The sequence below is a fragment of the Phaseolus vulgaris genome, chromosome 3 (genome assembly GCF_051622355.1).
Source record: "Phaseolus vulgaris cultivar YP4 chromosome 3, ASM5162235v1, whole genome shotgun sequence".
NCBI classification, from domain to species: Eukaryota; Viridiplantae; Streptophyta; class Magnoliopsida; order Fabales; family Fabaceae; genus Phaseolus; species Phaseolus vulgaris.
The window spans coordinates 35768694-35840066 of NC_143500.1; the positions used below are offsets into that span (position 1 = coordinate 35768694).

General features: G+C 31.3%; 6 protein-coding genes and 2 pseudogenes across 27 annotated transcripts; 6 read left to right on the forward strand and 2 right to left on the reverse strand.

Annotated features, from left to right (window-relative positions):
- Positions 1 to 554: 554 nt before the first annotated feature.
- On the forward strand, positions 555 to 11743 carry LOC137807292 (uncharacterized). Of its 3 annotated transcripts, none has more exons than XM_068607873.2 (8): positions 557 to 703; positions 946 to 1031; positions 4065 to 4132; positions 5274 to 5346; positions 10016 to 10131; positions 10209 to 10313; positions 10755 to 10854; positions 11398 to 11743. In XM_068607873.2, the coding sequence occupies exons 2-8, from the start codon at positions 948 to 950 to the stop codon at positions 11572 to 11574; spliced, it is 723 nt and encodes a 240-aa protein (XP_068463974.2). In that variant the 5' UTR covers positions 557 to 703; positions 946 to 947; the 3' UTR covers positions 11575 to 11743. The 3 variants fall into 3 exon arrangements, with proteins under 3 accessions (XP_090156871.1, XP_068463974.2, XP_068463975.1); XM_068607874.2 differs by having other exon boundaries at positions 562 to 703; positions 797 to 1031; XM_090300745.1 differs by lacking the exons at positions 10016 to 10131; positions 10209 to 10313; positions 10755 to 10854; positions 11398 to 11743 and adding an exon at positions 9795 to 10009 and having other exon boundaries at positions 555 to 703.
- LOC150028820 (uncharacterized) lies at positions 2475 to 3434 on the reverse strand (annotated as a pseudogene).
- Positions 11744 to 17974: 6231 nt separating the features above from the next.
- Positions 17975 to 23157, forward strand: LOC137807285 (uncharacterized). 10 transcript variants are annotated; one of them, XR_016519738.1, is made up of 8 exons: positions 17975 to 18159; positions 20678 to 20769; positions 21479 to 21598; positions 21727 to 21790; positions 21880 to 21933; positions 22078 to 22164; positions 22382 to 22444; positions 22724 to 23157. XR_016519738.1 is itself a non-coding variant. In XM_090300746.1 (8 exons), the coding sequence occupies exons 3-8, from the start codon at positions 20714 to 20716 to the stop codon at positions 22799 to 22801; spliced, it is 483 nt and encodes a 160-aa protein (XP_090156872.1). In that variant the 5' UTR covers positions 17978 to 18159; positions 20403 to 20492; positions 20678 to 20713; the 3' UTR covers positions 22802 to 23157. The 10 variants fall into 10 exon arrangements, 9 of the variants coding, with proteins under 9 accessions (XP_090156876.1, XP_090156872.1, XP_068463952.1 ...); XM_090300746.1 differs by lacking the exon at positions 21880 to 21933 and adding an exon at positions 20403 to 20492 and having other exon boundaries at positions 17978 to 18159; positions 21727 to 21805; XM_068607851.2 differs by lacking the exon at positions 21880 to 21933 and having other exon boundaries at positions 17978 to 18159; positions 20664 to 20769; positions 21727 to 21805.
- A 5738-nt stretch (positions 23158 to 28895) lies between these two features.
- On the forward strand, positions 28896 to 31312 carry LOC137807291 (uncharacterized). 2 transcript variants are annotated; one of them, XM_068607869.2, is made up of 3 exons: positions 28896 to 28985; positions 29939 to 29989; positions 30778 to 31312. In XM_068607869.2, exon 3 carries the CDS (start codon positions 30787 to 30789, stop codon positions 31180 to 31182), a length of 396 nt encoding a protein of 131 aa, XP_068463970.1. In that variant the 5' UTR covers positions 28896 to 28985; positions 29939 to 29989; positions 30778 to 30786; the 3' UTR covers positions 31183 to 31312. The 2 variants fall into 2 exon arrangements, with proteins under 2 accessions (XP_068463970.1, XP_068463971.1); XM_068607870.2 differs by having other exon boundaries at positions 30781 to 31312.
- On the forward strand, positions 28904 to 39455 carry LOC137807283 (uncharacterized). Of its 9 annotated transcripts, XM_090300743.1 has the most exons (9): positions 28904 to 28985; positions 29939 to 29989; positions 33328 to 33413; positions 36230 to 36297; positions 37441 to 37513; positions 37921 to 38036; positions 38114 to 38218; positions 38498 to 38597; positions 39141 to 39455. In XM_090300743.1, exons 3-9 carry the CDS (start codon positions 33330 to 33332, stop codon positions 39315 to 39317), a joined length of 723 nt encoding a protein of 240 aa, XP_090156869.1. In that variant the 5' UTR covers positions 28904 to 28985; positions 29939 to 29989; positions 33328 to 33329; the 3' UTR covers positions 39318 to 39455. The 9 variants fall into 9 exon arrangements, 5 of the variants coding, with proteins under 5 accessions (XP_090156869.1, XP_068463948.1, XP_090156870.1 ...); XM_068607847.2 differs by lacking the exons at positions 28904 to 28985; positions 29939 to 29989 and adding an exon at positions 32363 to 32493; XR_011080495.2 differs by lacking the exons at positions 28904 to 28985; positions 29939 to 29989 and adding an exon at positions 32386 to 32917 and having other exon boundaries at positions 37700 to 38036.
- On the reverse strand, positions 34435 to 35599 carry LOC150028821 (uncharacterized; annotated as a pseudogene).
- A 2517-nt stretch (positions 39456 to 41972) lies between the features above and the next one.
- On the forward strand, positions 41973 to 44565 carry LOC137807282 (putative serine/threonine-protein kinase PIX13). The gene is made up of 6 exons (XM_068607843.1): positions 41973 to 42330; positions 42668 to 43089; positions 43192 to 43327; positions 43437 to 43579; positions 43721 to 43844; positions 43917 to 44565. Exons 1-6 carry the CDS (start codon positions 42153 to 42155, stop codon positions 44300 to 44302), a joined length of 1389 nt encoding a protein of 462 aa, XP_068463944.1. The 5' UTR covers positions 41973 to 42152; the 3' UTR covers positions 44303 to 44565.
- A 14347-nt stretch (positions 44566 to 58912) lies between these two features.
- LOC137805890 (putative serine/threonine-protein kinase PIX13) lies at positions 58913 to 61239 on the forward strand. Of its 2 annotated transcripts, none has more exons than XR_016519225.1 (6): positions 58913 to 59112; positions 59327 to 59745; positions 59806 to 59941; positions 60042 to 60184; positions 60286 to 60427; positions 60515 to 60539. XR_016519225.1 is itself a non-coding variant. In XM_090299640.1 (6 exons), the coding sequence occupies exons 1-6, from the start codon at positions 59043 to 59045 to the stop codon at positions 60892 to 60894; spliced, it is 1272 nt and encodes a 423-aa protein (XP_090155766.1). In that variant the 5' UTR covers positions 58913 to 59042; the 3' UTR covers positions 60895 to 61239. The 2 variants fall into 2 exon arrangements, 1 of the variants encoding a protein (XP_090155766.1); XM_090299640.1 differs by having other exon boundaries at positions 60304 to 60427; positions 60515 to 61239.
- Positions 61240 to 71373: the final 10134 nt, after the last annotated feature.

Here is a 71373-nt window from a genome sequence, read left to right on the forward strand (position 1 = left end):
CAAAGCATTTATCAAATATATACTGCTATAACTGTTTGATTTGGTAAATTTCTACGCATATGGCAGCACCCAAAATGTAGGTTGGGTTGAATTTTCCAGGCCCAACCCGAGTCAAATTGGCTTTTTTCTTCCTCCATTATTAGGCAGTTTCTTCCTGCACCCCTACATTTTTTTTCCTGCACCCCATAATGTAATGCAAAGACAATAATATCCCTATTATTTTTTAAAAACCCAAAAATACACATAAAATCCACACTACTCTTTCTTCTTCCAGACAATGCAATTCGGTAATTTTACGGAATAAAAAATTCGCATTTATTTTTTTGCATTCCAGATTGAAAAATTCATAAATATTCCGGATTGATGAATCCGGTAATCTTCTGGATCCATCAATCCGTAACAAAAATTAAACTTCCGGATTCAACAATCCGAAAATCAACAAGTTGCTTTCGAAACAAGGTAAAGGCCAGTTTTGGAATTTACAAAATTATGCGGGTGCAGGAAGAAAAATGTAGGGTGCAGGAAGAAGAAGTCCCATTATTATTACCTGCACTTGCCATTACTTTAGTCATTGTTGCCACTGTGTCTTCTTCTTCTTCTTCTCCACTGCACCTCCGTTTTCTACCACAATCTTTGAGAGGAAAAAGAACAAGAGAGAGAGAGAGGAAAGCGTGGGGTTGCTTGTTTCGGAAAGCTTATTCTGGTAAGTATTGAGTATGTTTTGGAATGCCCATGTTTAGAATCAAAACTTATTTCTCATCTTTAAACTTATTGAAATGGTTTCATTGATATTTAGGGTTTTTGGCTGTGTTTAATTTGGGTAGCTTGATCGGATAAGCTTTACTGATAAGTGCTAATTATTTTCAGTCATACATTGTTACCTTTGTTTGTTTGGCTAATGATGTTTAATTTATAGATAATTCATATAATTTCTAAACACTATAGGTATGGGAATCAATAAAACAGAAGTAAACTTAAGGAGGTTGCTTGCGGCTGCACCTCAGCAGCAAAACCAGGCAAAACTTGTGCATGTAAGTCTGAAGATATGTTTTTTCATTATTAATTTTAGAGTTAACACTTGAACAAATAGGTTGGATGAAAAAACATTGTATATATTCTTATACTAGTGTGTTTCCTATTGATGTGAATGTATAGGATACAAAGGATACAAAAGGAGGTAAGACACTTGCCTAAAACTCTAACCCTAAGGTTGAGTACACTCAAAAGAAAATATTATTAAAATAACATTAACGACATTATGTCTATAATATTTTCTAATTTTTATTGACCTATATGTTTTATTTAGTCATTTGTTAAATCTAGATCAGGTCTTGTTATAGTGACATAAATGAGTTTTTCCACTGATCTTTTGTATCTCTCTAGGTTTGAGAAAAGTTCACCTTGGTCGCTCATTAACTTCTGATTTGAGTGCATAGGACTATCAACATGCTTGCAATTTGTCAAACATGTCTCCTCCAAAATATCAAGAACATATTTTCTTTGTGAAACGATGACACATTCTTTTGATTGTGTCACTTCAATACCAATAAAATATTTAGATGTCTTAATTGAGCAATTCTAGGGATATCATTTGTTGTAATAGCAATACCATCAATATAGACCATATGATAAACACACTTTTCTGAAGTATGACAATAAAACAATAAATGATCTGTCTCACTTTGTTTCAATCCAAAAGTTTGCACAATGACTAAATTTAGTAAACCAAACTTGAGCTGATTGCTTCAAGCCGTAGAGAGGCTGATGTAATTTACAATCTAAACTGAACTCTTCCTGAGCAACAAACCAAAGATGTTGCTCCATGTAAATTTCCTCCTCCAAGAATTCTTTATGCCAAGTTGGTGAAGAGGCTAGTGGCGAATGACAGCCATAGCAAGAAAAAGGAGAACAATGTTGATCTTAGCCATAAGAAAAAAAGTATCACAATAGTTAAGACCATAAATATAAGTGTATCCCTTGGCTATTGGCGACCCGTACCATCTTCCTGTGTAATAAAAAGAATTAACTGTTAGATCATTGATTAGTTTAAACCCCGAGTCAATTGCCTCAAAGAACTTAAATTGAAAGGACAATGAGGAATGAATAAGACTAAATTTAAATTTAGTGAAGGGGATAAAGAAATTGGCCAACTCCTTGAGATGCCACTTTGGATCCATTGGCAACAGTAACAAGATGAGGAATTTTGGGGTAAGAAATGGAGGAAAAGGAAGAAATGTGTTGCATAATTAGGAGAATTATGTTATAATTAAGTGCAGATTCCATTTTACATTTATTAGGACAGATTTGTTAGTGATTTTATTTTATTTGATTTGTACAGCTTTAAACACTCATTATTTCTGGCTTTCATTGCCTATTATTTATTTCTTTAATTAGGTTGTAAAACAGTCTATAAATAGAGACTGTAATCACATTTGTAAGATATCTCAGAAATAAATTTCATCTATTTCTTTCCACTAAATGTTACTAGACATATGGTTTGAAGTACCTGAATCAAGAATCCATGGACTATGACCTTTCACGAGAAATGCTTGCAGTTGACACACTTGGCATTGAAGAGGATTCACCTTGATTGATTAATTGATTTACGTTGTACCTAAATAATTCTTGGTTCTCTTCATAAAGAATTTTAGATTCTGATTTTTCAGATTTACCCAACTGAGTTGCTTTGTTTGGAAAACCATGCAAGGAATAACAATTTTCTTAGGTATGACCCCTTCTCTTGCAATATGAACATTGAGGATGTCCACTTCTTCCACCACGTCCTCCTTGTATGTTTTGACCTTCTCCTTTCTACAAGAGACTGCCAATGCAGAAGTTTCAATAACTTCAGGTTGATTGTCATCTATCATTAGGTTAGGCACACAAATGAGTCTAGTAATTAAACCATTGATAGAAGAGATTTGATCACGAGCTAGAATTTGATCACGGCATGATCAAAGTTTGAATGTAGGCTTCTCATAATCAAGACTACATAAGTTCTTCTATTGAGTGTCACTATTAATCTTTTCAATTCTATAGCCCTAGCCTTTGCCATATGAGAAACCATATAATGGTTGGTTTGTTTGAGGGAAGTTACTCTTTGAGTTGCATCAAAGAGATGTTGGATATCATTAGCAAAATTTTTGTGTGCATTGTTCCAAAAAGAGAAACATGTTTTGAAGGATCGGAGTATTTCAAAAACATCATGTTCAAGTGATTGCCATGAAATATAGTTGGAAGTGAATCTTTTGCCACTGGGATTTGTCTGCATCAGAAATAGAGTTGAGTTTGGTTTTAAAGTGGTCATTGTATCCTTGACCAAGGAACCATAATTCCATGAATGCAGATCAAGACGAATAATTCTTCCAATTGAGCCTTGCACTTGTAATAATTGGAGTAGCTGAAAAGAAAGAAGCATAACCTATTGAAGCCATCTTAGAGAAGTGACCAAAACTGAGAACAAATAAGAGAGACCATGCGACCCAACACAAAGGTGCGTTGAAACAGAAAACTAAAGTCATAAACAAAGACAGAAGAGTTCAGTGAGTTAGACATAGGTGTTATTGAGAGGTTCTAACAACGGCAAGGCGACATGTGGAGGATGCCTGCCACAAATGGAAGCGCATAGATTGGCGCATTACGACATGTGGATGATCGGTTGGTTGCACAACCACCGCAAATGGATTGCACTCCTCAAGGCACACCTAACCCTGACTATTTTTTCAAAACAACGATGGTGTGGAGGCAACAAAGATAATGAAGAAGATAGAGTATCGCTTGCTCTGATACCAACTTGAAAAATAATGTATATCTTTTTATACGATTGTGTTTCTTATTGATGTGAATATATAGGATACAAAAGGAGGCAGGACACTTGCCTAAAGCCCTAACCCTAAGCCTGAGTACACTCAAAGGGTAATATTAATAAAATAACATTACATTTCAACATTAACAACATTATGTCTATAATATTTTTCTAATTTTCTTGACCTATATGTTTTACTTAGTCATTTTTTAACTCTAGAACACAAACTTAATCATTTGTTGATTTTGACATTCTACAGTATGTTGCTACTTTACGTGAACAATTGGAACAGTTGGCTGAAGAAAAGACACCCGAGGGCTTACCAAGGTATCATTGTCTCTTTATTCACCATTTCGTAGATGTCATGGAGTTATAAGTGAAACTATATAATATCACAACACAATCATGGGGCAATTTTTATTCTTTGAAATCTTACCCTTACTTTTAATATACTGTGAGTGGTGCATGTGGGTCTTCATAGGATTGGGGGATGGGGTTGGGGAAGGTGGCTGCCCCAAAGTTTGTAAGTTTCATAGAATAGAAAATGGTAAAAGAAAAAATTAGATATACTTTACCCTAAACACAATCTGAACATCATATGGCCACCCCAATTTTTGAATCAAGATATGCTACTATTAAGTACGCTAGGATTTTTCTTTATAATGGGTGTTGTTTGGGTTTAAAGAGTTGAATGCTAGAAACTACTAATACTTATTGAAATGTTAGGAATTAAATGGAAAGAGAAAAGGGAGAAGAGTGATGCTGTAATGTAAATATTCTAAGACTTTTATTCATGCTAATATACTAGGTGAAGAACTAGTATTGAGCAATGTATAAGCCCAGTCCAATAGCATACCTAACATAATAGGAGACTACCCCAATACTTATCCTTATATTCAAAGGATAAATATAGGTTCAGCAGATCATGGAATAACAGAGTGGAGTTACTTTATAATTCACAACAAATTCTCTCTAAAATATTACTCACTTTGAACTTAAGCTATACGTTCCCATCTTCTAAGTCTTTGATAAAATCTAGGATTTGTATAAATTGTTAGAGTTTACTGGGAAGAGAAAGAAGGAGATAATTGAAGCAAGAAAATTTCATTTCTCATTTCATTTAGAATTCTGTTACAACAAAGATTATATAGCTGGCTGGACTGAACTAACTACTAAGCCTACAAGGAACCAAAATAGTTATGGAGAGTTGCAGCCAGTTGTCACGTGCCAGCTGGCTGGACTGAATTAACCAAAAACTAACTCAGTAAAATGTTTGCTCAGAAAATATTAAATTATATTTTATTTCCTTAAAAGCTAACTTTGTTGATTATTTTTTTCATCTTCTTCCGACCCTAGATAGTCCAATATGTTCTCTTTTCTAACTTGTAAGTAAATTAAAGCTATTATATGCCCTTTACTTTTTAAGTGTGTGCATTCATTTGTGTGTATGTGTGCTCTCCTAATGCAGGATTTCAAAGGCTACGTTGAATGAATACTCAGAGAAGGTTGAAGCCATTGCTTCCAAATTGGTTAACCATGTGGTATGTGTTTATAAATTAACGTATCCTGGAGAGATGTTAAAGTGTGAAAAAGATCTTTAAGCCAAATGACTAATAAGTTAAGGTTTCTCTATTTACTCAATCTGATCTTACATCTAACTACAAACAACTTTGTTAAAGGGGGAATTTATGGATTTAATTTTTTTTACAGGATCTAGTGAAATGGCTAATATTTCATTTGTTTAAACCTGTTTTTAAAGAACTAATACACCAGTCTTGTTTCCAATTATGTTGTGGGATAGTAGAACTAGACTGAATGGTGGGTATTTGTTGAAGAAAAAGATGAAACTTCGAAGAATGTGCTAAAATTTAAACTAATTTTTAAGCCAAACTAAGAAGTCCCACATTTTGATCAGTAAGTAACTCAACTAATACATAATTCAAAGCATTGTTGCATTCCCTATGTTTGTTGGCTCTACAAAGGTAATTGCCTCGATGTAGGAAACAAATTCCATAGTAACACATGTGTTTATTGTAATAAGTCATCGGTATTGTTAAGTTTGAGTCGTCAATATTTACTTTTATGGCATAAAATTTAAGTTGTACACTAAAAATTAAGATAAATAGAGTACTTAAAGTCGCAAGGTATGTCAATCCTATAAACATAAGGGTAAGGATCTGCTTGGTTAAGGCTAAGTAGGTAGATAGTGGTAGGAGATGGACATTTTATTGTGGACACCACTTTACAATTATGCACTAAAATTTAAAATGTAGAGGTTGATGTAAGACGAAAATCTAATTATATTCATGGGAAAGAATGCAAAGAGAGGGATTCTGAATTTGGTATTGGAGAACCAAGCACATGCTTAGTTGTAGCAAGAAAAACCCTTTGTTGAAGGTGAAAACCTCGAATAAAGTAAATCTTTTGTCATGTGAGATTCAACAAAGTGAATAAACATTTGTGTTGATTTTAGACAAAAATATAGTTAATAAGTTACATTAGGATATGAAGTGTGGTATTAGAAGATTCTAGAGATTTGTTTGTAATCTTTATTTTAGGGTTAGAGTTCTCTATATATAGTGGTTGATGTATTGTTTCAAATTAATGAATTGATTTAAATCTTGTCTTAATCATATTAATTCTTTTCTAGTTCGTATCAGAGCACTCGATCTTGGGGCCTTTGCTTCTGCATTTCTTTATGGTCTTAGCTATGGTTCCTTTTTAGGGTTGCGTGAAATGCACCTATTTCCTTTGATTATTGAGGTCAATGTTGTTAAAATCGCGATCTAGATTGTAGGATTGTCGATCTTGCGATTTTTTTGAGAGCAAAATGTACTGGATTGCATTTAGGATCGAAAACTGGCCGTGGATCAGAGCGATCTGGCGAGTCATGGGTCGGATCGGAGAATCTTTGAGTCTCTCCGATCTGTGACTCGACCCATTAAATAAAAAGAAAAAACACTTAAAAACGAGCCCATGAGGCCCAAAAGTGTTGCACAAAATCCGCAGCTCTGTGATTCTCCGTCACCATTGCTCGTGCCTCTCCTCTCCACCGCTCGTGCCTCCCCCTCTTTCTTATTTCATTTGCTGCTGTTTGTCTTTGTGGGTTGAGATTTTATATACCTCTCTCTTATTTCATTTTATAGTTATATGTATTAAACATTATCATGAATTTATTTTTAATTATGTTATGTATTTGGACCTTTATGGATTATGAATCTATTTTTAATTATGTTATGATAGTAGTAACTCTTCTGAGTCGAGTTACGATCCTTGAGTTACGAGTTTTCATTCCCTTTCCGATCCTCTTTCAAGTTACGAGTTTCACAACATTGATTGAGTTTGCTTGAAGTGCACCCAACTTGTGTTTCCTAGAACCAACTTTGTCAGTATCATTTCCATTGCCGTTGCCGTTGTCGAAGCCTCCAATCAGACCGACAATCTCACTAGGAGATTTGTTGTCCTTGTCTATCCCTATAGTTGGGTCACAATCAGAGCTGCCATGTGCTTTCTCACGCGTCTTCTTCCACTTGAAGTGAGTTCTCACACGTCATGAAGTTTCGGTGTGGCAGCAACAATTCCTGTGTCGCCAAAGTCGTCTGGAGGGGGTGGTTCTAGATTTGTCATTGTTTTGTTCATGACAACACTGTTCACTGCTTTTTTCTTCAACCTATCTTTTTTTCAATTGTTATTTGTTTAATAGGAGGGGGTTGAGGAAATCCTTTATTTCTTGGCATGACAACTTCACTAAGTAATGTTGATCTTCCGCACATGCTTGATGATATCCACCTTAATGGTTGAATTTATCTCCAGCGGGCTCTTATCAAACGAATATTAAAGGATACGAGTAGGTTAAACCATATTGAAGGAGAGGCTATATCTCCAAATAACCTAAATTTCCAAATTTTGACGATTATTACATGGCAACGAGGATCCATGACTACAAAAATTAGTAGAAATTATATGTTCTACTCTTATGCTTCTGAAACTTGGGACGACTTTGTAAATACTTATTCCATATGACATGATATCTCTACATCTATGAGTTAGAACATAATATCAAAATTTAAAAATTTGGGGGTCTGTGGATTGAGTTGGACCAATATCAAAATTTGAGGCTTGAAATTACTAGGGATGCTGTCAACTTGCTCAATTCGTTGAACGATCCTGGAATTTTAAGTTTTTTTCAGGATTGAATCCCGAATATGACCCTTTTAGGGGGCACAAAGTCATTGGAAGGAAAAACTCCCTTCTCTTTCCGAAGATTTCTACATTGTCTGAGGTGAGGAAACTCGTCGAATGGTCGTGATGAATGAGGCATCCACTAAATGAGTTGCCATCTTCTCTGGTAAGGCTTGCAAACTTGGGACTTCAAATCCCAAAAACATTAAAATCAACTTAAAATATAATGAAGGTCATTGGTGCACTCACTACTAAGGAGGCTTGCTTCAAGCTACATGGAAAGGAGAAAACTCTCAATTGTCTCGTAGAACTAAAAGGTCAGCCCTCAAGAAAGACCTATCAAGCAAATTCATATTTTGAAAATTCTAGCAAGACTTCTTCATTCTCTTCAATTGAAGAAGGAATGCTTGCACTACGTGCTGAAATTGAATGTCTAAAATCTCTCATGGATTCTATAAGGAAGCCACCTTTTGGTACTTGCTTTCTAAGCATGATTGGTAACAATTCCAATTCATTTTTTAATGTTTTTAAAACTTTATGTTAGGATTGTTGGGTTCTAGACTGTGCCGTGACAAATCATATGACCCCATTTACATCTTTTAACATCATATGTTTATCTTTTTGGAAACCACATTACTATTGTCATTGGAACTCGTATCTCAATAATTGGATGTGGTAATATTTCTCTTTTGCCATTTCTCAGCCTTAAAGATGTCCTTCATGTTCCCAAGCTTTCTAATCACCTTATTTTCGTTCAAAAACTTACTAATGACCTAATTGTTTTGTAACTTTTCCCACTCATTATGAAAGGTTAGGGAACACGGAGGATTGTATTTCCTTGACAACTTGGGAACCAAGGATAGCATCAATGGACAAACTACTACCTTTTATCACCAGTCTTGCACTACTTTTGAGTCTCGCCAAATTTGGCTTCTCCACTGTCGTTTAGGACTTCCATCTTTTTTTGTTCTAATGTCTATGTTTCCTTTATTTTCTAGAGTTTGTTAAGTCATTTAAATGTGATGTATGCCAAGTTCCAAAGCACTCCTCGTAGTAATAAAAGAGTGTTCATCCTTTTGATTTGATTCATTCTGATGTTTTCAAACTCTAGTGTTTTTGGTGTTAATGGTTTGCCACTTTTACTGATGATTGTAATCGTGTCACATGGATTTTACTCATGAACAAGCAATCTGAAGTTTTTACCTTATTTGTCAAATTCTTCCGTATTATAAAAACACAATTTGGAAAGTCAATTAAACGATTGCGTTCTTATAATGGGAGGAAATATGAAAATCATTACATGTCTAAATTCCTTTTGGAAAATGGTATTGTTCATGAATTCAAATGTTTGGATACACCATAACAAAATGACATTGTTGAAAGAAAAATAGGCATCTTCTTGAAGTGAGACTGACACTTCTCTTCCAAATGTATTTCCCTAATTCTTATTAGGGGTGGCTAGCCTCACTGCTTCCTATCTTTTCAACCGATTACCCTCCCGAGTTCTAGATGACCTTAGTCCCATTGAGTCTATGTCTTCCTTTCAATTTGTTTCTTTTCTCTCCAGTCTTCATAGTTTGGATGAGTTCAATTTTTCCATATTCATAGTTAGTTTTGTGGGAAGTTAGATCCTAGAGCTGGTAAAATGCATATTCATTACTTATGCTTCTAATAAAAAGAGATATCTCCAAGTCAAGTTTTTTACCTCTATGGATGTCACTTTTAATGAAATGCGTTTTTAGGGGGAGAGTTCTATAGAAGCTGAGTCTTTTGAATCTCTTGAGTCATCTTTGTCCCTTTCATTCAGGAACAATGTCATACTGATACCACTCTTGATACTTCTCTTGGCACACCTCATATGGACATCTCTAAAGTTGCTCCTCACAAGGGCTTGACTTTTTGTGACTTTGTTGGAATGCATCATGAAGCCATAAAAAAATTGTTCCTTTTTTGTTTTTCCTTGTCTGTATTTTTAGTTTTGACCAAATAGGCAATTTTCATTTAACCACAGATGTTTTTTTAACCCAGAATGACCCACAAGTATCCGAGAAAGATTTTGAAAGGAGTTTTGTTGAAGGAAACCCTTCTGAAATTGAGGAAAAAAATCTGTCACCCCTTTCTTCTGGGTTGAGAAGAAGGCCTGTGTAAGCTATAGTTTGCCTTTCTTACTATGCATATTTTGTAGGCTGTTTTACTGTTGCTGATCTGATTCATTGGACAGACCCACATCAAGTACAGAAGAAAGAGCACACGAGCTTGCTGAGACTGACAATGCATCACCTGTCAAATTGGATGCTAGTGCACATGCACACATTGAAAAGCACAGGTACTGTTTAGTGGCGTTGTTATTTAAAGTTTATGTAGTGGTGGGTCAATAGACTCTGTACTGCTTTGGTGAAGAGCCGAAAACTTGCAAACCTTGTGTTCTTATGTAAAGCTAAGTTGTCCACAACAACAAAGTATATTTTCTTCAGGTCAAGCACTGATATATTAATGTCAATTGTCACATCATTAGTAACTGCCTGTTACCGTACTCTACTGGCTTAATTTGGTAGTTTATTTGGTCATCATTGACGAGCCCTCAGCATGTTTCTGAGTTACCATAATTATGATACCTTAGACAATTGCTGAAAAATTATTTATGAAAATGTATTAAATAAATTCTTTTTATATTTTATGTTTACTGTTTATATGCTTTGCATTTATTGTGGATTTCCTTTTTTTTTTTCACTCTATTTTGTTTTTTTTGTCCACTTTTATACTCTAGAATGCTTCAAGAAGATTTGACTGATGAGATGGTGGTGTTGGCAAAACAACTCAAAGAGAGTAGTCTTATGATGAGCCAGTCCCTGCAAAATACTGAAAAGGTTCGATTCTTATATTTTCATTCATTACCAGGGCTAAACGGTTGTACAAGATGGTGATGCTAACTAATGTCATCCAGGGCAAAGTTAATTACAAGCAAATCTTCTTTTGTATCCTATGAAGTTTTATCTTATTGTTTTACAATTAAAATATATCTCTTCGGAGGTGATCTTGATAGGAGTGAGTTACAATATAGATGCACCATTCCGCATACTCTGATGTTTTCTATCCCCCCGATGAATATATATGAAATCAAAGGCAGTCCGATTCTTAGGATTGGGGTATTCTTTGTATGGTGGTTATATTATTACATTAATCTAGTTTTCGTCTTCTTGAAAGTTCGTCTTAGATTTATTTTTGTATTGCGGCATATGGCTATAGCGGTGCTGTAATATTACTTCTACAACCACTGAGGGCATGTTAAAATGTTGATTGAATAGTCTTGATTCATAACCTTGTTTTTTGGTTGATAAGAGTCTCAGATGGGGAGTTTGAAATGTAGATGGTGGTTTAGGGCTAATGAATTGATTGTGGCTGGGTTGCAGATACTTGATTCTACTGAGAAGGCCATTGAGCATAGTTTGGCAAGCACTGGTCGTGCCAATGTGCGAGCAACGGCAATCTACTCGGAGAGCTCCAAGACTTCTTGCTTAACATGGCTTGTGATGTTTGTGATGACATGTGTATTTGTCATGGTTATTCTTCTAATCCGTGTAACATAGTGTAGTTCGGTTTCACCGGGTACAAGAAATAGCTTTCATTCAATATAACTTTTCCTATAGTTTAAATATCTGTTTTCCGGTCACTCACCATTCATTTTGAATGTTAACATTGATTAAAAGAAGCAAATAATTTTTTCAGAGGAAGTGTTATAAATGAGCTATTACCATAGTTTCATGCGGTTTATTTTTAATTAAAACTTTTTGTTAACTCATTTCTTAATTTGTGTTTTTAGAATACTAAATATGAAGACTGGAGTTGTTCATAAAGTATTAGTCAATCATGAGGCACATTGAATGGAGTTAAACTTTTGGATGATTTTCAGTCGTTTAGTAATTCAGTCTACTTTTATTACATGGTTTTGAACTATATCATTCTCGAGTTCAATTCGAAGAACTCCCTTTCAAACCCAGTATTAAAATTTGTCTCCTCACTCCTTTGTCTTCATTTTCTTTCATCAATGGGAATCGTCTCTTTTCTTCTAGCAATCTTTTTCACTTACATTCCAAATGAAAGCTTACAACACAGTTCAACAACATTTCTAAAACTGTGTATTTTCTGGCGCGGTTTGAAAAGGATTGTTTTAGTTTATTCGGTTTAACGAAGATTCATTTATATCTTTTTGATGCAATTAAATTACCTTCCCATCCCAAAAAATAATTGTGATATTATTTTTTAGATCGTATCACTGATGTACACAGTATTTAGAAACTGTTAAAAGATAATTTTGATTTCCTTTGATACGGTAGAGAAACTAAGTTCCATTAAATTGATTAAAAATATATATAACTTATTATCAATTCTTTTTAGTTTTTTAACAGCATCAACAGTTAATTGGACAGCAAAACTTGTTCTGTTTTATGAGTTGCGATGCTTGTCCATATTTTTTTAGTTTTGGTAATTTATAAGATTGATTTGAGTTAAATGTGAATTTGACACTATTGTTATTATAAAACAACTAATTTTTTATTCTATAAAATTACAATTATTTTCCTTAATAATTTTGTATAAATTATTATAAATATTTTAAAGAAATTTTGAAGAAAATACATAATCACTCATAATTGATTCCACCTTTATTAATATTTACGTATGGAACTATTTCTTTTATTGTAAAAGTTCAATTTTTTTCTTAGGTTTTATCATGAATCGTGGGAAGGGTATTGCAACGGAGTCATTTGTAGGTATCTGTGAACACAAAAAATGAATTACAAACATGAATTTTTGACAGTTGAATGTCATGATCAATGAAGCATTTATGGGTAATCGCATTGACGGTAGTTGGATGACCTAGGGTTACACAAACATCGTTAAATCCCTACATGAAAGTGGACTGGTAAGGATTACAAAAAAATCATGTGAAGAACAAGAATAAAATCCTTAAGGACAGATGGCGTGAAATCCATGATCTATTTAGTGGACTGAGTGGTTTCGCATGGAATCAAACTCAAAAATTTTTGAGGTTAAGGATGAAGTGTGTGATGTGTTGATAAAGGTAACGTATTCAACTTGATGTTGACTTATCGTATACATTAACCATTAATTATGAATATCAATGTATTTCTGTTCATTAATGAACAGGAAAAACCCACAGTCGCAAAGTGGCACACGTTAAACCCATTAGGCACTACAACTCGATGGAAAACTTATGGAGGCTTGATCGTGCTAGCGGCCACAATTGGAAAACAACACTACAGTCATCAAGTTTAACTCAGACTCATAATTTTAATGTAGACCTTAACGATCACAATAAAGGGTACATCCTGGAAGAGTCAGATATTGATGCAATCCAATGTGAAACTCCTTGCTCAGTTGGCCCTAATGATGATTCATATAGTCCTGAACCTAATCTAACACCCTCATCGATGCCACCTCAATCATCCCAACTATTAGGTGGTACTTCTTCTTCTAGGGGATAAAAAAGAAAAGCCCTCATGGTGGACGTCATTGATATACAATTGGAAAGGCTTAATACAAGGTTTGAAGGATAATTGATATCCTTGGGAGGGGTAGCGATCAGTCAGATAGGTTATGTTATATTGTTGAGCAACAAGCCATTTCACAGCGAGTGGTTAATCCTATAAAAGAAAATCTGCAATATAACAGACGTCATGTTATTGCAGAAGAAGAAAAAAAGTCCATATTTCGTAAACACACGCACACACTCCGTCGTACATCGACTTTTCAGTACTTTGAATCTGATATCTGGAAAATGTTAGTGGAAATGAACATACAACATGAAGATCCGTTGGATAACTGTTATGACTTCTTGTGTGGTCATCCTAATGCGGTAAAACAACTCTTTGGTCTACCTCTCGAGCGACGAATGAGAAAGTTTGTGGAGATAATTACTGCAAATCCCTAAACTATGTAAAAATTTGGTTGTCTTTTATTATGCATATGTGGTTTTCTTTTTCGGATCTATAATCTTAAATATGACACGAATGCACATTTATAATATTTGTTATGCACAGACTTTATCCATGAATTTCGCTTTAAATTATAATTTATTGCAGTAATATTTATTTCATAAATATTTTTTGTTTCATCAAATTATATATCCAATAGAGTATCGAAAATAATATGCTCCAACACAATAACAAAAACAATCTTTTAATTTCATACAGTTATAATTAAAAAAAAAAAATCACAATTACAATTTTTTTTTTCTAAATAAAGTTTCTGACAATTGTAAACATGGTACGCAAATTTTACATTATTTATATTTTTTTCGAAGTTAGCTCTAACACAATACCGGAATAATATTTCAATTATCGAAAATAATATTTTATTTCAAAACAATTATAATTCACAAATAATCAATCCAATAATTTTTAAATACAAGGGCAAATATGTAAACTTACATTTTTTAAAATTAAAAAAATAAATTTCAATCACATCCATCACATCACTCATAAACTTTTATAAACTTTTTCTATTTATCTTAATCCAAACAACCTAATTTTCTTCACAATTTCCCTTCAAATCATCTCAAATCAAATCTCTCAATCCTGGAGGTGAATGTTAATGCATGTAATTCAATGTCCAAGGATATCATAGGAAATTCTAATAGGCTTAATTGCAACTTTTGGATCATTTGCACACCATTAATTTGAACCTTTTCCATGGCATTGGAGAAAAATATCCCTGAAGTTGTAAGTTGTTCTCTTTGCTACCTAGGTCTCTTATTTTCTTTTTATAAAAATTTATTTGTATCTCCACAAACTAAGTGAATAAAATTACTCTCTAAGTCTCATAAACGCACAACACAAAAAATCTCAATAAAAACCTACAAAAACTACATAATTTTTTTACATCAACTTAAAATGTCACATACATTTCATGTTTCGCTCTAGACTAGACTAGTTGCATTTATAAAATTAATCAAAATGAGTTGTTTTAAACAAATTTAGAATTACATTAACTAAAATAAAAAGTTTAGGAACAAATTGATTTGTTACTAGTTATATTGAGACCAACATTGGTATGGAGCTAGCAAATTTAATATAATAGTTGTTTTAGCTATAATGTCTAGAATATATTAACTACACTCTTTGGAAGATTTTTCAAACATCTAAAAAAAGTGCACAATTTTTCTTCTTTGTACACTCGTAATACAAAGTGTATGATGAAGTATAAGTCAAATTTGTTTAGTTTCACATCCTCTATTACTAACACTTTTTTGTGTTAATTAAAATAACAACAAAGTCTGTATATTTAAGTTTAAATTCAATAATAAGATTAATATTAACCTAGACACAAGACAAATACTCTAGGTTTTAGATACATCAAGAGACACTTCAACTCTCCATATAGAAGTTTGGATGCTTCAAATGCTTTTGATCTACTATCCATTATTCCTCTCTTCTATAGTGTTACTTTTTTGACAATTATTAATTTATCAAACTTAAATATTAATCATTGCTTAATTATTAATAATATTCAGATATGATGATGAAAATGACTCTGAGTGGTGAATGACTTTAGTATCATTGTTACTACTTCATGACAAGTCATTTCTATTTTAATAATGTAAATCATCGTAAAAGATACTAAAAAGAATGATCGATATAAATGTAATGTGTTGAGATATATAGAATTTCATGTGTATAATTTAGATCCATGTAGACATTAAATTATTGGTCTATAATATTATAGACACACGTAATTAAATTTTTATCAAAGAATGTAAATTGTGTGATAAAATATAAATAATTTTGTTTACACATGGAAACAAATATTCATCCTTAAAAAGTAAAGGAATTGAAATGGTAGTATACTAGTTACAATTTAGCATGTAAACTATAATGATTCAACATTAATGATTTTTTATTAACTTTATGCCTGATGTGTCAATGCTTATTTGAGTTTTATGAAGGATCTGAAAGTAGCATTTCTTTATTGTAGAACAACAAATATTTATGTTATTAAAAAAATTGTTTACATTGACTATTTGAAATATGAATTCCCTTAAAGGGATTTTTAAAATTAGTCATAATTTGTGTGTGTTGTGATATTATTTATTTTATAACCTAAAAATGTAATAATTTATTGTATTAAAATTATTAGTTCTCCATTGTATTGAAAAGTGCAATGATGTTAATTGAAATGTTAGTTCAAACGAGACATCTTATAAATACTATTATGTTGATACACTTAGTTGCAATGTATTATTTGGGATCACTCAAACAAAATCATGGAATTAGAATTTATTACTTTTGATATGACTAGTTATGTACCATGTGGTTGAAAAACCTCTTTGTAAATATTATTTTGAACATATAAGTTGAAAAATTACGAGATTAAAACACTTGGTAAGACAAAAAAAAAATTGTGCATAAAGTCAATTATATATTTTGTTAATCCACTCGACTTAAATTTTATGAGAAGAGAAATTTAGTAAGGCATATACATGAATGAATTTAAGTCATTTGAAAAAAAAAAACAGTGACATCTTTGAAGATTCTTTGGATAAGATTCATAGGTAAGGATAAAATATCTATATCTACTAACATTAAATTAGCATAAGTCAATTTTCATTTCCTTTCATACGATATAATAAAGTATTGGACATTATATTGAGATTAAACTGAATGATGTAAAAATGTCTAATATAACACAATGTTTTATCACATAGATAACTCTTTTAGACCATGTATGTTTTACACCATACATTTAATGAAATTACATATATAAATGTATACGTAAGTATAATACATGAAAAAATCTATAAAACAATCACAAATATTAATTGATTTTATTTTTATAAAAAGATTATTGATTGTATCTTTAATAATTTTTTATATTAAACAATTGTAAAACTTTTGTATTTAATTACAATTTATTAATGTTACCATTATTTATGCCAATTATTTAATAATAGAAAAAATTCATTAATGCTCACTTAAAATAAACAAATAAGTAACAATAAAACAAATAATATACAATGTTAATGTCATTTGGATGTCATTGTCTTTTTTATCCTTGTCTATCTATAAACCTTAACTACCAAGACTAAATTTTAATAATATTAATTGTACTCAATTTTATTTAATAATTAATGGTAATATTTTATCACTCTCTCTATAAAATATTGATACTTAGACAAATATTAATTTCTATAACAGAACCTTCCAAAGAAACTATGGAAATTTGAGTTAATAAGTGATATTAAATTACACAATATTATGAGAAACCTTTCCACCAATTAAATACTACAAATCAATTAAATGTACCGTATATATTTATATGTTTGTTTCATCAGTTTAAAAAAATGGTTCATCATCAGTTGTACAATTCTTTCAAAGTAGGTTTAATTGTCTTAGAAGTTTAGGGTTTACCGTAAATAATTAAAAATTATTAAAAATCAGATAACAAAATAAATAAACATTTTAAAATATAATCCTAAATGATTGGATAATAAGGATGATATTATTTAGTTTTTAATACAATAAAAATTATAATATTAATATAATAACTTTAATTTTATTTAAACTTTATTAATAAGTAATATAATGGAACATGCACACTTGTTTTTTTAAATAAAACTAATGTTAATATATGATTGAAAAAAAATATATAAAAAATAAAGCAGAAAAAACTTTTTCAAAAATTAATTACACATTAACATTAATTTTGTAATATATACGTGAAATTAGTAAAGACTACAACCTGTTTAATTATCTTAATATTAATAAAATATAAATAAAATTAAAATTAAAATTTTGTTGTTATATTAAAAATCGAATATAATCATACTTGATGAAGTGTTTATCATAAAATTATATTATTTTAACTGTGATTACACTGTATATATGCTTTTATGATAAGAATGTTATTGCTGTTGATTTAAAATATACAATTATTTTACCATGATTATCGAGTTTTATTAATTTTAGGGTTATTATGCTGTAAAGGGGAGAGAGTGAAAAAACAAAAACGAAGGAAAAAAAAAGTGTGGGGGGAAACAAAGAAAGGTCGAGCCTGTTCTTGCAACCTGCGACTGCGCCAGCGGAAATCGAAGGGCGACAAAGCTTGCATCCGATTCTGGGAAGACGAGGGTTCTCTACCTGTTCCCTTTATAGTCTGTAAGTCGCTACAATTTTCTCTTTATTTTCCATTTTCCTTATCTTGTTTGAAGCGTGTTTGATCGATCTATCACTTTCCCTAATATATTTTCAATTCACTCCATTTTTCTTTATCATTCCCCTCCCAATTTCACTTTTATCAACTGGTTTGTACAAACCCTTTTGGAATGCCGTTCAATTTGGTTGTTGCTCATGTGTTTCTGTTTTTGCTCGTTTTCCCACTGTTTCCCACCGTTGGACCAATTGAACGGATAATTTTAATTTTCTTGGTTAAAGGAATTAGGTTTTTGTTGGAAAGCCTTCTTAATTGCAGTCATTCCTAGCTCACTGTAATTTAGCCTCTTTTGAGACTTCCTTAAATTGAACCTTTTGGTGTGTAGTCTCTCTAAACTAGACATGACTCAAATAGAGCTTATAAAGCTTGGGCAATCCTCCTCTAACAAGTCAATTTTGTGTGGTTGAGTTAAACTTTTAGTTTAATTCTAAGATGGTATTAGACATAGTAGTCAAAATCGCGATTAAAAACGTCGAATTGCATGATTCACGATTCTGCCCCCCATGTCCAATTTAGAGCACATGCAATATTATGCCAGAGTAGGACTGTTGCCGAAGATTATGGAAATGGTGGAATCACCATGTTTTTTTTTGTTTTATCTCATTTTGAGGTTCTGGGTTTTGCTCGCAAAAACTTTTATTGGGTCAAAGGGTTTTTGGTTTAAACCCAAGCCCAATAAAAAATGTTCTTCATGCACAGATGGTTCTATGTGCAACCTCCTTCCCTAAAGGAAAACTGCCAAAGATTGTGGAAACAGTGGAATCCCCATGTTTTTCTGTTCTATCTCATTTTGAGGTTTCGGGTTTTGCTCGCACAAAAACTCTTATTGGGTCAATGGGTGTTTTGGTTTAAACCTAAGCCCAATAAAAAAATTGTTCTCCATGCACACATGGTTCCACGTGCAACCACCTTCCCTAAAGGGAAACCCGGCCAATTGTGTAGGTTGTGATTGCTCGACCAACCACACCAGACATGGTACTTGTTAGACACACTTTAACACTCATTAATCTTTTTTCCCGCTCAGACACCTTTTCGACACTGTTTGGACACCTCTCCAACCCAGCTGAGCACGAGTAAAGAGAGTTGACATCTTTTATTGGCTAAATGCTGCGTAGATACTAGATATATTGTAAAAAAATAAAAGAAAATCAAGTTTAGGCTCATTATTTCTTTAAGGCTTGTTTCCATTGGACTTAACTAGTTGTTATAACTACTAAGAAATATGTTTCTCAATATTCTATTTTCGAGGATCACTATTATATGGAAATTGGACAGGTATGATTTTAGAATTTGATTTATATAAATCTTAATTCTCAATTTAGATTTTGTTATGTTGATTATATTTGTATATATAAGCGGTGAGTGTTCCCATGTCACTATTATATGAAAATTGAACAACTTGATTTTAGAATGTGATTTATACAAATCTTAATTCTCTAATTAGATTTTAGTTGTGTTATTATATTTGTATATGTTAGATATTATTAGATTACTAGATATTACAAGATATTATAGATATTGTTAGATATTCCTATCTATGTAATGGGCTTGGCCCATATTTTCCGTATGTTTCTTTTTCTATATAAACATAACCCTATGTGTTCAATATACACAAAGGATTTTATACATTGGCTATCTCCTTGTGCTTGTGTTGTGTCAATTTTGTGCCAGAGTCAGAGCTTCATACCCACAATTTTTTAAATTTCGAAACTGACCCTAACAATTTCGTGATCTGAGAGTGTGCTACGGATTCATCAATCCGGAAGTGAATCATGTTGCATTCCGGATGAGGGGGTGTTCCGGAAGCAAAGTTTGCATAAATTATTGATTTCCGGATTGCTGAATCCAGAAGCCTAATTTCTATTACGGATTGGTGGATCCGGAATGATTTTTTTCAATTATGGATTTCTGAATCTGGAATGCATATTTTGAATTACGGATTAACGGATCTGGAATGGTTTTTTCAATTATGGATGTTTTGCATTTTTTTATTTTGGATTAACACTATCATTCATGTACTACCAGAAGCACCAATCTGGGAAATTACCGGATGTGCCAATCCAAAAATTTACCGGAAGGGCCAATCCAAAAATTTACCGGATTTCATAATCCGGAATACAAATTTTTTTATTAATGTACAGTTTATATAGGGACAGTTTTGTCTTTACGCAACTTTGTGGGGGTGCAGGAAGAAAGTGCCAAACTCAAAGCACAATCTTTTCATCAGGGTTATTTTATAGTCCGATTCCCCGTTTGGGTGGTGGAAAAGTGATGCAAAGTGGGTATAAGAATTCAAATTTCCAATTAACTTAGATTTTTTTTTTCATTTCACTCCTGTTTCTGTATTACTCTTCTTTATTTTCTTTTCTTACTTTTTTCTCATATTTGAGTTTCACACACTCTGTGCAATGCTTGCTAGGTGTTCGATAATGTAGTCTGTCGGTAACAGGTATTTATTTGCAGGAACTGGATAGTTTAGCCTGTTGCATTCACTGTGTAATGGAGGATTCATCATTTTTTGATCGGATGATCACTCATCTCCGTTCAACTTGCAAGTATGAATTCGTGCATATGATGCTTAACTGCCAGTGTTAACTTGCTGTATATGACAGGTTTTTGTTATTCATATTTATAGTGTGGTGTAATTATAGTAACTTGATTTATAAAGCTTTCAAGAATAAAATACATTATTGTTCACTCAACATATCTTGAAATAGTGTTTTATCATCTTAAAAATATAATATTATCATCTTCGGTAACTTGGGGCTTGATAGGTTGTGCATATTGTAGTACAAAAAAAAGTTTTGAGTAGGAGAATTATATAGTTCTAAATGGGTTTTTGAGAGTTGATGACTCTGTTTAATTTCTTTATGTGTAATCTGTACTTTCTGCCAAGTAAGCACTCCTTGTGCTATAACTGAGTCATTTAAAATTTCTGTTTGCTTATTGAAAAATTCGTTTTTGTCTCTTTATTTTATCTTTATTAAGTACTTTTTAGTCTTGGATTGGTAAATATATTGAGATACCAAAAATATATTTAATCTTTTTTCCAATCATGTCAATAAATCTTTGGAATCTAATTTCAAATCTGTATATATCACTAATGAAGTTCGGTAGGGATTGGCTATGGTACGGTAGTTCGCCTAAACTCCAGAAATAGCTGCATTGTTATGGCACAGTGCCTTTTTCATGGGATAGTTTTGCCTGTTCTGATTCTCTTTCTACTGTAAGGTGTTAATTTTCTTGGAATTTTGATAACTTAAGGTACTATACTGGTTATCCGAAGGATCTTGGACCATCTAGGGTTATTCATTTTACCTCTGAGCGTGAGTTTGTTGCACTTCTTCATGAAGGTTTTCCTGTAGTTGCTGCATTTACTATCAGGTCATCTGGGGTTAGCTTCTGAATTCTTATTCGGTTCTCCTTATCTGAACATGACTTTAGTTTTAATGCAAAGGAAAAGTGAAAAGATTTAGTGATAACTAATAACGATTAGTTATTTGATGATGCAGGGGGAATTACACACGACATCTTGACAAAGTATTGGAAGAAGCTGCTGTTGAGTTTTATCCTCATGTAAAATTTATGCGTGCAAGTTATTTTTCATAATTAATGTGCTCGTGCAACTGTTGGCAATCGTATCAATAACATCTCTCTTGATGCAGCATAGCACCTGTCCCGTTAGATTGAACTAGAATCACAAAAACATAAACACAGATGTACTCACATGGCAGTTTTCTTTTCTTTGTATTTTATTGCGTGATTATTATTATTTTCTTGAGTTTGGGCTATGTATTTTCTGTGCACTCTATAGCATGTTAGTGTGCATTGATGAAATGTTTTTTTTTTCTGGTGCTTTGCAGGTTGAATGTCCGAAGTATCCTGGGTTTTGTATAACTCGGCAAAAGAAGGAGTATCCATTCATTGAAATATTTCACAGTCCAATACAAGTATGGTGTTCCTTACCTGTTCATCACTATCTGATCACTTCACTGCATAAATTTCCTACTGGATAAGTTTTATAAAGTATTCTTTTAATGGAGTGGTTGATCAGAAAGGATGTATTCTGCAGCAGTAATATGGTTTCTATTCATATGTTAATCTGCCCATTGACTACCACTCCATGTAAATTCTTTTGTAATTTGAGACTTGTGTTTCTTTAAACAGGCAGACAAACAGGGAAGGGTAGCTGAACCGAATATTACTAAATATAATGTGAAAGTTTTGCCAGTAAGTTGTTTTTGTTCTCATTAAGTCTAGTTGCCACCTTGAGAATCCTTTTTCAGGCTAACTGATATCTATTACTAATTATTGTTATTTTGAATTTTTAACTCCTCTCAAACAAATAAGTATAATGAGTATATGTATAGGTAGTAAGAATAGTAATATACCATTAAGTCACTAGAAAACTTATCAAATTTGTTTGTACATGCCTGACATATACTCATTTGCATCTGGGAGATGTTGTAATAATTTATCCAATTTCAATTTAATTTTATGCACTTGCAGTTCAGCTACGACTTAAGTGCTTATGGACTTAGAGAATTCTTCAAGCGACACGGCATGTGGTCATCAGATTCAAAGTAAGGTTTCAGCGGAGGGGGTTGAAGAGCTACACCTGATCATACACTACCTATTTTATCTATCAGTAAATCATTACAAGTTCACAACTAAGGGCCAATATTATTTGGTTTTAGTCCTCGTCAAGGGCATTTTTCATTGTTCCTGTGTTGACATCTTAGTATTTCCTTGTCTATATTCTCCAACTTCTAGAGTAGAATCTACATGATGTTTCTCATCAAACCCAATTTGTCAATATTTCTATGAACTACTTGAATGCTAGAGGCTTCTTTGGAAAGCAAATAACTGTTTGTCTTAAAAGTTGCATTTATTTTTTTGGATATGCTATATATTCTTTTGTGTTCTAAGAATTTAGTGAGAAACTGGTCTGGTGATATATGTTTTGGGTACTCAGAATTTAGCATACTTTACCACATTTGATGTTGATAGATAATATAGTTATTAAACATTACATCTTATAATAACTTTAAAACAAATCTATATTTCTTCTATCAAGCCATATACTTACAATTATATTCTCATAATTTGAGGTTAAAAAATCTTTTTGTTTTTAAGTGTGTAACATTTTTACATTAGTTTCTAAAACTATAAAAGAAAAAAAAAATCCTTAAAAGTACAGTAGTCAATCAGATAATCCCATTCTTTCAATGTAGGTTTAATTGTCTTGGAAGTTGTACAAACTTGGAAAGAAACATATATTTCTGTCTTATAGTAAATAATTAAAAATTATTAAAAATCAGATTTGTTTTTGATCAGCAAAGAATAAATAAAATAAAATGAGACACTTCAGGGGTATCTCAACCTTTGTACAAAATTCCAAAAACAGGTTTTCTAGAATCCTGCCAACTAAGGATCCAACAAACATTGTACTACAGATCAAGATAAAATCCCAGACAAAGATAAAGAAACCCAACAAATACAGTTATATCACCCCACCAGAGAGGTCACATCCTCAAACAAGGACATGCATCCAACAACTAAATAAGGTCTTTGTCATCATGCTGGAGGACCTTACCTAAGAGTCAAACTCATCAAACCAATACAAGACACACCATCCAACAACTAAGTCATAACTTTGTAACAGGTTGAGTTGTACCAAAAGTCCAAGTGCTAACATCGACAAACCGATCCTTATGAGAAGGATACGTAAGACAAAAATACCCTACAAAATACACATAACAACCTCCTGAACTGGCCACAGTAGTAACCAGAAAATGCCACATAACCTTTTGCCACAGTTCATACACCGTAAAAATTCAGCACCAAACCGATAAGCGTACAACAAAAACACTTCCTTTACTGCAGCTCAGAACAAAGTCATCAGTCTGATCCTGCCAAATAGGAATGACCAAGACAACCTGCACATCCATGCAATACTTTCCAAACCTCAGTCCAACCTTGCCAGATAGGAGTTATCGATGAAACTTGCACAAACCACACCACAACTACCAAGACTGGGAAAAAACGTTAGTTAAAAATGCAAATAATCAGACTTTCAAATACCTCATACAACAAAGAGGTTCCAGACACCAGTCTGAGTAAGAGAAAACAACCGATTTTTCTTTTATTGTGACCCAAGACCAAGTCTTCCTTTGTACCACAGTAAAAACCTCCACTAGATCCACCTACCCATTCTCAAACCCAACCCTATTCCTGTAATTCCAAATTTCACTCACAATACCTACCCAAATACCCCCCCAGCACCTGGTAACTGCGTAGTTTAGACCAATAGGTTTGAACATCCTAAAATGCATTTGTGCATCACAATGAAGCACCAAAGGGAGCCCCAGCCAAGTGAGACACATACCCCAAATTCTCCAAGAGATCTTACATTCAAAAAACAAGTGTCTTACCGACTCTTCTTCCACACCACACAGGGGGCACCAATCACTCATCAAAGGTATGCCACGTCTCGAAAGATTGTCCTTAGTAGGAATGACATTATGTAACACCCTCCAAGCCATAAAATGTGTCGAAGGTAAGGTCTTTAGAGTCCAAAAATTCCCGAATAAATCCTCCCCCACTACGGACTCCTCCCCCATGAGACACTTATATGCTGCCTTCACAGAGAAATCCGTATAATCCACATCCCTCCAGAGCCATTTATCGGGTTTAGCTTCACCCTCTCTTGTTAACCTTTTGTTATCCAACAACTGCATTAGAAGATCAACCAGACTGGATTCCCACACAAAAGGATTCCTTATCCACCGCAACTTCCACGACCAAATATTATTATTCCAACCCCCAACTTGTGAGAGAGTACAACCAGTATCTAAGGAAATTGAAAATAGCCTACCAGTATCTAAGGAAATTGAAAATAGCCTAGGGAATTTGTGCAGTAGAGGAATGTTTTCCAACCATTTATCCTCCCATAATTTGATTTCTTTCCCATCTCCTACTTCCCATAGACCTCTGTCTTCAAAATCATTTCCCCACCCCTGTACCATACCTTCCTAAGGTCCCTCCACCACATCGACTCCTTACAAGACTGATATTGAGATCTTAATCCCCTCCAACCACCATACTTAGACTCTATAATATCCTTCCATAAACTACCCTCTTCAGACTTAAGTCTCCAAATCCATTTCCCTAGAAGAGCCAAGTTAAACTTTTCTATGTCAATGACCCCTAATCCGCCTTTATCTTTCGATTGACATATCTTATCCCACGCCACCCAAGCAATTTTCCTGTTCTCTGAACCCCAATCCCACAAAAAGTTTTTTTGTATTCTTTTCACTTCCACATCACAGTTGTCGGCATACAAAATATGGAGACATAGAAGAACGGTAAGGACGTAAGCACCGATTTGATAAGACATAATTTGCCTGCCAAAGAGAGGGTTTTCCCTTTTCACACACTCAGCCTATTCCGTAACTTAGTGATCACACCATCCCAAAAGGCACACCTCTTATGATTCCCACCTACCAACACCCCCAAGTAACTGAAAGGTGCCTTCATAATGTCACAATTAAGGATAGAGGCGAAAATCATCGTCTGATTCATATTCACACCCACTCAACCAACCTTACTCTTGGAATAGTTAACCTTAAGACCAAAAACAAGTTCAAAGCATTTTAGAATAGCCTTTAAAGTCATAACACTTTGGATTGAGGCTTTACAGAAGAATAGAGTGTTGTCTGCATATTGCAGCATGCTCACCTTTACTTGCTTTTCCCCGATTTCAATACTTTCTACTAACTTCTTTTCTTTCGCTTGTCTGACTACCCCTGCAAGTCCTTCAGCCGCAATTAGAAAAAGGAAAGGTGTTAGAGGATCCCCTTGTCTTAGGCCCTTCAAAGGTTTAAACTCAGTTGTTGGGCTTCCGTTTACTAATACAAATATTGAAGATGATTCTAAACAGTTTTTTATCCAATCAATCCACTTACCACAGAAACCCAATCTTCCCATCATGTAGTAAATAAACTCCCAGCTTACTGAGTCGTATGCCTTTTCATAATCCACCTTAAACACCACACATTCTTTCTTTTCCCTTTTTACCTCATCCAGTGTCTCGTTAGCCACTAGCACGCTTGTTGAACCAAGTGTGTTCAAGCTTTGAAAAATCCAAACCCTTTGAAGGTTGATGAAAGGTTGGATGTGCTTGTTGTTGCTGAGCTGTCTTTTAGATAGGATTTTGGGTAGATTTTATGTATAATCCACTCTTAATTGAATCCAAAGCATAAACATTCTCAAACCTTTTAAAAGAAAAGTGTTTTTCAAACTAAGTGAAAAATAACCTGTTGTTTTGTCGAAACAACCAATTGTTTTATACTTAGGTGTTTTTAGAAAGGTTGAAAACTGCTTTCAATTGTTGACTTGCTGTCAAACCAAAACAACCGATTGATTCGTGGAAACAATCGATTGTTTGTTTTGGGACCATAACAGATAACTGTTTTGTGCTTTGACTGAGCATTGAATGTTTTTTTAACCATTTACGTTCCAATTTTTAATGTTTTGACCAATCTTTAAATGTAATTAATAGTTTGTTAAGACTATGCAACAAACAACTTTGTTTTAAATACAGAAAAACAGATTTGTGTTTTTCAACTGATTTGAGATTTTGAAAAGTTGAGAATTGCTTAGAGATTGAATTGATCAAAGAGTGTGAGATAGAATTTTCATCTTGTATTGATTTCAGATTTGTTATGTAACAAGTGTAATCCTTTGTACTTTTGAAAGAAACCTTCTGTGTATTGTTGAGAAGTGTTGTGTGTTCTTGACGGGATCAAGATCAACATTCTTACTGTTGTTGTGCTGGACCAAAGGAAGTGTGTGTCTTGAGGGGATCAAGATCACTTCTTTGGTTGTGTTGTAAGTGATCTAGGGTTGATTGCTTAGTGGATTCCCAGTGGTTTCTGAGAAGACTGGATGTAGCTCTAGGTTTAGAGTAAACCAGTATAAATCTCTGTGTGCATTTTCTCTATCCTTTAACTCTTTAAATTCAGTTTTTATATTTGTAAACTGGTATAAACAATCGATTGTTTCTGCGAAACAACTGAATGTTTTTCTGGTGCTGTGCTTTTTGCTTTGTGTTTTGACAAACTGATTTCTTAATCAAGTTATTCTCGAAGTAATTTCATTATAGGCTTAAAAGATTTCGAAAACCCCTTTTAAACCATTCACCCCCTTCTAGTTTAAAACCATACGTTCTAACAACACTATCCAACAAACCTCTTCCTTCCAAGAAAGCAGACTGTCTGGGATCAATAACTTTGTTTAGAACCCTTTTTAACCTTGAAGAGAGGATTTTAGAGATAATTTTATACACACAGCCCACCAAAGAAATCGGTCTAAACTCATTCAGTTGTTGTGGATTTGCAACATTTGGAACAAGGGTAATAAAGGAAGCATTAGAACCTTTCGGCCAACTTCCACCCTCTGCAAACCTTTGTACCGCACTTACAACATCTCCTATTAAAATGTCCCAACAGAATTTTATAAAACCAAAATTAAAGCCATCCGGTCCAGGACTTTTGGAACTGTCACAATTCCAGACTGCCTCCTTAACTTCCTCTTTAGATATGCTTTCAACCAACATTTCATTATCCTCCCTAGATATGCCCTTAAACCGAATATTATCCAATCTAACTAGAGGACTTCCCCCCCACTGAATCTGCCCTAAAAAAAATTCCTTCACTCTAGCTTTTACTTCGGTTGGGTCTTCACACCACTGATCTCCGACTTTGAGACCATTAATCCCGTTAAGCATCCTCCTCCACTTAATGCTTGAATGATAAATAAATTAACAATGAGATAACAAAATAAATTAACATTTTAAAATATAGTCTTAAATAATTAAATGATAAGGATGAGATTATTTTGTTTTAGTACAAAATAAAAAATTATAATATTAATATAATAACTTTAGTTTTATTTAAACTTAATTAATAATTAATATAATGGAGCATGCACCCTTGTTTCTTAAAAACAAAATTAATGTTAATATATAATTAATAAAATTTAAATATTAAAAATAGAAAGTAAAGGATAAAGAACTTTTTGAAAAATTAATTACACATTAACATTAATTTTTTTACTAAATAAATGTAGAATTATAAAAACTACCATGTTCAATCATCTTAACTATTAATAAAATTCAAACAAAATTAATAAAATTAAAATTGTTTATCAATACTGTAATTTTTTGTTATTGTATTAAAAACCGAATATAACCCTACTTGTTATGGAGTGTTTATCCATAAAATATTTTAATTGTGAATACACGGCATATGCTTTTATGATAAAAATGTGAAGAGCAGAACTCGGAGTAAGATATAATAGTTGTATTATAATTATTTTTGTTGATTTAAAATATAAAATTATTTCACCAATGATGATTGAGTTTTATTAATTTTAGGAAATTAAAAATGTTAACAATATTTATAATTTTTATATTGAAAATACCCGTGACAAAAATAATTATTTGAAAAGTTAATGTTTTTCTAAAACATTAATTATATCGTAATTCTTAACTAAATAGTTTAAAAATAGCTATATTCCGACTAAATGCCTTTGATGATTATCGAACCATTTATGTAAAATAAACCATGTTATTATGCTCTAAAGGCGAGAGAATGAAAAACAAAAACCAAGAGGGTTCTTACAACCTGCGACTGCGCGATCAAAGGCAACAAAGTTTGCATCTGATTCTGAGAAGACGAGGTTTCTCTACCTGTTCACTTTACAATCTGTAAGTAGCTGCGATTTTCTTTCATTCTTTATTTTCGGTTTCCCTTATCTTGTTTGAAGCCTTTGATCGACCTATCACTTCCCCTATTCTCTTCTCAATTCACTTCATTTTTCTTCATCATTTCCTTTCCAATTTCACTTTTATCAACTGGTGTGTTTAAACCTTTTCGGAATGCCGTCCAATTTGGTTTTCGCTCGTGTGATTCTGTTTTTACTCGTTTTCCCATTGTTTTCCTTGTTTGGACCAATTGAACCGATAAGTTTAATTTTCTTGTCTTATATGTGTAATTTGAATAGGTATTATACATGTTTTGTGGGTCCTTATCATTATGATTGCAGTTTCTTTGGATTTGAGAAGCATATTAGGGTTCACTCGTGAAAAATGAACAGTAAGAACATATAGGCAATTAAAGCTTCCTTGTGGCTCTTTCTTCTTTCGAATGATCTCGCCGTTTTCTATGTGTGAATTTGAGAATGTAAGGTGGTGTTCTTTTTCTCATTTGTTAAATATTGTCAAAACCATAGTGTAACCTAATTGTAATATGTATGTTTGGCGTGTTAGTAGCTTCTTGCGCTTTCTCAACCTATGCCTGGACTAGTCTTTAGGTTTGTTATTTATTCTTTTATAACTGCTGTGTTGTTATACTGACTGTGTGACATTTCTTACTTTTTGATTAATTGAGGACTTTGCATACCAAAATAGTAAAAATGAGATTTCAATAATCACCTAAATGATGCGTTAGTTTGTTTTGCTACTAGTTTCTTTGTATTAAAGAATGAATTTACTCTCTGAACTCTAAAGTTCATTGACTTTTTTCATTGAAATTGATGGACTTGATTCTGGTTACATGGAATTGTGGTGTGACCTGTTTTGTTTTAGATTATATATGATAATGTTTGGTGCTGCTATGTGATGTAACTTCACATTATTTTTCTTTTTCTTTTCTTCTGAAGTTGCAGGCTTCATATTGAAACCTGACACTTGAAGGGAAGCTACTTGGTCAGGTATAACAATTCTGTTCTTTTGTTTGTCGAAGAACACTGATGTTTTTTCTTGATTAATAGATTGCGAATTTAATTGATTAGAAAAATCAAATTCTTACCTTTATTAATTACATTGCTATGTTGTTAGTGGCGCCCTGGCAGATGTTTACCATTATAACAAAAAACATATAAAACAGTTCACACCCTTTTACCCAACACCTTAAGTTCTTTGGAATGCTGGTTCATAACAACCTCGACCTTCTAGAGAAAGATTGTCCATTTTTTCACTTTAAATATGGCGATGCAAATAATCTGTAGATGTAATGTTGGATGAGGTGAATCTGGTCCCATATATATGAGGATGATTGTTATTTTTAGGAGGAAAGTCTGCTGAAGATCTTGTTTTCATTTTAAAGGCACCTGTATTTTTCCGTTAGCAATATGTAGTTGTCTATAACCTTATGCGTCTCCTTTCTTTACTTCAAAACGCACAAAAGATTAATGTTCTCGGGGTGTGGGGTTGGGAAAGGAGAGGAATGATGCAGTATTGTTGTTTTATAACTGCAGCCTTTTAGTTACCTGCACTCTTTAGGCCCCGATGATTGATGATCTTATTATTTTTATTAAACTTTTTAGGAGAAATTTTATAAGGGAGTAGAACACTTTTTGTATCTTATTTATAAAGTAGGTATCCGAACTCTAATAAGCAATCAAGGTGTTGAATTCAAATTGTAAGAGAACAACTATTCATACTGAATTTTTCTATATAGTTATGTTCCACACTGAAATGAACTAAAATTGTCTTTCAGAAGAAAGTCATGGCAATGAACTATGCCAGATCTATAAGATATATTCTTACAACCAAAGAGGCAGTTAGGGTTGCATGCCAAAGAACTTTTGCCACCGGTAAAGCAAAGAAAGGATCTAAAGGGGGTGGAGCTGCTGATGCACCCAAGGCATCAACTCTTAGTAAAGAAGTAAAGTCAAGCACAGTTGTAGGTGCTAACATTCTGAAGGAAGGAACTGATCCAAAAATCCTGCTTGATTCAGACTACCCTGACAGGCTGTGGCATCTGCTTGATAAACGCCCGGCCCTTAGTGAACTGCGTAGGAACAATATTGAAACACTTGCTTATGACAATCTAAAACGCTTTGTTAAGCTGGATAACCGGGCAAGGATCAAGGAGAATAACTCTGTGAAGGCAAAGAACTGATTCCAATGGTCAAAAAGAGAAACTAGGGGATGGGGGGTTGAAACTACACTGTGTAGTTCATTTCACAAAGGTGGGACATTGAGTGTGTTCGTATTAACTGACAACTTTAATATAGGACCCTGTTTATTTTGATGCTAGTTTTTTTATTATAGGTAATTATTTCAGTTTAAAAATACACTTAAATTTAGAAATGGTTATTTAAAAGATAAAATGATCAAAATTTGTATATATTAAAAAAGAGATTTTTTTTTATTAACATTGGCCATGTGTATTCATATGTTTATTATATTATTTTTATAATTTTATTACTTTTGTAAATATTAATTTAAAAAATGAAATTTAAAATCAATATATATATATATATATATATATATATATAATTTTATCAAAATAATATTAAAATTTTATATAACTTCATTTAAAAAATCATTTAACTATTTATTTTATTAAAGAAATTATTTTTATTTATTTAAGAGTAAATTATGTAATTAAAAATGACACTAAAAAGTTAGGAAATGATGTGATGTTACATAATGGTATAGATGAATAATTAATAATAATAAAAATAATACAATTTAAAATATACATGATTTTGTATAAAACTATATTAATTTTTTTTAATATTTAACTATTTATTTTATTAAATACATAAATAAATTATTTTTTATTTATTAAAGAGTAAAATTGTTCAAATTAAAAGATTATATAAAAAAACTTATGAAATGATTATCTTCTTTATATAATAGTATAGATTATAAATAAATTTTCTTTATTTATAGATAAATTATTTTATTATAGATAGTTATTTTAATTTTTAAAAAAAGTTAACTCTAAACAAAAAGTTACTTGAAAGGTAAAATGTGACATTGTATCTATGCTAGTATATTTAAAAGTTATTAAATCAATAATTATTAATTATATATTTACATTTTCATTTTGTATATCGGAAAAACTGAATATCACTTATTTTATAAAAAAAAATTCAAAACACAGTTGTATGGATTTTATAAACTTTTGTGTGCTGCTTGATTCCAAATTTAGTTTGAATTGAACAAAAACTTAAATAGGCATGTACTCTGAATATATATAATTTGGACTAATTAGTTAGAAATTATATTTGATGCAATAAATAAAAATAGTTGGAGTATTATTAGAAATTAAGAATAAATTAATGGAGTGAGAGCAATTATTTATTTATATATTCATCTCAAAAAAATTATTTAGTGTTATTGCGAAAAGGAAAGTGCCAAAGCAAAACCCTTCACAAGACAATGCCACCGTGGCTGACACCGTTCCCCGGTGCGATATCAGGTTTTCCAATCTAAACTTCTTCTTCTTCTTAGAACAAAAACGTGGGATCATTGTCCATGTAGGCCGTGTTTATAGTGTTGGGGAGTGAGTAGCAAAGGGGAGAATGTTGGATGAGGAAATGATTAGGCATTTGTCTTGGGAGTGATGAGTTTGGCGATGTTGAAACTGATAGTTTTTGGCGGCGGCGGCGGTTCTAGAGGCGGCGCCTCTCGCGGCGTAGCTCATCGGCGTTCCTCATACGGGGCCTGCTCCCGCGAGGTCCTCACAGCGGCGACGGTTCTCGCGCGGCGCCTGAGAGTGTTGCTGTGGCGCGGCGATACGGTTTTGCGGCGGCTCGGTGAGGCCTATAGTGGCGCCGTTTTACATGTAGTGGCAGTCAAGCTCTTCTCTCACACCACACTCACGTTCCCAATTTTACTTTTAGGTTTCTCATATGCCCAATTTTAATTTTAGGGTTGTTATGGGCTGCTGTCCCTTCTCCTCCCTCTTGCTATGCATGTATCTCCCGATTCGATTTACGATTCATATTTATCTTTCTGATCTTCAGAAACATCTCGATTTTGGCTACCATGATCACTAGAAATTGATATTGTTCTGCAAAAACGATGCTCCATAATGCCCATGTTTAGAATCAAAACTTATTTCTCATCTTTAAACTTATTGAAATGGTTTCATTGATATTTAGGGTTTTTGGTTGTGTTTAATTTTGGCAGCTTGATCGGATAAGCTTTACTGATAAGTGCTAATTATTTTCAGTCATACATTGTTACCTTTGTTTGTTTGCCTAATGATGTTTAATTTATAGATAATTCATATAATTTCTAAACACTATAGGTATGGGAATCAATAAAACAGAAGTAAACTTAAGGAGGTTGCTTGCGGCTGCACCTCAGCAGCAAAACCAGGCAAAACTTGTGCATGTAAGTCTGAAGATATGTTTTTTCATTATTAATTTTAGAGTTAACACTTGAACAAATAGGATGGATGAAAAAACATTGTATATCTTCTTATACTAGTGTATTTCCTATTGATGTGAATGTATAGGATACAAAGGATGCAAAACACTTGCCTAAAACTCTAACCCTAAGGTTGAATACACTCAAAAGAAAATATTAATAAAATAACATTACATTTCAGCATTAACGACATTATGTCTATAATATTTTCTAATTTTTATTGACCTATATGTTTTATTTAGTCATTTGTTAAATCTAGTTTAGGTCTTGTTATAGTGACATAAACGAGTTTTTCCACTAATCTTTTGTATCTCTCTAGGTTTGAGAAAAGTTCACCTTGGTCGCTCATTAACTTCTGATTTGAGTGCATAGGACTATCAACATGCTTGCAATTTGTCAGGCCTCTCTCCTCCAAAATATCAAGAGCATATTTTCTTTGTGAAACGATGACACATTCTTTTGATTGTGTCACTTCAATACCAAGAAAATATTTTAGATGTCTAATTGAGCAATTCTAGGGATATCATTTGTTGTAATAGCAATACCATCAATATAGAACATATGATAAACACACTTTTCTGAAGTATGACAATAAAACAATAAATGATCTGTCTCACTTTGTTTCAATCCAAAAATTTGCACAATATGACTAAATTTAGTAAACCAAACTTGAGCTGATTGCTTCAAGCCATAGAGAGGCCGATGTAATTTACAATCTAAACTTAACTCTCCCTGAGCAACAAACCGAAGAGGTTGCTCCATGTAAATTTCCTCCTCCAAGCATTCTTTATGCCAAGTTGGTGAAGAGGCTAGTGGCGAATGATAGCCATAGCAAGAAAAAGGAGAACAATGTTGATCTTAGCCATAAGAAAAAAAGTATCACAATAGTCTAGACCATAAATATAAGTGTATCCCTTGGCTATTGGCGACTCGTACCATGTTCCTGTATAATGAAAAGAATTAACTGTTAGATCATAGATTAGTTTCAACACTGAGTCAATTGACTCAAAGAACTTAAATTGTAAGGACAACGAGGAATGAATAACACTAAATTTAAATTTAGTGAAGGGGATAAAGAAATTGGCCAACTCCTTGAGATGCCACTTTGGATCCATTGGCAACAGTAACAAGATGAGGAATTTTGGGGTAAGAAATGGAGGAAAATGAAGAAATGTTATTAGAGATATGGTTTGAAGTACCTGAATCAAGAATCCATGGACTATGACCTTTCACGAGAAATGCATGCAGTTGACACACTTGGCATTGAAGAGGATTCACCTTGATTGATTGATTGATTTATGAGACTTGTATCTAAAAAATTATTGGTTCTCTTCATAAAGAATTTTAGATTCTGATTGATTGATTGATTGATTGATTTATGAGACTTGTACCTAAAGAGTTGCTTTGTTTGGAAAACCATGCAAGGAATAACAATTTTCTTAGGTATGACCCCTTCTCTTGCAATATGAACATTGAGGATGTCCACTTCTTCCACCACGTCCTCCTTGTATGTTTTGACCTTCTCCTTTCTACAAGAGACTGCCAATGCAGAAGTTTCAATAACTTCAGGTTGATTGTCATCTATCATTAGGTTAGACACACGAATGAGTCTAGTAATTAAACCATTGATAGAAGAGATTTGATCACGAGCTAGAATTTGATCACGACATGATCAAAGTTTGAATGTAGGCTTCTCATAATCAAGACTATATAAGTTCTTCTATTGAGTGTCACTATTAATCTTTTAAATTCTATAGCCCTAGCCTTTGCCTTATGAGAAACTATATAATGGTTGGTTTGTTTGAGGGAAGTTACTCTTTGAGTTGCATCAAAGAGATGTTGGATATCATTAGCAAAAGTTTTGTGTGCATTCTTCCAAAAACAGAAACATGTTTTGAAGGATCGGAGTATTTCAAAAACATCATGTTCAAGTGATTGCCATGAAACATAGTTGGAAGTGAATCTTTTGCCACTGGGATTTGTCTGCATCAGAAATAGAGCTCAGTTTGGTTTTAAAGTGGTCATTGTATCCTTGACCAAGGCCATAATTCCACGAATGCAGATCAAGACGAATAATTCTTCCAATTGAGCCTTGCACTTGTAATAATTGGAGTAGCTGAAAAGAAAGAAGCATAACCTATTGAAGCCATCTTAGAGAAGTGACCAAAACTGAGAACAAATAAGAGAGACCATGCGACCCAACACAAAGGTGCGTTGAAACAGAAAACTAAAGTCATAAACAAAGACAGAAGAGTTCAGTGAGTTAGACATAGGTGTTATTGAGAGGTTCTAACAACGGCAAGGCGACCTGTGGAGGATGCTTGCCACAAACGGAAGCACATAGATTGGCGCATTACGACATGTGGATGATCGGTTGGTTGCACAACCACCGCAAATGGATTGCACTCCTCAAGGCACACCTAACCCTGACTATTTTTTCAAAACAACGATGGTGTGGAGGCAACAAAGACAATGAAGAAGATAGAGTAGCGCTTGCTCTGATACCAACTTGAAAAATAATGTATATCTTTTTATACGATTGTGTTTCTTATTGATGTGAATATATAGGATACAAAAGGAGGCAAGACACTTGCCTAAAGCCCTAACCCTAAGGCTGAGTACACTCAAAGGGAAATATTAATAAAATAACATTACATTTCAACATTAACAACATTATGTCTATAATATTTTTCTAATTTTCTTGACCTATATGTTTTACTTAGTCATTTTTTAACTCTAGAACACAAACTTAATCATTTGTTGATTTTGATATTCTACAGTATGTTGCTACTTTACGTGAACAATTGGAACAGTTGGCTGAAGAAAAGACACCCGAGGGCTTACCAAGGTATCATTGTCTCTTTATTCACCATTTCGTAGATGTCATGGAGTTATAAGTGAAACTATATAATATCACAACACAATCATGGGGCAATTTTTATTCTTTGAAATCTTACCCTTAATTTTAATATACTGTAAGTGGTGCACGTGGGTCTTCATAGGATTGGGGGATGGGGTTGGGGAAGGTGGCTGCCCCAAAGTTTGTAAGTTTCATAGAATAGAAAATGGTAAAAGAAAAAATTAGATATACTTTACCCTAAACACAATCTGAACATCATATGGCCACCCCAATTTTTGAATCAAGATATGCTACTATTAAGTACGCTAGGATTTTTCTTTATAATGGGTGTTGTTTGGGTTTAAAGAGTTGAATGCTAGAAACTACTAATACTTATTGAAATGTTAGGAATTAAATGGAAAGAGAAAAGGGAGAAGAGTGATGCTGTAATGTAAATATTCTAAGACTTTTATTCATGCTAATATACTAGGTGAAGAACTAGTATTGAGCAATGTATAAGCCCAGTCCAATAACATACCTAACATAATAGGAGACTACCGCAATACTTATCCTTATATTCAAAGGATAAATATAGGTTCAGCAGATCATGGAATAACAGAATGGAGTTATTTTATAATTCACAACAAATTCTCTCTAAAATATTACTCACTTTGAACTTAAGCTATACTTTCCCATCTTCTAAGTCTTTGATAAAATCTAGGATTTGTAAATTGTTAGAGTTTACTGGGAAGAGAAGGAAGGAGATAATTGAAGCAAGAAAATTTCATTTCTCATTTCATTTAGAATTCTGTTACAACAAAGATTATATAGCTGGCTGGACTGAACTAACTACTAAGCCTACAAGGAACCAAAATAGTTATGGAAAGTTGGAGCCAGTTGTCACATGCCAGCTGGCTGGACTGAATTAACCAAAAACTAACTCAGTAAAATGTTTGCTCAGAAAATATTATATTATATTATATTTCCTTAAAAGCTAAGCTTACTTTGTTGATTATTTTTTCATCTTCTACCTACCCTAGATAGTCCAATATGTTCTCTTTTCTAACTAGTAAGTAAATTAAAGCTATTATATGCCCTTTACTTTTTACGTGTGTGCATTCATTTGTGTGTATGTGTGCTCTCCTAATGCAGGATTTCAAAGGCTACGTTAAATGAATACTTAGAGAAGGTTGAAGCCATTGCTTCCAAATTGGTTAACCATGTGGTATGTGTTTATAAATTAACGTATCCTGGAGAGATGTTAAAGTGTGAAAAAGATCTTTAAGCCAAATGACTGACAAGTTAAGGTTTCTCTATTTAGGGTTTAGGGAGAAATGCATTTTTAGGGGGAGAGTTCTATAGAAGCTGAGTCTTTTGAATCTCTTGAGTCATCTTTGTCCCTTTCATTCAGGAACAATGTCATACTGATACCACTCTTGATACTTCTCTTGGCACACCTCATATGGATATCTCTAAAGTTGCTCCTCACAAGGGCTTGACTTTTTGTGACTTTGTTGGAATGCATCATGAAGCCATAAAAAAATTGTTCCTTTTTTGTTTTTCCTTGTCTGAATTTTTAGTTTTGACCAAATAGGCAATTTTCATTTAACCACAGATGTTTTTTTAACCCAGAATGACTCACAAGTATCCGAGAAAGATTTTGAAAGGAGTTTTGTTGAAGGAAACCCTTCTGAAATTGAGGAAAAAAATCTGTCACCCCTTTCTTCTGGGTTGAGAAGAAGGCCTGTGTAAGCTATAGTTTGCCTTTCTTACTATGCATATTTTGTAGGCTGTTTTACTGTTGCTGATCTGATTCATTGGACAGACCCACATCAAGTACAGAAGAAAGAGCACACGAGCTTGCTGAGACTGACAATGCATCACCTGTCAAATTGGATGCTAGTGCACATGCACACATTGAAAAGCACAGGTACTGTTTAGTGGAGTTGTTATTTAAAGTTTATGTAGTGGTGGGTCAATAGACTCTGTACTGCTTTGGTGAAGAGCCGAAAACTTGCAAACCTTGTGTTCTTATGTAAAGCTAAGTTGTCCACAACAACAACAAAGTATATTTTCTTCAGGTCAAGCACTGATATATTAATGTCAATTGTCACATCATTAGTAACTGCCTGTTACCGTACTCTACTGGCTTAATTTGGTAGTTTATTTGGTCATCATTGACGAGCCCTCAGCATGTTTTATACTCTAGAATGCTTCAAGAAGATTTGACTGATGAGATGGTGGTGTTGGCAAAACAACTCAAAGAGAGTAGTCTTATGATGAGCCAGTCCCTGCAAAATACTGAAAAGGTTCGATTCTTATATTTTCATTCAATACCAGGGCTAAACGGTTGTACAAGATGGTGATGCTAACTAATGTTATCCAGGGCAAAGTTAATTACAAGCAAATCTTCTTTTGTATCCTATGAAGTTTTATCTTATTGTTTTACAATTAAAATATATCTCTTCGGAGGTGATCTTGATAGGAGTGAGTTACAATATAGATGCACCATTCCGCATACTCTGATGTTTTCTATCCCCCCGATGAATATATATGAAATCAAAGGCAGTCCGATTCTTAGGATTGGGGTATTCTTTGTATGGTGGTTATATTATTACATTAATCTAGTTTTCGTCTTCTTGAAAGTTCGTCTTAGATTTATTTTTGTATTGCGGCATATGGCTATAGCGGTGCTGTAATATTACTTCTACAACCACTGAGGGCATGTTAAAATGTTGATTGAATAGTCTTGATTCATAACCTTGTTTTTTGGTTGATAAGAGTCTCAGATGGGGAGTTTGAAATGTAGATGGTGGTTTAGGGCTAATGAATTGATTGTGGCTGGCTTGCAGATACTTGATTCTACTGAGAAGGCCATTGAGCATAGTTTGGCAAGCACTGGTCGTGCCAATGTGCGAGCAACGGCAATCTACTCGGAGAGCTCCAAGACTTCTTGCTTAACATGGCTTGTGATGTTTGTGATGACATGTGTATTTGTCATGGTTATTCTTCTAATCCGTGTAACATAGTGTAGTTCGGTTTCACCGGGTACAAGAAATAGCTTTCATTCAATATAACTTTTCCTATAGTTTAAATATCTGTTTTCCGGTCACTCACCATTCATTTTGAATGTTAACATTGATTAAAAGAAGCAAATAATTTTTTCAGAGGAAGTGTTATAAATGAGCTATTACCATAGTTTCATGCGGTTTATTTTTAATTAAAACTTTTTGTTAACTCATTTCTTAATTTGTGTTTTTAGAATACTAAATATGAAGACTAGAGTTGTTCATAAAGTATTAGTCAATCATGAGGCACATTGAATGGAGTTAAAATATCATAAAGTATCAGTTTACTTTTATTACATGGTTTTGAACTATATCATTCACGAGTTCAATTCGAAGAACTCCCTTTCAAACCCAGCATTGCAATTTGTCTCCGTACTCCGTTGTCTTCATTTTCTTTCATCAATGGGAATCGTCTCTTTTCTTCTAGCAATCTTTTTCACCTACATTCCAAATGAAAGCTTACAACACAGTTCAACAACATTTCTTAAACTCCGAAGCCTGAAACCCCTCTTATCCACGTGAGCTTTTTCTATTTGTACCTCGTGGCCCTTCTATGGTTCGGCTCAGTAGTCACTAATAGTTCAGTTAGAGTTTTGGAACACAGTACACTTAGCTTAAGGAACAGTTTTATTTGGTTAGATAAACTGTATTTTCTGGCTTGATTTGAAAAGGATTGTTTTAGTTTATTCGGTTTAATGAAGATTCATTTATATCTTTTTGATGCAATTAAATTACCTTCCCAAAAAATAATTGTGATATTATTTTTTAGATCGTATCACTGATGTACACAGAAACTGTTAAAAGATAATTTTGATTTTCTTTGATATGGTAGAGAAACTAAGTTCCATTAAATTGATTAAAAATATATTTATAAACTCATTATCAATTATTTATTTATTTTTTTAACAGCATACACAGTTAACTAGACAGCAAAAGTTGTGCTGCTTTATGAGTTGCATGCTTGTCCATAGTTTTTTAGTTTTGGTAATTTATAAGATTGATTTTAGTTAAATGTGAATTTGACACTATTATTATTATCATTATTATAAAAAAACTAAATTTTTATTCTATAAAATTACAATTATTTTCCTTAATAATTTTGTATAAAGTATTATAAATATTTTAAAGAAATTTTGCAAGAGAATGCATAATCACTCATAATTGATTGCTGATAACATATAATTGGAATTGAGTTTATCTAGAAGATTGAAGTACAAGAAAAGAGATAAAAGCAAAAGTTTTGCCAGCAAATCTTTTTGACAAATTGAACCAAACTGCCGTAAGGTATGATGTAATGCAACTCAAATACCATTTTGTTTGCAAAAAAATAATTTCTTTAATTTTCTGTGAACTTGTTGATGTGGTCCACAACAACTCATTAGTCAATTACATGCCATTACAATTCTTTTCTACAGTTCCGTCACTACTTTCTTTATCTCAACAATAAATAAATGGTATTTCACTCAATAATTTAAATTTCAAGATTGATTTAAGTCCGTATGTCAATTTTAGTACCTCCAAATGCGAGTTAAGTTAAAAAAAAAAGTAATTTTTTAAATGGAGGTGAAACTGAATTGGTTCACATGTGAGATAAACATGTTCGAGGCGGATTGGAGGTAGGTTAATTCCTAATCCACCAACAATAACTTTCTATTCTTTATTATTATTTTTATTATAATTATTTATTTTTAATTATATAGGCTAAGAATTTGTCTTTTTAAAAAATAGAATGTTGTTCAATAATTTGATTTGAATTTGGATGATTAATTTATTTGTCTAACTATATAGGTTGATACTATGTTTTTATTTACCTTTGTAATAATTCTTGGTGAAATAGGTGAACATTTTAATTCTACTACTATAAATACGAGTCAACTCAATCCACTTTAATTGTACTATAATAAACATATAAAATAAATTGTTGGGAAATAAAACATGCTTAACTGAATCAACTTACCAACTCATAATATGTTGAGTTTGATTATAAATTTTTTGGTTTACTAAAATATAAGTCGAGTTAAGTTGACTCATTTTTAGTTCAACTAATTATGAACTATTTTATTAAATTCGTGTTCTATAGATAGGTGTTAAAAGTGGAAAATTGGTTTGTAGTGATTTGAAGAGAAAGTGAATGAAATATGAAGTGAATGATATATATTTGAGTAAAAAATTTATTGATATATCTAATTAGTTTCATGGTTGTTTTTAACTCAAACTTATCTTGTCCTTAGGTATATTTTTAAAAATATAAATGGTTTTTAGTTAAAAATTAGTTGAAAAAATGAAAATAGTTATTTTAAAAAAAATTATTTATTAATGTAATAATAATTATAAAAAATTAGATGTTAGATTTAGGACTATATTAGTAATCTATCAAACAATTTTCATAAATTCACCCCTTTCTCCTCATCTGACATTTCATTTTCACTTTAAAATCTTTCTCTATGAATATCACAAATCCTCCCAAATCACCTAAACAGAATTAACATAAATAATCTCAAATCAATCTCCTGAAATCCCCACAAATTGTAAATTATGTCTACATACAATTCTCCTCTTTAATATTTTTTCGGCCATGCTGAAAACTTAAGTAACAAGCTACCTATGTCACTAGCCAACATCAGATAGAAAACAATTTTCAGTTCACACGATGACCGCTGCATTTTCTTGGAGTATTCTTGGAAACTTCCTTAGTTTCCGACACATACAAGTAGTAAGGTACAACTGTTACTGTGACAGAGAGTGCTGTTAAAAGAACACGTGGGAAGTAATATTTTCTTTGTACTCTTTTCACTTATGTCACTATTAAACCAACTCAAACACGCCTCTCAGAATTTCTTTCTCATTCTTTCTCTGCCTTTCTGCCAAGTTAACAGCAGAAACAACTTAATGGGGAACTGTTGGAGTTTTCAATTAGGTTCTGCTGTCGATCATCGAAACTCCAGTACTGCCCCCAACCCCAACAATCGACCAGGTAAACCAACAACACTCTTCTTGTTTAATTCTTAACATTATAGAAACGCTTCATGCTAAAATATGTGTTTGTTCATGCTTATGATATCAAATATTCCAAGAAAGAAGAAAAAACATGTTTTTCCTGGTGGTTTTCCTGTTATTGCTTTGGTTGCTAGTATAAGTGCATAATCATTTTATCATTATTAAAGACAATTCATCAGGTCAAGTAGAAAAGTCAACCTGAACTTGCAGCCAGTCTATCCCCAATTCCTAATATAATTTGAAACATAGAAGACACTCCTTGGCTGTTCAGGTTTTATTGCTTCACATGACATTTTTTTTTCTTTCATGTTAAGATGATCCGGGGAGTATTCAGTTTTCTGCTGGTCTAAGCAACAAAAGGTTAATACAGAATAGTAATTCTACTTCTCTTGGGCATAGCAGCCACTCTGGAGGAATCAGCAGGTTCTTTGGACCAAGTAGTAGTAATAACTACTCAACAGGCAATAACACTAGCACATCCTTATGGGGCTCTGAGAATAGCCAAGCTTCTCGAGTCAGGGATGAAGAGGAGAGGGGGCAAATCTTGGATGTTGCAGATTTGAGAGAATTTACTTTGGCAGATCTGAAAGCAGCCACCAGAAATTTTAGAGCTGACTCTCTGTTGGGGGAGGGGGGATTTGGTAAAGTATACAAGGGTTTGATTAGAGGTGAGGGGTTGGCTATTGCCATCAAGAAGTTGAATTCTGAAAGCAAGCAAGGATTTGTGGAATGGCAGGTATTGGAATTAATGACACTTCAAAATTAGGGGTAAAACCTTTTACTGGTATATGACTAATATTACATATTTATACTGATATTAATGCTCTTTTCTGTGCAGTCAGAGATTAATTTCTTAGGGAGGCTTTCTCATCCCAACCTCGTTAAATTGTTGGGATTTGGGAGGCATGATGGTAAACTGTTTCTGGTATATGAATTTATGCCTCGTGGCAGCTTGGATAACCACCTATTTGGAAGTAAGAGCTGATGCTGTTCATCGCATTGTTAAATCCGAGGACATGCACCAATTTGGGAAAATGGATTGCTAATTTTCACTGATCTAGGCACTTTATTTTGCTTCTGCAGGAGGAGCAAATGTTCGGCCACTTTCTTGGGACACAAGGCTAAAAATTATGATTGGAGCAGCTAGGGGGTTGCATTTCCTTCACAGCTTGGAGATTCCGATTATATATAGAGATTTGAAACCCTCAAATATCCTACTCGACTCAGTAAGTTTCATTTTATCGTTGGGGCATGGAATCATCTTGAAAATGAAGAAAAAAATTATTTCTCAAACTTGGATCATGCAAGCTATTGAAGTATTCATGGTAATGCAAGAAAAATCTTTCTAATTTTTGCTTTTTTAACAGACATATGCGGCTAAGTTATCAGATTTTGGCTTAGCCAAGTCTGTTGCTTCGCCTGATCAAAGTCACGTATCAACACAGGTTGTGGGAACATACGGCTATGCTGCTCCTGAGTACATTGTAACAGGTATTATCAACAACTTTTCTCTTAATTTCCCTTCATAAACCTCTTGTGTAACTCATCATGTGAATCGTGTAGGCCGTTTGTACGTGAAAAGTGATGTGTATGGATTTGGAATTCTTTTGGTGGAGTTGCTGACAGGCAAGAGGATTACTGGTATAATGAAACTATGTGAGGCAACGTCCCTGAGGGATTGGGTCAAAAGAAATCTTCTAAACAGAGGCTTTTTAAGAAGCACTATGGATGCAAAGTTGGAAGGAAAGTATCCTTCCAACTTAGCATTACAAATGGTTCAACTAGCTCTCAAATGCATCCAAACAGAACCCAAAGTGAGACCATCAATGAAAGAAGTTCTTGAAAGACTGGAACAAATTGAAGCAGCCAATGAAAAACCAGCTGATAACAGAAGACAGGTTAATCGTTCTCGGGTTGTTCAACAACATGGCCGTGAAGATGTTGGCTAATTGAACTGAACCCATCATCATGATATTCCCTTGAAGCTGATGGATTGTGGACTTGAAGATCATATTGCTAAAAAAAGTGCCTTTGCTCCAGTGGCCTAGTGGAGTTGATATTGTATATAGTAGGAGAAAAGAGTTCAAACTTCCCTGGTATTGATAAGGAAGGAGGTGCTCCATGTCCATTCATTTTTCCAATTCATTATTCTTTGGACTCTGTATTTGTATGTATGAATGTTGAATATTTAATCTTTACGTAGTTATTTCAATATTTTTACATGGTTTAGATGGGTAGAAAGTTGAATGAATAGAAATAATATGTTCAATATAAACTCAACTTCCTACTGTAGCAACTAAAATTATAGTTTTGTCTGACACTACACCATTTGACATTTTCTTTAGGTACATTTATTAAAAATGTCAGTAGATATATTTTTTCAAAACAAATATTACTATAATTAATATAAATATGATATTTTAACATTTTAAAATAAATGTTACCATATAGGTGAAACTAACTTAATGCAAAGTATATATTTTTAAAATGTTATTAAAAGTAAATTTATAAAAAATATATTGTTAATTTTTTTATTAATCACACTTTAATATTTTAAAAAAATCATGACAGCTTTTACTTTAAAAAAATATAAAACAAAAGGAATACACTATTAGAAAAACATTATTTTTTTTTTGCTTTTTTTTTTACAAAAAGTTGCTCAAAAAATATTTGCAAATTTTTATACGAATTGAAAAGACACAATTTTAAAAAATTATTATTATTTTTTATAAATAAAATTGAAAACACACCATTTAAATTTATAAAATCTCCTCGTTTTTATATTTGTAAATATTTACAATTTTTTATTTTAAAAGTAATCTTTGAAAATATGCATTGCACATATTTTGAAATAATTTTTATTATTTTAAAATTACCACAGCACACTTTTAATTAAAAATAATGCAAAAGAAATAAATAAAAAAATGTTAGGAGATACTTATTGGTTGATACATTAAGAAGTGTCATGCAGGTGGATAACTTTCATGCTATAAATAACATACTTTGCATAAATTTTCATTCATAATTTTAGTGGTAAGTATTTTATGAATGTAAATAATTATGGTTGATATTTTAGGTTGCATAAATAGTTACATGACAAAGGTATTTTTAATTGAAAAGAGTTGTAATGTTTATTAACGACCAGTTGTAGTTTATATCTTAATAGTAAAAACTCGATTCAATAATTGGTATTAGAGTTTGATTACGAATTTGATTATAAATTGAACTATTATTGAGAGTTGATCATTGTATTATAGGTGATATAATTATCTCGTAGTAGAATAAATAATCCAAATCACAGTTGAATGAAGATTAAATCTTTGAACTTGTTCATTGTTTCATGTTCGAATAATATTGTTGTCATTTAATTGTGTTAGTTTATTATTGAGTTAGTTTGTGTGAATAAATATGTGTGATCTTTATCTGATCTCCCTTTCATCTTGGGCTACCTTGGGGTCCTTAACAATATATGTGGTCTATATTACAAATAATAAATTATTGTTTGATGTGCATTCAATGTTGTTTCGTGTGTAGATTTATGATTTCATAAGAAATGCATTTATTTCTTTGAAGACTAGAGAGTATATTCAGGCTTATTTTCATATCTTTGCAGGTAAAGTTATAAACTGGGTTAGATTCAGATTTTTAAACAAACCATGAGAAAATTTTATAATTAACACTCCAATAAAAAATTTGTTAAATAGAAACTAATTTTAGAGACCAAAATAATTAATCACTATGTTGACTAATTTAGAAATCATTTTAAAAATTAAAAAAAAAATTATTAAGATCTAAAGTAGTTTATATTATTAATAAAAATTTATAAAATAGTTTTTAAATTGATATTTAACTATTAGCTACCAAGATTTTAACTACTAATTACTTATGTTCTAAATGAGTCTCTATTAATCTTTTAGAGACTAATTTAGAATCTAAAATATTAGTAGTTAAAATTTTGATAGCTAATTTAGATACTAATTTAAAAATTATTTTATAATATTTTATCAATAATAGAAACTGTATTTGATATCAATAATTGTTTAGTCTCTAAATTAATATAATTTAGTTAATATAGTAATTAATTATTTTTATCTTTAAATTTAGTTATTATTTAATGATTTTCTTGTAGTGTAAGAATATGTATACAAGTTAATAAAATTTTGGTGTATGAAAGATTGGTGGAGATTCAACCTATCTAACGCCATATGATGTAGAGGCTTTAGGCTCAGTAGAGTTTAGGAATATGGAAACGTTTTACATACTTAAATGGATTTCTTGGAGTAGTTTTACTTTCCTTATCACTTGCCAGTAAAAAAATCTAATTTCTCTAAAATAGTTACAAATTGTTACTCATAGATAATGCAACACCACTCTATTCATTCCATTTAGAGGATGAGAACATGTTTCTTATTTTTTACTTCTTATGAATAAGGGTTTAAGTATGAATAAATAATTATATTTTCTTTTCAAGTTTGAGCTCTATTTCTTAATTATTATTTTTCGTGCAAGTGTAAGGATTTGATTAAATTTTTAAGTGTTGTTTTAGATGAAAAATTAGAGTTAGTCCATCCATATAAAAAATTTAATCCTCTTTTACTTGTATCTCAACCTTTCTTTTTTATCGTTCATATTCTCAAATATGTACCTTTGGCTAATTTTGACTTATATGTTGAAATTTTGGGATTTGATTCTTCTAAAGTGAAATAATGTATTTTAAAAGATAAAGAATAACAATAAATTTTAATTATGTTTAAGTAACTTATAAATTTGAATATTTTCAATTAAATTGTTTATTAGAAATTTCATTATATTGAGTGCTTCAAATCTTTTTTTATTTTGATCAATGGGATGAATTGATTGTTACTTTTTGTCTTCTAATCTCTAACTCACTTATCAATTATCTCTTTCTCCAATTACCTTCAACTTGTTAGTAAACTTGCTCATTCCATTTCCAAGCACAAATTTATCAATGAATTAGAGGAAATTAGAGAAAGAATGTATGAGTTGATCCACAAGTTGAAGATAAACATACGAGATCATGTCATCGTTGATGACAAAATCAAATGCCAGGATATTTAGATGAAAGTGTTTTTTTAGCACTCAATATAACAAAAATATTTTAAAAGTGACTCAATTAAACTTATTATTAATAATAATAGTAATAATTGATTACAAAATTAATAATTGTAATTAAAATTTTAAATTTTGTTAAATATACATTTGATTTATCATAATTTTAAACTATTAAATTTATAAAGACGGGTTATTATTGTATTTTATTATTTAAAGTACATAGAATTAAAATGTGGTTTTGATTTATAGTCACATTTAGTTTTAATGGTATACCATCTTTGATTGCTTTATCCTTATTGACTTTAGGATCTATTGACTCTACTTGTATCTAACATATAAATAACATTCTAATAATTTATTATTTTTTATTAAAAAAATATAAATAACATTAAATTTATTATTTATTATTTCAAAAAATACATTAAATGATATCCCGAGAGTGAAAAAGTGGATGGATGTAGCAATTCAAGAAAATGTCGAGGAATCATCCTCAATAGGAAAAGAAGGAAAGTTTGTGATATTCATGAAAAACAAAGAGAAAAACAAGAACAATATCACAAATTAAAGTAGAAAATGGGTTAAGATTAGGAAATGTTAAGAACACACCATCTTTAAAAACAATTTAATAGATAAGTGCAAGAATGATTTACTACTTGAAGAATTTTTTCAAGATAAGAATCAAATAAAATTTTCACACTCTCAAAATATTCTCACAAAATAAGTTTTTACAAGAGAGGAAGTCTTTATATATAAGTTTTATAATTCATCCAAACTTATGAATAATGAGTGAAAATATTGTGACCACAAAATTAGAAAACCCTAACTGTGATGACAAAGTAACTATTATATTATTATGAACACAAGCCTTAATGATTACAATAAATTAATGATTAAGCTAGTGATTACACCTAATGTATCTCTAATTTTATGATTAGTACAAAGTTAACTTTCTATTTTTTGTTTGTGTGTTTGGAATATCCAAGACACTTAAAAGTCATGTGAAGTAATTACAAGCTTTACAAGTACTTATCACATGTATAAGAAGTTACAACTAAGGAAAGTATTCTTCTAAATGTGTCTTTCGATTTTTTTGTTATCCACCCTTTAGTATTTTTGAATATTCTAAAATATTCTAGAATCTTCTAAAAAATTACAACTAATTTTGCTTCTAAATTTTTTCTTCAATTATCTTCAATCTTCCCTTTGTAAAATTTCCTCTAAATATACTTCTAATTTGTTCCTCTTTTTATTCTTTTTGTTAGCACTCCTTAATCATCTTTTGAATTCTACTTTCTTCTTCTATATGTTTATTCTTCGCGTAATCACATTAACCTAAAATAAATAAAATGTAAAATTGTGTATTTGCAACAAAATAATTGATCATGGTAAAAAATTAGACCAATAGTGTATATATTTCAATTCTATTCTTGTGAAAAAAAATGTATTGTTAGAATAGTTTAAAATATAAATTTTCAATTATAATTACCTAAAACATATGTACTTCAAGATTTATTCTCATAAAAGACACAAACACTACAAGAAAATTCGGTATTACATACAACACAAATATGTATATAAGACACCAAATTTGTATGTAAAACATAGTTACATACGAATTACATACAAAAAAAATTCATATGTAAAACTGTCGTAGGTAACTGTTACATAAATCCATATGTAAATTACATACGGATATATCCGTATGTAAAATCCGTATATAATTACATACATATTTTTTTGTATATAATTGTCTTATGTATTTACATATAGATTAAAATCTGTATGTAATGTTCCAATTTTAATTTTTCCCAAGCCAACTTTATGAAGTTGACATATATATTCAAAATTATGATGATAAAAATATTTTTTAAACTATAAGAGGTTATAATAAATAACAATGAATGTGAAAAAAATTTAATCTAATTTTATCAATGTGATATTATAAATATTCAAAATATCTAAATATAGAAAGAAAACATTTAATGAAACAAAATTCAAATACAATACAAAGTGTCTTAACAAACTAATAATTATAAAATTTGAAATATAAAATGATGAAATGTTTCACTAAACAAACTTATTTTGTTTGAAGAACACTAAGCAAAGTATTTGTTTGAAGAACACTAACCAAAGTAGATACTTTGGCGATTTATTTGCATAATTTCGAGCAGCTTTATCCCATATTTCCTTCACCTCTGTTGAAGTCAGTTCACATCTCTTAGTAAAAAATTCAGACCATTTCAGGTGTAAGGCAAGTGGGATGTTGTCATCTGCATTACAAAATGCATAATTAATTTGAAGCATTTGTGTTAGGCTATGATGGTGACAAAACAAATCTATATTATAAACCTCTAAATATTAGTCTTCAAATTTAGTTTTTCACCTTGATCCTCAATTATAGGACAACTTGAAGCTACATTTTAATATTTTGTTAGAATATATATTTAAACATAAAGTAACACTAGACAAATATAAGGTACTTATGTTCGTACATACAAAGGAAATAAAAATCATCCTTACCAATACTTCATCTTTATAGTCTGAAAAAGTTGCTGCTAAATCTTGCAGGCCTATGATACACGAAATTCTTTTCCTCTATAGTAAGACAAACTACACACATATATATATATATATATTAAAAAGATACGTAACAATATATCATGAGATTTTTTTTTTATTTTCACATTTCTACTACAATAAAGGTAATTTTATTTCACTAGCGTATGATACTGCAATGTATTATAAAAATGATGTTCCAAATAATCTATTACAACTAAACTAACAAAATCGATAGAATTCGGGAGAGTGTGATAAAAAAAGAACATAATTAGAATGCTATAAGAAAGGAGTCAACACTTACAAATGGTCACAACAGTAAATATCAAACTTATCCCAGCAGAATTTCCTGCCATTAAAACTCCAAAAAATTGTGAATTAGAATTCCCAAAATATGATGTAGGTATACGAAACAATACAATGTGCAAGAAAAAAAGAAATCTGCCCAATGATAAGTTATCTTTAATATCCATTATTTGACACTAAAATTCATATGCTTATGCTTAGTGTTAATTTTTTCCAGCCCAGTCTTGTATGCATGTTGTCATCCTTTCCGTATGTTCTTCCTAGATAATATATCCATTAACTACATATAAAGCTCCAATACATCTAAAATCTTAGACTGTAATGCCATTATTGCTGACACATCCCAATTTCAATGGTCATAAAAAAAATCTACCCTAGCATTGAATGAAACTGTTTCTTTAAACTTCCATTTAACATTTAAAAAGGAAAAATAATAACCAACAATCCCTAATACATGTCTTCTAAATTACATTATACTAGAAAATTACATCCCCCTAAACCACCAAAGCAAAAGGTGAACTCATATTGAGAATTCGTTCAACTTTATTTGTCAGTTCCACACACGAATCAAGTGGCTCCGCCAAATCTAAGACCCCATATTGTCTAGAACCTTTGACTGGTTGAGCTGAAACCAAAAGACTTTCATGTCAACAAAAAATAATTGATAAAAATAACATCCACACATATCACATGCAAACAACAACATGTATGTCACACATTTACATTCTTCATCAGTTCTTCACCACTAATTTTATTCCACACAAAAGAACATGAATTTAGCATTACAATTACAAAAAATTTGAATTACACTTTACAATGATAGGCATATGCATAAAGAACACGCTTTGTTAATCCATACTTGCATACCACATGCAAGAAAATACCCAACCAAAAAAGTAATATTAACTGCAAAAGGAGAAAAGCAAAACCTCTAAGTTCACAGATCATAATAAAAAACAAGAACTTCAAAACCCTAGGTAACAAAAGGGTAAAAGGAAGCCCTTTTTGGAGCAAACGGTGATTTCGAAGGAGGGGTCAACACTGACGTATATGGCGTTGTCGTCGAAGTCCTTTGACCGGTAAGTAATATAGCCGATATTATCGCGGTCAATGCGGATGTGGGAGATGACATTGTAGATCTCAAAGCGAGACTTGAGATCAAGGACGAAGCAGTCTTGAGGGAGGCCTATTACGACCACCGCAGAAGGCGACGTAGGCCTCATCGTTGGTCTCTCCTCCTCCACGGGCTCTGGTAAGGGACAACGACGCTGTTCCAATCCAATATTATTCTGATTAAAGAACGGAAGCAGACGACACTGCTCTCCATTTTCTTTTCTTCATGGTTTCTCTTTCTCGTTCTCTATGTTCAAACCCTAATTGAATAGCATGGTAAGACCAATAATTAATTTTTTTTAAATGCATTAAATATATCAATGTCTCAATGTTATCCGTATGTAACTATTTCCATTTTTTTAATTAAATATGTAATATATTATATACGGATAGAATCTGTATGTAACAATTTTTGTTTTTTAAATTAAAAATGTAATGTTGTATATACATATATGATTCGTATGTAATTCACTTTATGGTGTCAAAATTACATACAGATTATGTCTGTATGTGTATGTGAATATCTATATGTAACGCTGAATTTACATACGGATTTATATCCGTATGTAATAAATAATTTCTTTTTAAATTAAAAAAATATTTTACATAAAATTGACAAATATACTTAGGGTTTAGGGTTGTGTGTACTTTTTATTTAATACATAGTCCTTACATATATATATATAAAAGATATCTTATTTTGTATACATATGTTTCTATTTTTTTTATTAATCATATTTTAAAGTTTAAATTTATAAAAAAAAAACAAAAAAAAATATAGTTAAACATATATCTACTAAAATAATTGTATACATTATTGCTCTACAATAGAGTTGTATTAGTTTTTTTTCTCCCTTCCATGCAAATTTGTAATATCTCTCCAACATTATTTTGATTCAAATTATAGATTACAAATCACATATAAAAAATACATATATTTTTATTTAAATAAACATATAAATTAAAAGCACTACAAGAAAAATGTGAATTACATACGGATCAAAATCCGTATGTAAACGGGTATTACGGATTTTTTCGTATGTATAACTCAAAGAAAATTTAACCACTACACCAAGCAAATACTCTAGTATGATTATGATTTTTATTATACTTATTATTATTAACAATATTAATATTAATAATATGAATATAATATTAATAATATGAAATTAATATTAATAATATTAATACTATTAATATTAATACTAATAATATTAATAATAATACTAATAATATTAATAATAATATTAATAATATTCATATTAATAATATTCATAATAATATTAATAATATTCATAATAATATTAATAATATTCATAATAATATTAATAATATTCATAATAATATTTATAATATTAATAATAATATTTATAATATTTATAATAATATTAATAATATTTATAATAATATTAATAATTTTAATTATAATAATAATATTAATAATGTTAATAATAATATTAATAATATTATTATTATTATTAATAATATTAGTAATAATATTAATAAATATTAATAATATGAATAATATTAATAATATGAATATAATATTAATAATAATAATAATAATGTTAATAATAATATTAATAATCTATACCTATATATAAAGGGGATTCCTCTTTAACTGCTCTAAAAAATTTTCCTATTTTATCCTTAGATTAATATTTGATTTTATTTCATTATTTTGGTTATGGCGTCATTTCCTACTTTTTAAAAATATTTGAAATAGATTATCGATTTTGAATTGAAAGATATGATTTATTTTGAAATTGCATAAATGAGGGAGTGTCTGTTAAAATTATGAGAGAGAAACAAAAATTAGGAAACGTGAGTAGTGGCCAAAGTAGTGACAACAATTTTGAAATGTAACATCTTCTTTTAACTTCTTTCATAAATATTTTAACTCCCCACTTTGCGTTAACCTCAACGATTCCCCTTTAACTGTTAACTCCTTATTTTAAATCCTTTAACAATGCTCCCCCTTTAACTCTTTATTTTAAGTCACTAACACCTAACCTTCTCCGGAGAAATTATTACTTCTATTTTTTGGAGAATAAGAAGAAGGCGAAAGAAAGAGGAGTGTTCTTCTGTATGTTCCTTATTTTTGTTAGTATGTTTCCTCCTCTTAACGAAGAGTGACGAAAACGAAAAATGGTTCCGATGGACTTATTGGAAAGAAGGCTTAACATACACAATTCAAAGGTACCATCATTGAGTCAACCACGTAATTGAAAGGGAAACAGGAGCAACTCCGTGACTCTATCATTGGTGCACGCTACTCTGCTCCAATCCACGCTACTGCCGCTTACTAATGCCATAACAACTCCCCTTTCTATTATTTTGTTGTTGTTTCAGTTTCGTTCTTTTATAATAATTTATTATGTACGTCTCTCTCTTCTTTTCCCTTTCTATCTTTTGTTTTCTTTCTATTGGTTCTTCTATAATAATTTATTATTTACGTCAAGGCTTAACGTGCGCAATTCAAAGGTACCATCACTGAGTCAGCCACCTAATTGAAAGGAGACAAGCGCAACTCTCCGTGACTCGATCATTGGTGCACGCTACTCCGATCCAATCGGTGCACGTTACTCCCGCAAACTAATGCCATAACAACTCCCCTTTCTATTTTTGTTGTTGTTTTTGTTCGTTCTTTTATAATAATTTATTATTTACATCTTTGTCTTCTCTTCCCTTTCTATTTTTTTTATGGTTCATTCTTCTATAATAATTTATTATTTACGTCTCTCTCTTCCCTTTTTTATCTTTTATTTTGTTCGTTCTTTTATAATAATTTATTATTTGCGTCTCTCTCTCCTCTCTAGTAATTATCCTCTCCAGTAACTATACCGACCTTTTTAAAAAATACCATTATCTTTGAGTTGATCTGAGTTCTAATGGGATCATTCATTTTTTAAATTGTTTTTGTTCAATATTTATGTAATATAAAAATGTGTATATTTAATTGTTGTATAATAACATAAACGGTTAGTAGATTTTAATTTTCTAAAAACAAAAAGAATTTAACAAATAAATAAATAAATCAATAGATACAAGTTTATTATTTGTTTTTTTAATTTTTTTTATTCGCTGTTAGTTTGAGATTTTATAGAAAAAGGGTGTTGATTATTAATGTGTTAAAATAAATAATTAATATCATTTTGAAAAATTAATATATTTTGATGTCATAGATGAAAATCTTTTATTGTTAAAGATCCACTTTTTTGTGAGTATCATTTGGAAGTAAAATATTTTATTCGTTCTCACTTAAAAGAGAGATTGGTACATTATTAAATAAGCATATTTTTAATTTTAAAATTTTATTTTATTTGTTCTCACTGGCAGGAAAGTGGAGAGATTGATGCCTTTTATTAGGAAAGAGTGAAGAGAGAGGTGAAATGTGAATTGTGAGAGGGAAATAATATAAAAAACATCTTAATGTCTCCAAAATCCTAATTTTAAGATTTTGAAACTGTATTGTTGTCACTTCACCAGGTCTTCCGTCTGAAATTGTGTATTGTTAATTTTCTTCATATTTCATCTCTTTTATTTATCTTATTTTGCTTTTCCTACTTCTGTAATGTATACATTTTATTTTATTTTTTTCAATAGAAATATTTAGTTTATTTTATAAATTAATAACTTCAATTTCTTTACTCATTAAGAATCACATTGTTAAAATATTAAGTTCTTCAATAATATTGATAAAAAAATATAATTATTTTAAACATATTTAATTAAAAATAAATATAAATATAAGTAATAAAAAAATTAACACAAATAATAATATATTATTTAATTTGATTAAATTTTGTATTTAATTATATAAAAATAAAAAAAATAAAAAATGCGGATACATAGGCGCTCTCGGATCTGTGTGCCCGCTAGTAATAATAATATTAATAATAATAATAATATTAGTAATAATATTAATAAATATTAATAATATGAATAATCTATACCTATATATAAGGGATTCCCTCTTTAACTGCTCTCAAATTTTTTCCTATTTTATCCTTATATTAATATTTGGTTTTATTTCATTATTTTGGTTATTGCGTCATTTTCTATTTTTTAAAAATATTTGAAATAGATTATCGGTTTTGAATTGAAAGATATGATTTATTTTAAAATTATGGAGAGAAACAAATATTAGGAAACGTGAGTAGTGGCCAAAGTAGTGACAACAATTTTGAAATGTAACATCTTCTTTCTAACTTCTTTCATAAATATTTTAACTCCCCACTTCTTGGGTTAACCTCCACGATTTCCTTTTAACTGTTAACTCCTTATTTTAAGTTCTTTAATAGTGCTCCCCCTTTAACTCCTTATTTTAAGTCACTAACATCCAACCTTCTCAGAAGAAATTATAACTTTTACTTTTGGAGAATAAGAAGAAGGCGAAAGAAAGAGAAGTGTTCTTCTATATGTTCATTCTTTTTGTTAGTATGTTTCCTCTTAACGGAGAGTGACGAAGACGAAGAATGGTTCCGATGAAGTTATTGGAAAGAAGGCTTAACATATGCAATTCAGAGGTACCATCACTGAGTTAGACACCTAATTGAAAGGGAGATAGGCGCAACTCCATGACTCGATCATTGGTGCACGCTACTCCTCTCCAATCGGTGCAAGCTAGTGCCGCTTACTAATGCCATAACAACTCCCCTTTCTATTTTTTTGTTGTTTTTGTTCGTTCTTTTATAATAATTTATTATTTACATCTTTGTCTTCTATTCCCTTTCTCTCTTTTTTTGGTTCATTCTTCTATAATAATTTATTATTTACGTCTCTCTCTCTTCTCTTCCCTTTCTATCTTTTGTTTTCTTTCCGTTGGCTCTTCTATAATAATTTATTATTTACGTCTCTCTCTTCCCTTTTTTTTATCTTTTATTTTGTTCGTTCTTTTATAATAATTTATTATTTGCGTCTCTCTCTCCTCTCCCGTAATTATCCTTTCCAGTAACTATACCAACCTTTTTAAAAAATACCATTATCTTTGAGTTGATTTGAGTTCTAATGGGATCATTCATGTTTTAAATTGTTTTTGTTCAATATTTATGTAATATAAAAATGTGTATATTTAATAGTTGTATAATAACATAAACGGTTAGTAGATTTTAATTTTCTAAAAACAAAAAGAATTTAACAAATAAATAAATAAATCAATAGATACAAGTTTATTATTATTTTTTTTTAATTTTTTTTATTCGCTGTTAGTTTGGGATTTTATTGAAAAAGGGTGTTGATTATTAAGGCAGTGTTAAAAGGGTGTTGATTATTAATGTGTTAAAATAAATAATTAATATCATTTTGAAAAATTAATATATTTTGATGTCATAGATGAAAATCTTTTATTGTTAAAGATCCACTTTTTTGTGAGTATCATTTGGAAGTAAAATATTTTATTCGTTCTCACTTAAAAGAGAGATTGGTACATTATTAAATAAGCATGTTTTTAATTTTAAAATTTTATTTTATTTGTTCTCACTTAACTGACAGGAAAGTGGAGAGATGGATGTCTTTTTTATTAGGGAAGAGTGGAGAGAGAGGGGGTGAAATGTGAATTGTGAGAGAGAAATAATATAAAAACATCTTAATGTCTCCAAAATCCTAATTTTAAGATTTTGAAACTGTATTGACTCCATGACTCGATCATTGGTGCACGCTACTCCTCTCCAGTGCAAGCTACTGCCGCTTACTAATGCCATAACAACTCCCCTTTCTATTTTTTTTTTGTTTTGGTTCGTTCTTTTATAATAATTTATATTTACATCTTTGTCTCCTCTCCCCTTTTTAACTTTTTTTTTTCAGTTCGTTCTTCTATAATAATGTTCTTCTATAATAATTTATTATTTACGTCTGTCTTCTTTTCCTTTTCTATCTTTTTTTCTTTTTGTTGGTTCTTTATAATAATTTATTATTTAGTCTCTCTCTCCTCTTCCCTTTTTATCTTTTTTTTGTTTGTTCTTTTATAATAATTTATTATTTACGTCTCTCCTTTTCCGTAACTATATCAACATTTTTTAAAAATACCATTATCTTTGAGTTGATTTGAGTTCTAATGGGATCATTCAATTTTTAAATTGTTTTTGTTCAATATTTCTGTAATATAAAAATCTGTATATTTAATTTTTTTTAAAAAAATAATTTAACAAAATAAAATAAAATCAATAGATACAAGTTTATTATTTGTTTTTTTTAATTGTTTTTATTTGCGGTTAGTTTGGGATTTTATAGAAAAAGGGTGCGGATTATTAAGGTAGTGTTAAAAAGGGTGTTGATTATTAATGTTTTAAAATAAATAATTAATATTATTTTGAAAAATTAATATATTTTGATGTCATAGATGAAATCTTTTATTGTTAAAGATCCATTTTTTTTAGTATCATTTGAAAGTAAAATATTTTATTTGTTCTCACTTAATGGAGAGATTGGTACGCTAATTTTATTTTTTGTTATCATCTAACTGGCAGGAGAGTGGAGAGATTCGTTACTTTTTCTGTTTTAAACTAATATTCTTCTTTATTAAATAAGCATATTTTTAATTTTAAAATTTTATTTTATTTGTTCTGCAGGAAAATTGAGAGATTGGTGCCTTTTATTAGGGAAGAGTGGAGATAGAGGCGTGAAATGTGAATTTATGGACAGTTACTTTTTTTTAGGCAAAAGAGTGATATATAAAAAAACTGTGAAAGAGAAATAATATAAAAACATATGTCTCCAAAATCCTCCAAAATCATAATTTTGAGATTATGAAAGAGTGATATATAAAAGAATTGTGAGAGAGAAATAATATAAAATCATGTTAATGTCTCCAAAATCCTAATTTTGAGATTCTGAAACTGTATTGTTATTCTTCCATCCCTCAATATTTCATGACCGCCACTTCACCAGGTCTTCCATCTCCTCAATGCTTCAAAAATCCTAATGTTGAGATTCTGAAATTGTGTATTGCTAATTTTTTTCATATTTCATCTATTTTATTTATCTTATTTTAAACATATTTAATTAAAAATATAAATAATAAAAAATTAACACAAATAATAATATATTATTTAATTTGATTAAATTTTATATTTAATTATATAAAAAAATAAAAAATAAAAAATACGGATACACGAGATTGCCTGTGTGCTCGCTAGTATTAATAATATGAATATAATTTATTTTATTATTATTAATAATAATTATATTAATATGTATAAATTATGTTAATAATAATAAGTATAATAAAAATGATAATACGACCAAAGAACTTGTCTGGAGATAGGGGTTAACTTTTTTTTTTTTATAAATTTGTTATACATGAGTACGGGAAATTTAGTGGCAAAAACGTAACCATTAATTAGTTGTTGACTGGTTTCTGCTTGAACTTTTCTCTTCTATTTCCCATTTTGACTCAAATTTGGAAGTGTTAAAATTTCAACTCCTGCTAAAATGAATTTCAACACGGATTATATGAAGTAATAACAAAGTGTCTCACGGCTCCATTTGAAGCTCAACATAACATGATTAGCAATACCATTGCATTTCCTTGGAGTATTCTTGGACCCTTCCTTTGTCCCGTCACATGCAAGTTGCTCTCTCTCCCTTACTCTCACATTTATTTCTCTGATTTTGTGCCAAGGAAAGAGCATAAACAAGTCAATGGGGAACTTTTGGAGTCTTCAATCAGCTTCTAAACCTGATGATCATCCCAACGCGAAGAACCATTTAGGTAATTATGGTTCTTTTTGTTTTTTTAACTGTTAATTGCAAGCGTAGGTGCATCCTATGGTCATCAGTTTTTTAAACAAATCTATAAGTCAAACGCGCATAGTAAAACAATATTAGCTATGGTTTATGAAATAATTGATACTTTGAAGTTAAGTAAATGGGCATCGTTTTTTGTACTTTACATGAAAGTTTGTTTTGCTGTGACGATGTCTCAGGGAGGACTCAGTTCTCTGCCGGTCTCAGCAAGACAAGACTTATACAGAATAGTGATTCTACTTCTCGTGGGTGTAGAAGTGACTTTGGAGGAAGCAGTAGTCTGTTTGGGCAAAGTAGTAGCAATAATCACACATCAGGAAGTAACACTAGCACGTCATTTTGGGGCTCTGAGAATAGCCAGGCCTCTGGAGTCAGAGATGGAGAGGAGTTTCCTCATGGTGAGATCTTGAATGCTCCAAACTTAAGAGTATTAACTTTGGCAGAATTGAGGGCTGCTACCAAAAAATTCAGAGCTGACAGGGTGATAGGAGCGGGGGCTTTTGGTGCAGTATACAAGGGTTTGATTAGAGGAGAGGGATTGACTATTGCCATCAAGAAATCGAATCCCGGAAGCTTTCATGGAGTTGCGGAATGGCAGGTAAGCGTTGATATCATTCTTAAGATTTAAAATTTTTGTTTGATTATCTTCTTTATGCAGACAGAGGTGAATTTCTTAGGGAGGCTTTCTCATCCCAACCTTGTTAAGTTGCTGGGATTTGGGCGAGAGGATAGTGAGCTGTTCCTGGTGTATGAATTCATGCATCGTGGCTCCTTGGATAACCACCTATTTGGAAGTAAGAAATGCTGCTGCTGGTAGCATCATGCATACCAATTATGCGGAATTGATTTGTCATTTTCTCTGATTTATGCACACGATTTCTCTTCGGCATGCAGGAGGTGCAAATGTTCAACCCCTTTCTTGGGATACAAGGCTAAAGGTTATGATTGGAGCGGCTAGGGGACTTAATTTCCTTCATTCCATGGAAATGAAAATTGTACATAGAGATTTTAAACCCTCAAATATACTCCTTGACGAGGTAAGTTTTATTTTGACTTGTTTGAATAACTTTTCTTTTCTCAACGTAGTGTTAGCATGGTATTGAAAGATTTCACGTCAGTGAAATAAAAAAATCTTTAGTTTTTGCTTTTGTGACAGACATTTACGGCAAAGTTATCAGACTTTGGCTTAGCCAAATCTTTTTCTTCGATTGATCAGACTCACGTATCAACACGAGTTATGGGAACAGGAGGCTATGCTGCTCCTGAGTATGCGGCAACAGGTAATATCCACAAATTTTCTCTTAAACATTTCATAAACCTTTTGTAAACGAGACTTGATACTAAATGTTCACATGTCTATTGTGTAGGTCGTTTGAGAGTGAAAAGTGACGTGTATTCATTCGGAATTGTTTTGACGGAGGTGCTGACAGGGGTGCGCTTGCGGATGCTAAATTCCTTCACGGATTGGGCCAAATCAAATCTACTAAATAGAGCAAAAATAAGAAGCACTATGGATGCAAAGTTGGAAGGAAAGTATCCAACCAACTTAGCATTACAGGTAGCTCAACTAGCTCTCAAATGCATCCAAAGAGATCCAAAAGTGAGGCCATCGATGAAAGAAGTTCTTGAAAGATTGGAACAGATTGAAGCAGCTAATGAGAAACCTGTTGGTAACAATTATAACAGAAAACGGGTTAATCGTTCCCAGGTAGTTCAACAACGCGATCAGCCAAATGGTGCTCAGTAGGTAGTGAATTGAATTGAACCCTTCAGCACCATATTCCCTTGTAGTTGATGCATTGTGGACTTGAAGAGCATATTGCTAAAGTGCCTCTGATGTAGTGGCCTACTAGAGTTGAGTTCGTATACAATAACACATGCAAATGTCATGCGTGTGACCAATTTATTGGGCTAGAAGTATTTCTTTATGAACTAGAAGGCAATTATACAGTTTAAATAATGTTTTCTTTTTTTTTCAAGTTTTTTATTGGTAGATATGAAAACAAAATTGAGTAGGTATGGTGAAAAAGAAAAGAAGTATGACATAAATTTATATAGAAAAGCTAGTTTGGAGAAGAGGTTTTATACTAATTATTCTATGTATTTGGTTATCTCTATTATCTAGTTAAATAATACTCATTGGTATTGTTATTGTTGCTGAAAAAAACATTTTTTATAGATTCGTTGAGGATCTAAGAAAATTTGTACTGTATTCATTAATTATTATTAGTGAAAGTTTTGACTTAAAAGTTTTGATACATTCTAATTTTGTTTCTTTTTTGTTTGGTGCATCTAATTATTTTGCCTATCATTTTATTTGTTGCTTGATATTTTTTGAGCTTACATTATTTATGCAGGAAAAAATTGACCTGAATTTTTCTTCTGCTTATTTTTTTTATTATCTTCCCAACAACTCGTATAAGAGTTCCCGTTAGGAGCTTTGACTTGTGCTCTAAAGATGGAAGATGATGATGGTACAAGAACCATAATTAAACTAGATTCTACCAATTATTTAATGTAAAAATATCAAATGGAAGATTTGTCATGAAGATTGTATTGGATGATGAGTTACTTGTATTTTTGTTGTTTAACTTATTACCAGGAAGTTGAGATACTTTGTGGTATCTCTAAGCAATTTTGTCCTCCAAATGAAAAATTGACTTTTGGCATAATCAAGAGTAGTTTTTTAAATAAAAAAACTCATGAGGAAAACTAGGATTAATATTAACATCCCTAGAGATGGAAGATTCGAGCTTGATGGGAAGTCTAAACAATTATCTTCATAAGTTATGGTCGTGATGATTTTTATTGCAGATTTTGGGATGCAGTTGATAAAAAAATTGTTAGAAAGTCGAGATGTTATTTTTCTTAAGGACCAGACCATTAAAGATACTGTCAAGAAAAAGAAGTCAGGACAAGTTACTCATAGGTACATTAATGTTATGCCAGAACCTCCCTTGAGAGTTGTTGATCATGTAGTTGACATGCTCGAGACTCAAGTCATTGAACCAACTGAACTAGTTCCTCCTGAACTACCTATGGACCCTTAATTGAAAAGATCTACTAGAAAGAATTGTCATTCACATAAATATTTTTCTAATGATTTTGTGTTGTTGACTAATGTTGAAAAGCTTGAAATCTAAGAAGAAGCTATGTCACATGAAGAGAAAGACAAGTGATATAAAGCCATGTAAGGGGAGATGGAATCCTTAAAACCACTTGTGAACTTGCATAAAGGCAAGGAAGTAGTGAGAAATAAATAGGTGTTCAAATTGAAATTAGAAGATAATAATTCACGGGTATAAGGCAAGGTTGGTGATGAAGGGCTTTAGTGAGAAGAAAGGATTTTATTTTGAAGAGATAGTTTCATTTGCAGTCAAAATTAATGTCTTCATTTAGAGTTGTACTTGGTTTGGCAACAAGTTTAAATTTAGAAGTTGACTAACTTGATGTGAAAATAATCTTCCTTCATGGTCACTTAGAAGAAAATATATATATTTAACAACATGAAGGTTTCACAGTTAAATATAAATAAAAATTCATTTGCAAATTTTGAGGAAGAACTTGTATGAATTCAAACAAGCTCCAAGGTAGGTATAGGAAATTAGTTTCCTTCATGATTGATCATGAGTATGATAAAACCTTTTCTGATCATTGTATTCTTGTGAAAGAAAGAATGGAAATTTATGGTTATCATAACAAAAAAATATTGAAAATGTATTAAAGAGATTTATTATGGACAATTCTAAATCTATTAACACTCCATTTGTAGGTTACTTCAAGTTAAGCTCAAAATAGTGACATACTTGTGAGAAAGAGAAAAAAAATAAGTGCAAAAGACTCCATATTCATATGTAGTTAGTAGTTTAATGTATGTTATCGTGTGCATAAGGTCGAACATTGCTTATGTTGTTGATGTTATTAGTTAGCGCTTATTTACTAATCATGGGAAAAAAACATTAACAAACTTAAAATGGATAACCAGGTAACTTAAAGGTACTTCTAAAGTAGTTTGTTTATGTAAGCCGGTATTGAATGGTTACACAAATGCATACATAGTTGATGATGTGGATTTTAGGAAGTTTACTTTTGATTATATGACGAATTTTGAAGGGAGAGGAAGTCACAACAATTCAAACTACAAAAATGTATTATTCTATCTTCAACAAATGTAGAATACATTGTTATTACATAAGCTACTAAGGATCTTATGGACAATTCCTACAAAGAATTGAGACTATCATAAGATAAATATGTTTTGTATTTAATAGTCAAAATGCAATGCATCTCAACAAGAACTCATTCGAGCTCAAAATATGTTGAAGTACGATATCATTGGATATGTAATGCATTAGAGATTAAACAATTACCATTAGAGAAAATTCATACAATTAAGAATGACTCTGAAAAAATAGAAATAGAGAAAACAATTTCAATTAATTATGACCCAATTAATTGGTGAGAGAGTGATTTGTTAGGTAGATAACCAATTTATGGGCTACCAACCATTATGTAGTTTAAAGAACGATTTTTTTTAGGTTTTTTTACGGGGAGATAGAAAGACAGAAATTGAGAAAAAAAAAACCACCAAAAGAGAAAAAAAAAAACAGTCACCAGTGTATCCTATACAAATGTGCAAAAGGACTAGCTTGGAAGTTTATACCGATTATTTCATTTATTTGGTTTTGTGTTGTCTAACTAAAAACTTATTGGAGTATTATTGTATAATTATTTGTCTTGTTAGTAAGAAGAACACTTGTCTATTAATTTGGAGACCTATTAATTATTATTGGTAAAAAATTATCCTCAACTATGTCTCTTGAGTTTTTGCTTTATGTTAAGGATTTTCCACTATAAAAAATTTAGTATATGTTAATTTTTATTTTCTTTTCAATTTGGTACATGCTATTATTTTGCGTATTTTTATTGTTTGTTGGTTGATATTTATATGAAAGAATGTATATAAGTGTTTTTTGTAATTTGATATTTTTATTATCTTCTTACAAAAAACGAGGGAATATATTTGGCTTTAGATGTGCTAATCCACTAATTTCTCCACTCAATTGTTCTTGGAGTTTGTTTGTATCAATCTAATCTATGAATGTTGAATAGTTATATATGTATATGAGTGCTCTAAAAAGAGACAAAAAAATTTGGTGATCACATAAGGATTTACTAGTAACTGTGTAGAAGTCCCTGGTCACTTTTCCATCAAACAATTGTGACCATAAAGGCATAAACACTAGAAAGGCAGAAAGCAGCTGAAAGTTGGCACAATTAAGAATTAATACAATTAATGAGCTTCCTGTGGCAGGTGACAGACATTGATACACGTTTTAAATCTTATGTATTCTTGTAGTAGGTATCTTTGTTTTAGTCTTTATTTCATGTTTTGTTTGGTTTTCTTATTTATTTTTAGTTTTTCGTTATTAACTTTTTTCTTAAATATAATAATGATGATATCATCATGATATGGTGATGACCTAATTATATGACATTAGGTGCTTGAATCCAGGTCTATGGTCGACCCATTTGCAGATTTTGTGAATAATTAAAATATGCAAAATGATTTTTAGTCTTACTGGTTTAGTTCGTTCCCCATTTAACATAATTTTATTTCAATTTTTTATTTTTAATACTAAAACAAAATATTAAATATATTAAATAAAGATTTAAATGTTATTGAAGATACCTAAATGTTGAAACAAACAATAAAGTGGTGTGATATTTTTAGTATTTAAAATTAACTATTAAGTATTGATATAAACAATATAACTTTAGTGATATTTTTATTATTTAAATATTTCAATGATTGTATATTTTAATTTTATTAGATTTTAGTTTAACAATATAAAAAGAAAAAATCATGTCATTTTATGAAGAAAAAAACTTCCAGAAAAGTTTGGGAGGTGTCAAGCCTATTCATTTATGAGCATATGACATTATTATAAGCTAAAATAAATAAAAAAGTGATATTTATTGGAGTAAAATATAAAAAATATATTAGTGAGACTAAAGTAAAAAATAATATATTTTTAGGGACTTTTAGAAACTAAAATTAAATTTTACTTTTTTTTTAAAGCGATGAAAGTTGCCTATTGTCCTGACATAGGGTGAGGACGACTATAAATATTATAAGATTTTGACGCTTCTAATTATATATTATTATAAAAAATGTGTTTAGATTTCCTTTTAAAATTTATAACTTGTTATCTTATTTTTGTAAATATATTATCTCTATTTTAGGTTTTGTGAGATTTTTTTATAAGGTATATAATTTTTTATTTAAACTAGAAATAAAATATTTTAAATTTAAATCCTATAAATATATCTATTTTTTCTTTTACTTCTTAATTACGTCTCGTATAATTACATAACATTCTTGATAACATCTATATTGTTGAGTTGAAGATTTTACTAAGATATCATATATGATGATATAGTGCTGATAAAAGAAAATCATATGATGATATTATCATAACATCATAATAACCTCATCATAGTTAACATAAAATGTTAATGATAGGATTTGAAAAAAAAAACAGACTAAAATGGCTGGTCCTAAAATGTATTAAATCATTTTTGTGTGTGTATATTTTCAATGCCTCAATTACTGGTCAGAACTTCCTAAGTACAAACTTGTTGTATGTGATATTAAGTTAGTATCGCTTTATTTGATAGAAAATTCTAAAGATTAGTTCTTCACAAAAAAGAATTGAAGGTTACAATTATTATGAATATATCCTTCACTACTTAAATTTGATCTTATTTCTTTTAATAAAGATAAATTATGATTACTTTCCTTTTCGAAAATCTTGAGAGAATATTATAGAATTAAATAACTTTTTAGTTTCTATAATACAATATTTTCTCTCATTACTTTTCACTTATTTTTTATAAACTTACACTTTTCACTTTGTTTTTACTCTCTATACTTTTTTTATCGGTCCTAACTAGTTCGCGTAAGTCATTTTATAGTTTGGGCCAAATCCAGGAAAAAGATGATCCGATGGGCTGTATTTAATATCTAATAGCCCAACTTAGGATTTGATGATAATTTTAAGTGATTTTTTCTTGCATTTATATATTTTCTAACCAATTTTCAATATTATACTCTTTTTTTTCTATTATTGAGAAATAAACTTTAAGTCTAACTCAATCGGCTTATATGTATCAAACTATATATTTATGGGTAGTTCGATAACGACCCGATACTATAATAAGGTCAATAAAATCTCGTTATAATAAACTCTAAATGACTTTGATACTATATAATTTTCAACATCATCATTCTTTTCAATTATTAAGAAATAAACTTTAAGCCTAACTCAATTGGCTTATGTGTGTGGAACTATATATTTATGAGGGGTTCGATAACAATACGATAACAAGTGGTCTGATAAGGCCAACAAACTCTCGCTAGCATAAACTATCAGGCAAACCAACTTTCGCTAAAATAAACTCTAAATGACTTTGATACTATATATTAAGAAGTGAATTTTAAACCTAATTTAACCTTATGAAATTAGCTTATAAAATTAGGTTTACACCACTTATATATTTTTTTTTTCAGCAAAGAATAAAAAAAATGAACACTTTAGGGATGTCCCAACCCTTATAGAAAAGTAGAGTATGATTATCTCACTCCTAAGTTACAAACCAAAAGCATTATATGAAACTACAAATTAAGGCTAGCATTTTATTGATCATTCCCTTTCTTGTTTTAACATAACAACCACAACATTAGCAATTGCATACACCTATATTCCAATACTACTTTTCAAAACCAGCGGCATAGTTTCAATGACTCTATGTGAATTTTTCCGTATCTTCCAAATTAACAATCTTGACAACACCTTCTCCACTCATACAACACCTAAAAGTGATTAAAGATGTTAATGTTGATTTTACATAAGTAATCACCCGCTTGTTGGAATGTGTTGTTGGTCATGTGTTGTCGTTTAAGCTTGAGCAAAACTGCAAGCTTCATTTGTGCCCACTTAGCTGAAATGTCTCTCCTAGACCAAACCATCTACCATTTTGAATTTTGCATCTTCTTCTTAAACCCCATATTCATTCCCTACTTTACCTTTGTTGTCATTCTTTATTCACAACCTTTAAATCCCTTTGTAATATTCTCCTTGAACACCAAGAAGCAGTTGTAGGGTCTGACTTTCTTTGCTTCAAACATACCCCACATACTCTGCACCAATTTGCACCATCATCCGTATATCATCATCACCTGCACCAAAAAACTCAACCTTCCCCTCCTCTCAGCTAGATCAAAGATACCAAAGCATAACCAGTTCTATTTGACAACAATAATACATGCAACAAATTTAAATGCATTACCATCAACCTCCACCAGTGAGTAAACAATCAGATATAGAGCAAGTTAAACATTTATATTGAACAAATTATTTTGTTGTCATGTTAATGCAAATTAAGGGTGATAAAATCCAATCAAAAAATGAGAACTTAACTTTCCTTATTTTATGTTTCATCCATGCCCAGGATTGGACTTGTGCCTTGGTAAGAATTTCCTCAGCATCAATCTTAGCTTGATTAAAAATAGCTTTGTTTCTATGCTTCCAACTACACCATATCACATAGACACATAGGCTTTTCCATAACCTATTGCCTTCATTATCAAAGCATATGCTGACAAATTGTTCAAAATGGTTAACCAACTCATTATGATTCATCGAGCTAATATCAACCATTGTACTTGATAATTCAACTGTTCCTTGTGGGATCGATATCCGTCCTTAGGGACAATTATTACTTCTGACAATGCGGTACACTTATAATATAAATTCATCAATATGTAAACACTTCTGGTACACTCCGTATTCCATGAATTGCTAGCTTTTTATAGGCGGATTTTACCGAGAAACTGTATGAGGGGGGATCGTTCCATAACCATAAGTCCTCCTTATCTGGATGTAGGGAAACTTGTGATATATTCGCCATAAAATCTTCAACCATAGGTTTTTTCCACTCGAACCATTTCCTTCTCCAACTAAAAGCCCACTTCCACCCCTTTGTAGACTAACTTCCGAATCTCCCAATAGGTTTATCTTTAAGTAAGGAGTTGTTGTAAATTATAGGGTATCTCTCTTTGAGTTGAGAATTAGCAAGTCATTCGTCTTCCCAAAATTTGAACTTCTCCAAACCAAATTTTAAATGAACCATCTGCTTCCTTAATCTGAGAGGCTTACTTTTGATAAATCATTCCACCATCTAGATTTATACTCATTTTGAGCCGATGTAACTGAGTTCGCCATCCTCCACAATCCATATTTCTTTTCTAGTACATCCTTCCAAAGGCCATGCCCGGGAGATCTCATTTTCCATAACCATTTTGCCAAGAATGTCTTATTAAACAAATCAATTCGCTTGATACCAAGTTCGTCCTCCTCTTTCGGTTTACAAATATTGTCCCAACTAATCCAAGCAATTTCCCTCACTTTCGAGCCCCATCCTCATAGGAACTTCTATGTAATTTTGTAATTTCCTTTCACACTCCTATCGGGGTTTTAAAAAAGAATAGGAAAAACAGAGGTATGACATTAATAACATATTTTATAAGGCAAACTCTTCTCGCAAAGGATAGGTCCCTCCCTTTCCACACTGAAAATTTCTTTCTGGTCTTTACTAGCACAGGTTCTTAAAAAGAACATCTAGATGTATTACCACCAACAAGTAGGACTAAGTAGGTGAAAGGTAATTCCATTAGGTTATAATGGAGTATTTCATAATACAAATTCACCACATTCTTATCTATTCCAATCGCTCCTATTTTACTATTGAGGAAATTTACTCTAAGGCCATAACTTAATTATAACATCTTAGTATAGCCTTGATAGCCATGATATTATGCAGATTGGATTCACAGATGAAAAGGGTGTCATCGGCAAACTGGAGTAAATTCACATCTACGTTCTTATTCCCAACTTTTATTCCCAAAAACAGGTTTTTTCTTGTCGCTTATTTTACCTACCCTGACAAACCTTGTGCCATAATAAAAAAACAAAAAAAGCCTTGATAGCCATGATATTCTGCACACTGGATTCACAAACGAAAAGGGTGTCATCGACAAACTGGAGTAAATTCACATCTATGTTCTTGTTCCCAACTTTTATTCTCGAAAATAGGTTTTTTTTTCTTGTCGCTTGTTTTACCAACCCTGACAAACATTGTGCCACAATCAAAAACAAAAAAAGGTGTCATCGGGTCTCCCTATCTAAGGCCTCTGAAAGGTTTGAATTCTTTTGTTGGGCTACCGTTCACCAGAACAGAAATAGTAGCAGATTCTAAGCAAGCTTTGATCCATTGTATCCATTTTTCACAAAACCCTAGTCTGCCCAACATGTAGAATAGGAACTCCCAATTCACTAAATCATATGCCTTTTTGAAATCTAGTTTAACAACCATCCCTCTTCTCCTTTTTCTTTTCAATTCATCCACAACCTCGCTCACTACAAGGATATTGTCTAATAACCCTCTATTAGATAAAAAAAAAAAAGTTGATTGTGACACATCGATCACCTTCTCAATAACTTTTTGAATCCTTCTAGATAATACCTTAGCCAGAGTCTTATATAAACACCCTACAAATGAGATGGGTACATATTCTTCAAGAGATTGATGATTCTCCGACTTTGGAATCATCGTTATGAATGATGCATTACAGCCCTTCGGTATCTTCCCTTCACTATGAAAGTATTTTACTACTCCAACCACCTCATTTTCTAGTAGATCCCAATGTTTCTTAATAAAATTGAAGGTTATTCTGTTTGGATCGGGGCTCCTACTTGTATCACAATCCCAAATAGCATCCTTAATTTCTTTCTCCCCAAAAGGTTCAATCAGCAACATGTTATATGAGTCCGTTAAGGCTTTAAATTCCACGTTATCCAACATGACACTTATATCCTCAACAACAGATATTTTGTTTTCATAGAACTCTTTAACCATCTCCTTCACCTTGTTTGGTTCCTCCATCCATGTTCTGAAACTATGACAATGTACTCCTTTAATGTTGTTTCTCATCCTCCTCCATTTAATTGTCGCATAGAAATATTTGGAATTGGAGTCTCCCTATTTAAACCATGATGCCCTTGACTTTTGTTGTATGAGGGACTCATTTCTCATATTAATAACCTGTAACTGGCTTAGAAGTTCCCTTCGTTCCCTGATCTTATTTTCATTCAGGTTATCCACATCATCCAACATATCAAACTCTTGTATTTTATTCATAATATCAAGTTTGATCCTATCTGTATACCCAAAAACCTCTTTGTTTCACCCTTTCAAATCACTCTTTAACATTTTCAATTTCTCTTTTAATGTTTGGAATTTGTTTCCCTGAATCGAGTAGCCTTCCCATTTTCTTTTTACAAAACTTATCTTCCTACTATATATCAAGAAATCTGAATGGTTTTGGACCCCAATCCACCACATTTGATTTTAGCACCAAAGCACAGTAATCAAATATATGTTTATCTAGTACATATTGCTTACTACCCGACCAATATTGCAGCCACTCAAAGGAAGTTAAGAATTTTTCAATCTTGCTTTTACCCTTGCCATTAGGTATTTTCCAAGAATATTTTCTTCCAATACATGGGATATCAACCACCTCCACACATTCCATGAAATTATTAAAGCCTTACATTTCTCTCTTATTTCTTCTAACACCGTTTATCCCCCTTCGTTCACCATCATTTATGATAGAGTTGAAATCTCCCAAGATGCACCATGAGTTACAAGCTTCCCTTTGTCTAACAACTTTTAAATCTTCTTACATTTGCATTTTCACTTGCAAGATACATAAAGAGTACACATTCACAATAACAAGTAGTATATTATTTCCGGACAAACACTATAAACCATCTATTAATTATATGATTAATGCAATGGAGTAATAATTTTTTTTGATGTACAATTCAATTAGGACTAATTTATATCATCTAATGTAAAAAATGTTTCTAAATAATTCATAAGTTAACTAAGAAAAAAATATCTCTTAAATATACTTTCTTAATTTCTAAAGGATGTGTTTTTTTATTTTGTCTAGACCGCTATACTTAAAAAATTTCTTAAGTCCCTCTTTTACATATTAGATGGTTTAAAGTAAGTTTAAATTTTTTAGAGTTTCAGTTAGTATTTTAATTTTTTTTTCCTATTTCTTTCTTTATAATTAGTTTTTACATTAATTTTT

Excerpts from the sequence above, each read along its gene's own strand:
- LOC137807291 (XM_068607869.2), top strand. The coding sequence starts at position 30,787 with ATGGCAATGAACTATGCCAGATCTATAAGATATATTCTTACAACCAAA.
- LOC137807285 (XM_090300746.1), top strand. The coding sequence starts at position 20,714 with ATGGAGGATTCATCATTTTTTGATCGGATGATCACTCATCTCCGTTCA. Across the intron at positions 21,599-21,726 it reads GTTGCTGCATTTACTATCAG|GGGGAATTACACACGACATC; the intron begins GTCATCTGGGGT and ends TTGATGATGCAG. Across the intron at positions 21,806-22,077 it reads CTCATGTAAAATTTATGCGT|GTTGAATGTCCGAAGTATCC; the intron begins GCAAGTTATTTT and ends GGTGCTTTGCAG.
- LOC137807292 (XM_068607873.2), top strand. The coding sequence starts at position 948 with ATGGGAATCAATAAAACAGAAGTAAACTTAAGGAGGTTGCTTGCGGCT. Across the intron at positions 4,133-5,273 it reads ACACCCGAGGGCTTACCAAG|GATTTCAAAGGCTACGTTGA; the intron begins GTATCATTGTCT and ends CTCCTAATGCAG. Across the intron at positions 10,132-10,208 it reads GGGTTGAGAAGAAGGCCTGT|ACCCACATCAAGTACAGAAG; the intron begins GTAAGCTATAGT and ends TTCATTGGACAG.
- LOC137807283 (XM_068607844.2), top strand. The coding sequence starts at position 32,638 with ATGAGTTTGGCGATGTTGAAACTGATAGTTTTTGGCGGCGGCGGCGGT. Across the intron at positions 33,414-36,229 it reads ACCAGGCAAAACTTGTGCAT|TATGTTGCTACTTTACGTGA; the intron begins GTAAGTCTGAAG and ends GATATTCTACAG. Across the intron at positions 38,037-38,113 it reads GGGTTGAGAAGAAGGCCTGT|ACCCACATCAAGTACAGAAG; the intron begins GTAAGCTATAGT and ends TTCATTGGACAG.
- LOC137805890 (XM_090299640.1), top strand. The coding sequence starts at position 59,043 with ATGGGGAACTTTTGGAGTCTTCAATCAGCTTCTAAACCTGATGATCAT. Across the intron at positions 59,942-60,041 it reads GGATAACCACCTATTTGGAA|GAGGTGCAAATGTTCAACCC; the intron begins GTAAGAAATGCT and ends TTCGGCATGCAG. Across the intron at positions 60,185-60,303 it reads CAAATATACTCCTTGACGAG|ACATTTACGGCAAAGTTATC; the intron begins GTAAGTTTTATT and ends CTTTTGTGACAG.
- LOC137807282 (XM_068607843.1), top strand. The coding sequence starts at position 42,153 with ATGTCACTATTAAACCAACTCAAACACGCCTCTCAGAATTTCTTTCTC. Across the intron at positions 42,331-42,667 it reads CAACCCCAACAATCGACCAG|ATGATCCGGGGAGTATTCAG; the intron begins GTAAACCAACAA and ends TTTCATGTTAAG. Across the intron at positions 43,328-43,436 it reads GGATAACCACCTATTTGGAA|GAGGAGCAAATGTTCGGCCA; the intron begins GTAAGAGCTGAT and ends TTGCTTCTGCAG.